The 58,152-nt window shown below is 33.1% G+C and overlaps 5 protein-coding genes and 1 pseudogene across 5 annotated transcripts; 1 reads left to right on the plus strand and 5 right to left on the minus strand.

The window, feature by feature from the left end:
* The first annotated feature begins 10,925 nt into the window (after nt 1-10,925).
* Nucleotides 10,926-16,140, plus strand: LOC122589918 (probable transcription factor KAN4). The gene is made up of 6 exons (XM_043762251.1): nt 10,926-11,869; nt 12,066-12,142; nt 12,563-12,599; nt 12,846-13,014; nt 15,533-15,629; nt 15,727-16,140. Exons 1-6 carry the CDS (start codon nt 11,341-11,343, stop codon nt 15,910-15,912), a joined length of 1,095 nt encoding a protein of 364 aa, XP_043618186.1. The 5' UTR covers nt 10,926-11,340; the 3' UTR covers nt 15,913-16,140.
* A 4,566-nt stretch (nt 16,141-20,706) lies between these two features.
* LOC122590019 lies at nt 20,707-22,666 on the minus strand (annotated as a pseudogene).
* Nucleotides 22,667-24,087: 1,421 nt separating this feature from the next.
* Nucleotides 24,088-26,334, minus strand: LOC122590017 (cytochrome P450 CYP82D47-like). Its single transcript, XM_043762355.1, has 2 exons — nt 25,289-26,334; nt 24,088-24,857 (listed from the first exon to the last, which is right to left on the minus strand). The coding sequence occupies exons 1-2, from the start codon at nt 26,237-26,239 to the stop codon at nt 24,234-24,236; spliced, it is 1,575 nt and encodes a 524-aa protein (XP_043618290.1). The 5' UTR covers nt 26,240-26,334; the 3' UTR covers nt 24,088-24,233.
* Nucleotides 26,335-26,857: 523 nt separating this feature from the next.
* LOC122590018 (cytochrome P450 CYP82D47-like) lies at nt 26,858-28,907 on the minus strand. The gene is made up of 2 exons (XM_043762356.1): nt 27,938-28,907; nt 26,858-27,800 (listed from the first exon to the last, which is right to left on the minus strand). Exons 1-2 carry the CDS (start codon nt 28,859-28,861, stop codon nt 27,177-27,179), a joined length of 1,548 nt encoding a protein of 515 aa, XP_043618291.1. The 5' UTR covers nt 28,862-28,907; the 3' UTR covers nt 26,858-27,176.
* A 2,625-nt stretch (nt 28,908-31,532) lies between these two features.
* On the minus strand, nt 31,533-32,870 carry LOC122588245 (ATP-dependent DNA helicase PIF1-like). Its single transcript, XM_043760365.1, has one exon. It carries the CDS (start codon nt 32,868-32,870, stop codon nt 31,533-31,535), a length of 1,338 nt encoding a protein of 445 aa, XP_043616300.1.
* Nucleotides 32,871-34,876: 2,006 nt separating this feature from the next.
* Nucleotides 34,877-36,654, minus strand: LOC122588246. The gene is made up of 4 exons (XM_043760366.1): nt 36,603-36,654; nt 36,290-36,487; nt 35,751-36,192; nt 34,877-35,621 (listed from the first exon to the last, which is right to left on the minus strand). Exons 1-4 carry the CDS (start codon nt 36,652-36,654, stop codon nt 34,877-34,879), a joined length of 1,437 nt encoding a protein of 478 aa, XP_043616301.1.
* Between the last annotated feature and the right edge of the window lie 21,498 nt (nt 36,655-58,152).

The following is a 58,152-nucleotide window of genomic DNA, read 5'->3' on the forward strand; positions in this document are numbered from 1 at the left end:
AAATATATAACCATACCTTGTTGATACGTTAAATTAACCTTTACTGCCATAAGTATGTAACGTTTGAGGGTAAGCAAAGGTAGGGGCCAGAAGCCCATTTGGGCTGTGTACTTGATGTTGATAGTAGCATATAGATCCTAGTTCTAGAGGTGGCCCAAGCTATATAATGAGAAACTATTCAAGGAGATGATCAACTACCAATATTTATTACTATGAGTTTTGATTGTTGAAACGTTTTTATATTATATATTATTTTTGGAATTAATGAAACATTTAATCCTATCGTGGAAAATATTGGTCAAATTCCCCTCCATGTCGCATTTATGTACCTAGTATCAGGGTACAACTTTATTCCTCATAAAAGTAGATAATTACATTCTAGTTTTCATTCTTATAATTATTAATCACTATTAAGGGCGGACGGAGTCATTTAGGCACCCACCAGTACCGGTCGAGAATACCGTCTCGCTATTTGACCGTTATATGAAACGAAAAAATAAATAAATAAAATTTAAAAGAAGCATGAGAGGTCCACATCAAACGATACTTTCTATCCTCCCTTTTCTACTTCTTTTCTTCTTCCTTTTCTACCATTTTTTCATTCTGTTGTTTTTTTTAGTAGTAGCAACATCAAAATTATTCACCAAAAACCAATTATTCAACAAATACATACATACTCATAAATCATGAACCCTTTATTCATCGGATCCGGCTCAACACCCCCAAATTTGCCATCGGACTCGAGTTCTTCCGATGAGACAGACCGGTATATTAACCTCTTCACAATGGCGCATCATGCGATTGATCAAGAGCTCCGCAATACTGCCTCCTCTTCAAGAAAGTATACAAACAGAGACGATCGTATCGACTCGCACGACCTCTTTTTCCTCGAGATTGTTTTTCCCTGGAGCCGAAACTTGATGCAGATATTTTTAGACACGGTTTGTAAAGATAGCTACAGATTTGGAAAGCAACTTTGAATATTTTCAAAGGAGTTTGACGTTCGTGGGAAGATTGGGTTCTCGGCTTTACAGAGATGCACATCCGCTATTCGCAAGTTAGGATACGGTTATAATCCCGATAGCTTAGATGATTACTTAAATATGGCGGAGAAAACGTCACGTGACACCCTTTATGCTTTTTGTGATAGAATCATTAATTTATACTGGCATGAATATTTACGTAGGCCAACGCGTAATGACGTGCAACACATATTTGATCATCATACGTTTTATCATGGTTTCTCCGACATGTTAGGTATATATTTACTTAATTTCGGTTACAACTATATTGTTATTTAATTCGGTTATATATATATATATTACGTAGTAATTAGTAGTTTTGGTTATATATATATATTACGTAGTTACTAGTTTTAATATTGTATACATAGGGAGCCTTGATTGTATACATTAGGCTTGGGAGAATTGTCCTGTGGCTTGGCGTGGCCAATACACGATAGGTGACCAATAGGGGCCGTCAATAATGCTTGAAGCAGTGGCGATACAGGATGCATGGATTTGGCACACGTACTTTGGTGTTTCCGGTTCAAACAACGACATTAATGTGTTGAATCAATCTCCCTCGTTCAATTGCTACGAAGACGGCACACCACCGGTGGTTTCACTCATTGTAAATGGAACCAAATATAAGTATCTGTATTTCCTCGTGGATGAGATCTACCCAAGATATGCGATGTTTGTGAAATCCATTCCTCATCCAATTGGTGAGAAAAGGATTCGATTTGCTAGGGCACAAGATCGTGGCTGCAAGGAAGGATGTGGAGCGAGCTTTTGGTATTATCAAAAAACGCTTCAAAATACTTAAGGAACCGACACGACAACTTGTTGAACTCCCCATCCGTAAGATCATGTATGCGTGTTGTATTCTTCACAACATGATTTTAAAAGACGAGGACCACGCATTATGTCCTGATTATATTCTAGATCCCCCGGTCGCGCCATAACCATCAGATGCTCGACTAGTAGAGATACAAGACTCAATCGTACACGAAGATCTTCGGATGGATCTCATTGACTATATTCATTGCGCATTCATCCTGGGCCTCGATCGCTAGTTTATTTATTTATCGTGCTGTTGTTTCGTTTAAGATATAGTAGTTTGGTGTTTTATTTTGTTGTTCTAGTTTAATATTGAATTAGTTTTAATTGATTAAATAAAAGTTTAGTTTTTTTTTTTGGAACAGCAAATAAAAATTTTAGTTATTACTTGAATAAAAATAAATAGAAAATGAATTAAATAAAAAAGGTGAAGAGGGGCGGGGACAGGCGGTGAAACACTCCTTGCATTTAGGGAGTGAGCGGGGAGGAAATGAAAAACCGGGGAGGGGCGGTGAAGCACTCCTCCCACCCTAACGTATCATATATTGTACATGAGTAATTAGCTAAAAATACGTATTTGTGTGTTTATTTAATGAAATTCTTAATTATTAGTAAATATTGATAACGTGACAACATACTGAGTTTACGAGTTAGATATAATAATATAATAATAGTAGTAAGTTGAATGCGCTAATCAACTCGGTTCAAGAATTACAGTTTCATGAGTCATATCAACTAAAATATAGCGAAACATGCAAGCACAATTTACATATCTAATTAAGATTAAAATGAAAAATGAAAAGATATTGGTTAAGAGTAAGAAAAACAGGTAAAGTTTAGAGTTGCATGTGTAAAGAATAAAAGTAAATAAAAAATGTATGGGAGGAAACAAATGGATGAAGGCAATGGTTTGTGGATATATTTATTTAAATAACGTCGTGGGTCGCTCACATGAGCCGAAACGGCGTTGATTCCGGCGATTCCTTCATGTCCTTCTTGTCTTACTTCCCAATATTATTTAGAATTTAGAGATAGAAAAAGAGACCCTAATCTCACCAATAACCATAAAGAAACTAATATTCTTCTGAATATTATACCACTGATGAATATATTGTAGTAATTGCTAAAGACAAAACCATGGAATTAATTCAATTTAATTCTAATTCATGCATGCACATATGCCTAGATCTCAATCTCTTTTATCCTTTTAACTTGCATTCAAACTTTATTTACTTTCTATGTATTTACCTTTTCCTTTGTTTGAATTCGTTTCGTCAATAAAGTGTCGTTGTTATATATCTACTTTTGCAAATAATGTCAAAACTAAGCTAAAGGTTTCAATCTTTATCAAAATCAAGAATGATTGGGTGATTTAAATTACCACATAAGCCTAAACGTAAATTTAATATAAGCTAGATCGAATGTTATGACAAATCAAAGATATAAATGAGCAAAGAGAGAAGATGCACGTCATGAGTTGTGACAGAAAATGATATTGTATGCTAGGATTAATTTAAAGGTCGGAATGGTGTTAGTTATAATTGAACAAAAACCTTGAGGAACGAAACATTTAGCAAACAGTTCATTAACTGTACGTCTTTGGAGCTGTTTTGTTTGTTAATCTGGTAAAGAAACGATAGCGAATAAGATTATTAATATGAGTGGCCAAATGCGTGCCCATCATAAAATAGAAATGGTCTCAAACAATGAAAGGAAGTGATATCCATTAATATGAGTGGCCAAATGCAAGCACATCATAGAATAAAGATGTGTTATCTATTAATTTTCTTTTTTAATATCAATCTCCTCCTGATTATTCAACAAGTCATAATCATCTAATAGTTAAGGAGATTTTAAGGTTATTAGTTTAAGAGGATTAATCATTTCCTTAATTAATTTGGTATATTAATGTGTGTGTATTATAAAATGATTAAAAAAAGTGATATGACCGTTAAAAAAACTTTTTGTTATGTACGTGTAAAGACAACGTCGAAGGACGACCCATCCTTCTTTCTTTCGCTTGTCCTTCACCGAAGCCACAGAAGACCGAAGCCCGGGCTCGCCATTTCAACCGACGAAGCCCATTGGAATGGGTCATAGAAATGCTCTTATTGTGATGAATTATTATTGCCAAGTCATATTCTCTATTATTATTTCATTTGCATTTATTTCTCAATTAATACATTTTTATCTAATCCATAATATTATTGACCTATCATACTCGATAATAATAGAGAAGTTGCTTGCCATTTAAGTCAAGTGTTTTAAATATTAAATTTCACATCTCAAACTTGTAGTGCGTGTTTACTGTTTAATTACGTACAGATCCTGTTTAGTTTTAAGCTAGATATGGATGGAAGTATTTTCAGAAAATGATTTATCGAAGTTTTGAAAAATATAAAACGTTTGTGTTTTATTAGAACTAGATTTTAAAAATGCATATACATAAAATAACTTGTACCTTCCATATTAAAAGTTCATTCTCTGATTTTTATAGTAAATGTACAAATAATTTATGCATTTTAAACATAGTCCTAAGGGTTGTATTTAGCAAACCCCATATGTTAAAGTAACAACATCAAAAATGGCAAGTATATATATATTTTGTTTTCTCAAAGCCAGCGGTGCCAGGTAATCGATCGACGAAGAAAGTAAGAAAACAAAATTGATTTAGAATCTTTGATACTATATATGAAATATCATTTAAACTAGTATCCACGATTGATAAAGAAAAAAAAGGAAAATTAAAAGTCATCTAAATCTCTATCACCTACCACAATATGGTCAAAATCTCAGTTGGACTTCACACTCAAGCATGTTACAGCCAATTTCGACTTAAGTCTCATGGCAAAAGACCTACCATTTATAGATGAATCGATTAGGTTACAATTCGCTTTAGACATACAATTTATGCATACATTATTGAAAGGTAATTTGTACACCATTATTTTTTACTGTACACTACCAAACATGTTTCACATTATTATAATATATATACAACACATTAATACATGTTTAATTATTGATGGTATATATATGGTTAAAAGTTGATGATGCACAAATCACCATCTATCTTATATTATTTTCCATTATATTCGTTCATAGCTAATTAATATATTGTCTATTTTAATTTAGTTTATTTTGTTTTAAAACTATTTTTCACCGCTATTTGTTTTTATTTACTTTAGACTAAAATAGTACCAGTAGTATTTATTCTAGTCATATAAGCTAGTCCTCATAGTAGCTAAACAATATCGGACTATAAAGTATTGACCGGTTACTTACAAAACAGTGTAAATATAATAAAGTTTTTTTTTAAAATAAAATTAATTAGTTTGACTGTTTAAAAGAATAAATTATATTACCGGCCAATTTTAAGTTAAAGCACCACTTAAAAAATGTGTGTGTTGACCTTTGAAGCTAGCTATATATGGTTTGTAGGTGGACGACGTCGGAGATTTAATCTAATTATAATAATACTAATAATAGTATATATAATGGTTTGTAGTTCAAGTGGAGTAAATTAAGAAATGGTGGTGGTGGGACTGTGGGAGGGTATGAAGGATGGGTTGTTGTATATATGAATGAATGATACGACAAACACAAGGAATATATCCCTCAAAGCATTTAGAACTAGCTACAATACATTGAAAGCAAGCCACAGAGACACGGATAATCAGCCGATTACCACATTTAATTATTACCGTATATATTATATATTTATATCTATATATCTATGCATCCAGTACTCTCGAAACTTCCTAAAATTCCTTCTTACAAATGTAAGAAATGAGATTATAATTCTGGTAGATTTTCTTAAGGTCAAAGATATTACCAATGAGACATCATTTACTAATTTAAATATCTCCACTAATATACTTAAAATATCATTAATGAAATAAATTATAACACCATTTCTTTAACTCTTAAAATAACTACACTAATCATTATATCAGTTACATTTACTTCAATAATCTGTACTACCGTTGTCACCACCAATTGTCGCCGCCATCACCGCTACATTAACATGCTAGTATATATATATATATATATTATATCTTTATTTATTTATGTGCATTACATTATATATATCTTTATTTATGTGCATTACATTTTAATATATTAATATATACATGCATGTAAATAACGTACTGTTCTTTCTATCTTTAATTTTTAAATCAAATTTAGTATTTGTTTTTTCAATTTGTTTAAGATTTAATTTACAAACATATTATTTTTTTGGGAAAACCTTAACTCACATTTTACTCTGATAAACGTAATCTTTACTTTTTGCAAAAAATATACTCCGTATATAATATGGATTGATGAATATATATTATATGTGTGGATCTGGTTTTTAAAATTATGTAAGCATTTTACTCAAAAAAATATGTATGTATTATCTATTTATATCTTATTTTATATCTTATATAAATAAAGCAAATTTGTTGTTATTATATAGCTAATTATATATTCCTTAGAAATTTTTGTTAATTACCTAAATAATAATTTAGATTTTTAAAAAATCTCTCAAAACATGAATCTGCGCGCTTAACATTATTATATTTAGCGATTGTAATAATCCGTTGTAATCAGATGTGAATTTATCTCTACATAATTTTTATTTTTTCTTATAAAAGAAAACTTTTAATTTTTTTCAAGAAAAAGTTAAATAAAGTTTTTAAATATATAAGCATATTATAAATGATAAAATATATCTTACACACATGATCAGTGGATTGATGAATAGAAGAAGAAGCCAGATTAGAGTCCATTTCCCGGAGAATCTAGAGCGTATCAGCCGCTGACCATTGCTTTGGTTTAATATTAAACTAATTACTCTACTATAATTACTGTATGATTTGATTGTATTTCTTAATTTTTGATACCCTATACTCTATTCTATTTATAAACTATAGAGCCAACTTCAATTCCCTAGGGACTCCACTAGAGGTTTTATTTCAACACAAACAAGATAGCTAATTTGATAATTATCAGTAGGTAGATTAGTATATGATGGAGTCGGAGACCAAGAGGTTTTGACTTCAAGCTTCCAGGAACGGAGACAGAAGTTTTTCATAATGAGTTTCCCTGAACGTAGAGTTGGGTATATAAAAAGTCATGCCGGAAAGCCCAAGTTTATCGTTAAAAAAGAAGAAGCTAATTTGATAGTATTAGCTTAAAGTTCTTGACTAATTTGTTTGTTGTCCTAAATTTCCAAGGAGACCCCGTTGAATCATGTTTAATATATATCTATATCTAGACTTCTATATTACTACTATACTTTCTAAAAACGCAGAAATTCGATCTTTTTGGATACCCAGATAGCCAGATCATGTGAAAATTAGGATGAAAGTATTGTACTGATTTCACATAATTCATACGAAGTGATTCGATGGATATCTAATGTTTAAAATGTTTATTTTATAAGTGTAAAAAGTGTTTATACCATTATATACAAATGTTAAAATTTGTATTTGAGTAATTATATAATTTGTCGTGATAGAGAATATATTGATTTGTGGAGTATATCACTCATAAATCTAAGAAAACAAAACCGCCCTTGTTTGTACTTAATGCAAAAACATAAAAGATTGAATATATAGAATTTTTTAGGAATGGTAAGAATATAAAATATGTATCATGGGGAGGACAAATCTATAAGAAGAATATTACAAGAGAAGAGAACAAAAAGAACAACCTATAGCCTAGACAAAGTCATGCCCACAAGTCACGTGAGTTAACCATGTTATACGGCAAGGGAAATATTTTGGGTTAATAATAAGTAACACCAAAGTTATTTTAGTGTTATTTGATGATGATATGTATATTTTATATATATCGACGAGGCAGGAGTGGGTGGGTCTCGACAGGTTGGTTGGGTTGGGGTAGGTTTTAAGCTTCAATGAGGCATTTAATTTTAGTTAATGTTTAGTTCGTAGTACGTATAATAGAAGATGAGTATAATTAGACACGGAGAGGGAATATTGGTGTTGGGAAAACCAAACCAAATATTCTTACCTAGCTTTCAATGGGGACGACCTTACTTCACGTTTTTCTTTCTTCCTTTTCTCTTCATTCTTTTTTAAGATACAATACAATTCATAACTTGATGGTTTATATATATATATATATATATGACTCGTACCACAAGAGATTAAACCCGAAAATAACACTCTTACTTATTTGATCTATTCTTGTGTCTTAAGATGAAATTTACCTATCATGACATGTCTCTTCATAAAAAATTACATATAATATTTTCAACATATCGTACTAATATTAATTAATCGTGCGAGTATTGGTTTTGTCTTTCTTTTGAATTGCATTAATATAGTTTCGAGTGTCGTCTAATCTTTAATTTACGGGGCCTATTGATCTAGTTTAGTCGTCTACTAGATTTTAGACCCGTGTCCACTAGACACGGGGTTTACAATATTATCAATATTAAATCTTCATACATTTATTTCATAAAAACTTATAATTTTGAAGATATATACAGTTATAAGTGTTATACTTTGCAAGTTGTAATACAATAACCACGTGTTCGTCACTGTCATTATTAGCTGATACATATTGATGTGATGTTTGTCGTAGTCATTCAACAAGGCACATACTACAATAATTTCTTTATTATATAATTTTTTGAAACCAATTGTACTCATAATTTGATATTATTATGAAAGATTATTAAGAATTAAAATATAAACATACTTGTGATCTCGTACTTGACATTCAAGTATACGTGTTTGATCATGATACGACCCATAACATGAATATGTTTATTTTCAACCAGTGTCCTGTCATAATTAGATAACAATTGAGATTGTTTTCATATTGTTTGATAACAATTAGGACTTTTGTTTGAGTGACAATTGTAACTTTAAAAAATTAAATATAAATACTTTTTGTAACGTTTTTAAAAAATTTTAAAAAAAACTTATCAAATTAATGGCTAAAATAAATATAAATTAAATATTTAGGGTTAAAAAGTGTAAATTATTGATGAAAAACAAAAAAAGTCTAAATTAATGAGATTTTTTTTTACAAATTAATATAAATACCAATATAATAATATATTTGGATAATAATTATTTGGATTTTTAATTTATAGTTAGTACATAAGCGGGAGTCAATTTAATAAAATTGAGCGATTTGATTGGTTAATAAGTGATTAGTTCAACTGTCTTATAGTATATATTAAGATTAAGATTAAGATTAAGATTAAATTAAGATTAAGATTAAGATTAAGATTAAATTAAGATTAAGATTAAAATTAAATTAAGATTAAAATTAAGATTAAGATTAAGATTAAGATAGTATTGTTTTTTCGTTTGACGACTCCTACTTATTATTGTACGTATGTAGTAATATACTACTCCATATAACTTAGTGTCGGTTGTTGAAAGTAAGAGGAAAAAAAAAGCTTTTCCAAAAAGAATAAATACCAGTAGTGAGTAGTGTGAGGGTAAGAATTAAAAGAAAAAAACAACGAAATTAAAGTTGGAAATGGTGGGTGGGGTGCACCCTGGCCACATTTCTCTTCCTTTTATCATTTCAATTTAAGAATATGGGTTTCGGACATCAATTACACGGATGAAATTAACTAAAGAGAAAAGATTGCAGAATATTCTAAATATGTGACAAAAAGACAAAAGAATGTATGTGCTTTACAAACATGTTACTAAAATTCTACTCCTATTCAAAATTCTAGACATGAGAGATACTTTTATCATAAACATAAAAAGCTCGACAAGATGCATTTTCATTTGAATTACAATTAAAGTGTGTTAGAAAAATTAATTAGGCACATAAAACTTAATTATATTAAATTTAATGACAAATATATAAATAAATAATATGGAGTACTAATCAAATACTTAAACACATTCGAAATTATTTGACTTAAACTTTAAGGTATGCTCGTTGTGGCAAGTCTCTAAGCGAGGTCACGGTGTTCATGTTAATTAAAGTACGTAGATGCTTAATGTGTTACACATTTTATCGTTATACAAGTGTCTTTATTTATAGGCGAAGGTTCCTATTTGTTGTTGGTGGTGACTTAACTTAGTAGACTAGTAGTAGTGTTGGCGTTGAGTAGTGTTGGTAACTAAGAGGGTGTTTGGGAATACGTTTTAAATTGATTATCTGATTATTACGTTCGTAAAACGCAGATAATCTGAAAAAGTGTTTGTGTAAAAAAGTAATTATCTGCTATGAAAACGCAGTTTTAAAGAAGCATGTACCTATCTGCTTTTTCAAAACGCATAATTTATTTTGAAAACGCAAAATCTGTTTTGCAATCTCAATAACAAACACCCCCTAATACTCTTTCCGTCCTATTAAAAGTTTTTAATTTTGACTTTTCAAAGTCATATTTTTACAACTTTAAACTTATATATTTTTACTTGTATTGTATAATAATTCATGAAAGTTACTCATATATGAGTTGATTGAGATTTAAATACGTTTTCATAGCGTATAATTTTCATTAAGTATTATTTAAGACAGTAAAATAATTTTAAAGTCGCATTTATAAAAAAAATTGTTTTAAAATTCAATACAGAACGATACTATTAACGGGAAGGGAAAAGTAATATAAAGAGTTAATGAAAATATTTTAATAGAAAAAATAATTTAATTCCTAAAAATAGTTTGTAAAATGATATATCCTAAAAAGGAAATGATATATATATTCTTTAATACCATAATTATTGGACAAGTGTATTTCATTAATTAACTCTCATAATTTCATCTTTAATTTTATCAAGTGTCATAATTAATCTTATACTAGGATGATTTAAAAAAAAAATTATTAGGAGGGATTATTACTGATTCCTTATCTCAAAATTGTGATTGTAAACGGAAAGCTACAATCATAGTATAGATGATGGGTGCATAAAATATTTAGAATTTTAAGATATTATCCCAAACAATTGTTATTTCTCGAGTTCCCGAAGTCACACCACAATCACTCCTGTCTAACTATCGCCTTCATCCTGATCTCTCTCTCTGCTCCTTTCTTATATAAATCTATCTTTTTCTCATTCCTTTTTACTTACTTTTCCTTAGATATCTGCAAACTTTCATCCATCGCCCTTCAAAGTCTGAAAATGTCAATAAATTAACTTTTCTTTTCTGGCCACCCTCTTACAAAAAGCCTTTTTTTCTCCAATTCTTCGTCAAACCTCAAACCTAACCTACTGTTAAGTTCTGATAAAAAGGCCTAGCACCTACACTCTCTTTACTATTAATAAAAACCTTGATAGCTATAGCTAAAGCTAAAGCTAGACCTTCTTTCACTTTCTCTGAAATACCATGCAAGAATTAATCATAAGGCACTCATGATATAATCACAACCTTATCTTAGCTTATATATATAACCTTTTCTTTTTTTTTCTTCATATAACACACCATATTTCCCATTAATTTGTCTATTATTTTTTTTCTTTCTTATTTCAAGATATATTTTGGGAGCAAGAACTAGTACTATACTAAAATGACAAATGATCATCATATTGTAGCTACAACAACTTTGCCTGATCTATCTTTACAGATCAGCCCTCCATGTAGTAGCTCCACCACCACTACTGATTCCAACAGTAGTGGAAGCGATTTAAGCCACGAAAACGGCTTAAACGTGCTTAATCATGTACGAACCGGGCTTGATCAGATTCGGCTGAACTTGGGGCTCGAGATGCCGAGTAACTTGATCAATCATCCAGCTGCTGATTTATTACCGCATCATCAGCATCAGCATCATCCTGTGGTTGTTCCTAATAACTTGCAAATGCAAAGAAATAGTAGTAGTCCTTTTGTTCAATATCAGTATGGCTATAACAACCACCAACATTATCATCACAATCAATTAATGCCTCATCAAATGTATGGTCATGATCATTTTAAGAGGAATTCGAGAATGGGTAGCCATCGTGTTAGACGGATCGTTAGGGCGCCTCGTATGCGATGGACTTCGACTCTTCATGCTCACTTTGTTCATGCCGTTCAGCTCCTTGGTGGCCATGAGAGTACGTCTATATATATTTATATGTGTGTGTGTGTTAATTTCTAGCTAGATTCATATTTATATATTTGAATTTGTTAATTATTGGCTTTATTATACATATATACTTGTTGCAAACGAGTGAATTAGTCAATTTAATTAAATCAATTCGAAGTAATAATAGTTAGTGTGTTGCTACATTTTATAAAAAAAATTGGCAGGAGCAACTCCTAAATCAGTTCTAGAGTTAATGAATGTGAAAGATCTAACTCTTGCTCATGTGAAGAGTCACTTGCAGGTGTGTATCATATCTATCTATCTTTTATATCATTTAATTATATATGTACATTAATTCATGACACTTTGAATCTCATCTTTTGAGGGTTAGGGAGATCAGCCTTTTTTCATACATTTCACTTTAATCATATAACAAATCATGACTTTATAAAATAAAATAATAATAATAAAAAAAAGTGTATGTAAAGAGAGATCAAATTTAATGAAAGAGCTAGCACAAACACACATGCATATATGTCCATGTAATACTTTATTACTCTCGTACGTACAATTTAAGGTCAAAATAAATTTGGTATATAGAAAGGGAAGAATATATGTAAGGACAAAATGGCATCTAGCTAGAAATTTAAAAGTTTTTCTTATATGGTTATAATGATGACTAACATTTTTTGTGGGGGATATATATACACGACTCATGCAGATGTATAGAACAGTGAAGAGCACTGACAAAGGAGAAGGTACGTACTAAATTTCGATCTTCTATATATTATTTCTATAAGGACCCATGCATCATATATTTCTCTTAATAGGTTAAGACTGTAGGACTGAAAATTTATGAACATGTAAACAAAACCAATATATATTACTAGTCCCCATTAGACATTATTATTGTCTGTCGACTGATAAGCTATACGTACAGAAAATATTGATTGGTGCTTAGCTAGCTATATGAATAATACTCAAAGTGTTAAAAATTTTTGCAGCTGGACTTGTGGACATGAATATGATAAATCCAAGGACTCCAAAGTCATTACTTCAAATGGAGGGGTTTGATAATGATAAAAATGATGATACCAACAACTCTAGCAGCCTGCACCTTTCTAATCATACTACTGATCTTCGCCCATCACCACCAACTACACTACAAACAAGGTTAGTGTGTCTGTACGTATGTGTGTGTGTGTGAGTGCCACTCATCAGTACATATTTATAATTTGCAGTCTTATATATAATTAATATATATCCACACACACATATGTTTGTGTGTGTGTGTACATATATGCATAGTTTGTTGTTTTCTCTTATCTTGTATGTTCAACATCATTACATATTTGAACTTATTGTGGATATGATACCAAATTGACTTGTAAAAAGGCATCTAATAAGTGCAAAACACACACAAATAAATGCACAATGTTTGTTGGTTTAATGAATGTTGTGTTATCTCTAGCTAGCATCTTGTCTTACTTTGTTGACTGTGTATATATATGTAAATTGTGTTAAATAATTTTCTAGGCAATTACATTTTGGAGTTTAGTTTCTATCTTTTACTAGTTAATATTTCAATATATAAAACTTTTTTTGGAATATAAAAGAACGTATATTGAATTGCGTGTTTAAACGATCGTTAGGAAAACTAAAGTCAATGGAAATGGCACAAATTTCTTAAACACTAGTAGTGTTAATTAGATATAGGGTGACATTTGGAAGACATCACTCATGCTTATGGTTTATCTTTTTAGGGAGAGTATATTGTTGATTTTGATTCATTAGATTACACAATATATAGGTGAGTATTCAAGACAGTAATATATATATTCATGTAATATATGAATTAACAAGTTTATTATATATGTATACTACTCGTATATAATAAGTAGAATTAGTATAGCTAATCTAGCTAGGACATATATATACGTTAGTTTATGTATATATTACATACATACATTATTTTAAAGTTTATAATTAAACAAAAGCTAGCTAGAACATTTAATGTAAAAGACATTGGCTGGGCTTTTTTGACCTATCTATAAATTTATGGACGGCAATTGATAGATGATAGTCATAAACCATCATAGACCGACGTACACATGTGGTTGAAGGTTTCTTTATATATACACAACTTAGGAACACGTAATTATATTCCATTCTTCATTTGAAGTGATGGAACACTTTAATACATTCCTAATCCTAAGGGGGAGTTTTCACTTTGTCGTGGAAAATAATACTCGATCCATATATGAAAATAAAAGATAATCCCAATTGTAGACTCCATTCAAAGTTACCACCAATGGTGCTTCTTGTCTGACATTTACTACTATACTCAACCTATTTATTGTTTCATTATATTCCAATCCTTACATATATACATATTTTTTGAAAAGTGTCCTTACATATATACATAGTTATATACTGAAATATAAGAACGATTAGAATATTGTTAGTTATACTATATGATATTTTATCCTTGCATTTATATTCTTAAATTATAAAATAATTCACTTTCAATTAGTATAGTAACGACATTTTATAATTAAATAAGTAGTATTATTTGTATACATATATTTTTATTTTAGTTTATATAAATTAGTTTTAATACATATATAGTAGAGGTTTTGCAAATAGGAAAATTTAATTTTAAGTAAATCAATAATGTTTGGTTTATCATCCGTAGTATTGTTTCTATGTTAATTTGGCCGAGTCTAATAAAGTCCGGTTGTGTCATCTTCTAATAATATACTACATGATTGATGTTAATAAGGGCCTTTTGCTATCGATCGTTACTTGATCAGGGCCTTTTGGTGCTTTTCTTTCATGCTATATATATGTGCATGCAACAAGGCCGGTTTAGGTGGTGGACAAAATGGACGACGGGCCGATGACCGATTTTTTAAGGGGCCCGATTTTTTATTTTTTACTTTTGTATATATATTAAAAATATATACGTAATTAACTAAGCTTATCACAAATTATAACCATTAACCAAAAACTATACCATATATTTAACTTATATAAAAAAGCCCACTTACACATCTATTTACGGATGAAAGAAGTTATATATATATATATATTTCAATCTTAGATTGTAGTCCAAAGCTATTTTAATGTCTTTGTAGACCTAGACTACTCTTCAATAAAATAACAATAAAAAAATACTAATACATGTTTTAATTTAACGTATACAGTGCATAAGTGTATCCAAGTTATATGTATTAATGTATTCGATTGTAATAATTTTTTGTTTTCCGTTAACTATAATTTGTAAAATGATATATATTTTTGAAGATTATCTTAATAATCCTCATAAAACTATATAGTGATGACATATGGATTTTACTAAATCTTTTCTTTTTTTAATTTTATTTCTTAGTTTTTTCACATGTAATTGAAAATAACTTTTGTTATGTTAATTAATATTCTTTTTTTCGTCATTTTATAAAAATAGTTTATGTACAATAAAACCTCTATAAATTTATACTTGATAAGTTAATAACCTCAATAAAATTAGTAAAATATTAATCGTTGCGTCTAATTTAGGGGTCCTTTTTTTGGTTCGACCGAAGTCTATAAATTCCCAGGGACGACACTGGCATGCAAACTCTTGTAGTCTTGTGCTCTCCATTTTTCTACCTTTATATTCATCAATTAATTTATCGTTTTAATTAAACAGAGCACCGTGGTCATTGTGCATGGAGACATATGATTCAAGCTTCCCCAGCCAAGGATATGTACCAAAATGTTCTACACCCCGAACAAACGATAGTAAGGTATGGGGAATGTGTGCATGACCAGTAGATAGATACGTATTTGCATAGACTAAGATTATATTCCGATTTTAAAAGATAACTTTATGTTTTTCTATAGGTGGATGAATACGAGTTATCCTTACAAATGTCTGAAAAGGATAAGAATATGAAAAATAGTAAGATTAAGTCTTCAGATTCAGATTCGGATTCAGATTCAGGCAGATTGCTAAATCTCGAGTTCACCCTTGGACGGTCAAGCCGGCAAAAGGATGATCTGATCCTCAAATTAGATGAAATGATTTAATTAGTTCTCCTTTAATTAGTTCAACTAATAACACACTGGCCTATCAAATATCTAAGCAGCAAAGACGTGTTTAAAGTTGCTTGATAATGTCCAATTCTGTTAACCTTTGACAATTTTGTATCATGTAGCTAGCTAGGGGGTAGAAGCTAAATGAAGCTGGATAGGAATTAGGCGATCTTGATAATTAATAATGTCCAACTTTAACAATGTTAATTAGGTTGCTATTAATATTCAATTCTTCCTTCAGATTGTATTTTTAATTTCTTTACTCTAAGCAATTACTATCGCTAGCGTAAAGATCAAATATGATGTATAAATAACAGTGAGGACTAGATACTGTGATTTAAAAATGAGTAGTAATTACTACACAACACATATTTACCATACACAAATATATACATCAAGCAATTGTACAGTACAATTATATGATGCATATATTTTTATATGGTAAAAAATAATGATGTAGAGATCAACTCCTTTAACAATAGTTTAGTGATGCACATTGTAATCTACATATATTTGAGCTAGACTCCAACTTCGGTAATTATTAATCAAGCCAAGTCTGAGATTTTGATTTTGATTTTAATTTTGATTTAGGTATATTGATGATTGGAGAAATAAAGAAATACATTTTGAAAAACATTTTTTTTTAAAGAAAAATAATATTTGTTTGTTAAATAACTAGATTTTAGATCCGTGTCAAATACACGGGTTTTACAACATTATCAATATAAGGATTAATATTTAGGAGAAAAAAAACTTACACGTTAAATGTAAAAATATACTTCAAAAAGAATTGGGTATTTAAACATGTGTTGATTTATTACTATTATTTTTTTTGAACGACAAATTTGGGCTGAGCGACATGCCTTTTCATATACGCAATTCTAATCCAGAAGAAACTCATTATGTATAGTCGTATTGGTATAATTAATATTGAAAAATTGATTATTGTGATTAATCAATTGATTGGTTGAGTATTTGTTTATTATTTTAATAAACTAAATAAACGGATATATATATATAATAAACATATAACTAATCTAGGATATTGTTTGTACAGCCAATTCGGTTGCCTAGAAAGGAGGAATGGGGGTGTTTGTGGTTATTCGTTGGCGGTTCCCTTCCGGTAAGGCTATGCCTTTTGTAAGCCAAGAATGTGTGTATGTGATTATGAATAATTCTAGCCATTCTTCTCCCTATTTATAGGGGGGTTCATGACTTATTCTCCAAGTAGGGTTTTCATGGGTCGTATATCTCTTCCGGGAATAAGAGATTTGTTCTGATCTTCTTTCCTAATATATAGGATTCTTGATAGACACAAATCCTTTCCTTGTTTACCGGAAGCAGAACGTACCCTTCAAGCGTACCCTGGGTGCTTGCCCCTGGGTGGGTACGTCATCAGATATATATTATTAATCTAGATGAGGATTCTTAACATAGACATTATTTAAAGAAACTAAAATTATAACTTATTTAATAGTAGTATTTGTGTAGAATTATAACTTATATAATAATTGTGTTAATCTTTATTGTAAAATATTAAGACATCTTTTTGGTCTACAACATTAGTTAAATTTTATTAGTTGAATTAAGTCACATGTTTAATTTGACGAGAGCAAGTACCTGCGTGTTGCGGCGGTAAGATGGTGGGTTGATAGGTCATAGAGTGTGATAGCCAAATACCTTAGCCGTACGAGCTCCGCCCTCGAATTTAAAAATTTTTCGAAAGTATATCGAATGACATCTCTAATGAAAGAGCATGAAATTTTAAATAAAAGATTTTGAATAAATTGGAAGAATAAATTATTTATGGGGTGAGAGAAAAAAAATGATTGGTTGAGGTTTGAGGAGAGAGAAAATGTGTTAGATAAATATAGAATTGATATATAGGCATTTTGGGAAAATAAATGTTGAAACTTAAAATGTAGACAAAGGATATTTGCTTTATAATATAGTATAGATAATTTAATAAAATTGAAAATTTTGATTAGTCAATTAAGATTAGATCAATTGTCTTTTAACATATATAAAGATAAAGATAAAGGTAAATGTTTCTATTTAGTTTTGTTACTTTTGTAATTACTCATTTGATTAGATAAAAATCCAAATAAAATTAAAACCATGAACCCATTTGATACAGCTTAAATATAAGCCCAAACCCATTATTCATTGGCCATAGGCCCATAGCCACTAGACAGACCCAAGAGAGTGAGTGGTACATCAGTACATGTGTAGAATCCCAAATCATACCTCACTCGCTTGTCGCTACTTACGAATTGGTTCAAATTAAGCATTGGAAATTATCGCACTTGATGTTGATCATCTATTAAAGTTTTCTTCATTATATTTAAATTTCATTGTAATTAATTCGTAAGTTTTTCTTATTCTTCTTTTTTTTTTATAGAGATTCGGTTGTGTGTTATGATAATATATTGTATTTGGATCGATAGTAGTAATGATTAGATTCATGTTTTGATGCTTCTCAGGCTTGTTTTAAATACTGTAGTATTTTTCAATGAAAATTGTAGGAAAAAAAAAAAAGATGGGATCATATGCTATAATAAAGGGGATCATGCACTATAATTGAGGGAAGATTGGTGGGTGTAAACCCATACCCCACATTAATAAAAATAAAATGACCAAACTCATGTATATTATCTTTTAGCATAGGGTTTTAGAGGTGAACCCCGCTGGACTTGTAATGAGCTTGATAATTTTGAACTGAAAACAGTCCTAACATGAAATGATTTTACCCACGAGACGGAGGCTCGAGCCTTGTCTCTGTGTGGTTTTTCTTCGAGTGTCTAGTCTCATCCTGACTTCTTAAGAGATGGATGTATCCTGAGCCGCACTCTTAGATGGTAAGCTGTTTGGTGAACCATTCAATAGCCATTCCTTTCAAGTAAAAAAAATCATGAAATGATTTTGTTAGATTCTTATTGCTTTAATTTTTAAAAAAGTTAAAAGGAGACACCCTATCCCCGGAACCACATTGATCCCCATTCTGACCTCCCTTAAGGGGGTCTTTGATCAAAGGCAAGGGCGGAACTTAATAGGGGCAGGGAGGGGTCATGGCCCTCCCAAATTGTCCAGTAATGACCATATATATAATAGGTTTCGCAAAATATGAAGCGACGTTCTATCCAGTCCAAGTGGTTCAGGATGATGACAAAGGTTCTCTTTGTTAGTTAGACGTAGGTTCGAGACTCTCAACAGTCTTTTTGTAGTTCCTTTTATCTATTTTTTGGGTATATTTCTCAATACTAAATCATTCTCTTTTTCATTAACGAGGGAAAGTGTCTGTGCATTGCGGCGGTGAGATGGTAGGAGTGATGGGTCATAGGAATTGATAAGTCATAGAGTGTGATAGCCAAATGCTTTATCCGTACGGGCTCCGCCCTCGCATTTAAATAATCGGTCGAAAGTATATCGAATGACATCTCTAATGAAAGAGCATGAAATTTTAAGAACACCCATACAATTTTATAATTTATCGATATACGGTTTTGAGATAAAAGATTTTAATTGAATTAGATGAATAAAACGATTTATGGACGAGAGAGAAAAAAATGAGTGGTTGAGATTTAAGGATATTATAGGTATATTAGCTAAGGGTGTTTAAATTAGTGAATGAAGAAGAGGGGTATTTTAAGTACTTTAAATCATGAATTGAGATTTTTAAGAAGAGGGGTATTTTAGGTACTTTAAATCATGAATTGAAATTTTTAAAAAAGGCAAAATGCTTTATAAGATAGTATAAAAGTATAGATAGTTTTCCTAATAGTAAACCATGCACCAATACTTGATGATAGATTATAGTTAAGATCACTTATAACTATGTAAGAAATATATACTTTACTAGTTTAGTACTTTAGTTTATAGTATATGTTTATTTATATAAATCTAGAACTAAATATATGTTATGCATAGTACATTAACATCTTTTCTTGTTAAAAAAATTACACATTAACATCAAAATCGATTGACCCCTCCCAAAAAAATTTCAAGCTCCGCCATTGGTCAAAGAGAATCATAGAGAATGAAAATATAGTGAAAAATTGAAATGATGGGAAAGAGAATGAGTATTTGGAAAGAGAAAAGATTTCATTGTTTGGTACAAAGTACAAACAGATAATAAATATAAAAAAGCTATAAAAAACAAATTAATATAAAAAATAATTTTACAAAATATAATTGTTCTATCTTAATATAAATATATAAAGTTAATTAGAATAAAAATCCATGAGGAAAAAAAAGGTAACTTGATTCCATTCTCATCGTTCCTTACCATTTTGGAAGGAATGATGAGAATGGATGTGTTTCCCACTTCTAACTCTTTGATTCCATTCCTTATGCAACCAAACGAGAGAAGTTATTCTCATTCCGTTTCCACTCTTTCCATTCCATCTTACCAAACACCCGGTTTTTAATACCGGTGAAATACCTTCACTTAATACCCACATAATTTGGGTTTCCCTAAGGATAGAACCACCGTTTCTCAACTTCACATGTGGGCCCCTCACTAGTAACGGCTACCACTCCATCTATTGATGCACTGGTTTATTACTTTTATTTTAAGAGATGAATAATCTAGATAAATACACAACTATTACAATTTGTCCATAATAATCTAACTTTCGATGCATTTCATTCGTGATGACCTATTCTCAAGATTGGCCCAACCTGAAAAAGTTTAGTTTGAGCCTATTAGTGGATCAATTTAATCCCCACAGCTCATGACATATGAGACTTGGTTTTCATATGCAACTTATAAAAAGGTTACACCATTTATAATATAAACATACACAGTTATGTAAACTTATATATGTTACAATATGTGGAGTGGAGTCTATATTACAATATAATTATAGACCCTGATTTCGGTTCATAATGTGGCACATAATTACTTCTATTTTAGCTTTAGGTACATACTTTTTCACCATATTGTGATAGATGACATTCTTGGGATAATTAGAACTTCGAGGGGAGATGCCTTGGCATTTAATAATCCTGCTGTTTCGGCCATGTTCACCGGCAATCACCCAGAGTACTTAAATCAAAATGTTGTAGAAAAGTAGCTAGAACAATGTGATATATTTGAAGTCCCAAAGCTGTGCCACGACAAGACCTTCTCCCAGCACCGAAAGGGATCAGCTTAAAATTTGCCCCCTTAACATCAACATGCTTGTGATTACCATCTAGGAATCTCTCGGGACAAAATTTGGATGGGTTTGACCATACTTCTGGGTCCTGTTCGAGTTTCAACAGGTTGGTCAATAACCATGTTCTTTTCGAGACATGGTAGCCCGCTACTGTGCAATCTTCTGAAAATTCTCCCTTGCCTCCTAGACGTCCTGCTGGGTATAGTCGCACGTGTCCTTCACTACTGCTTGTAGGTAGGACTAGATTAGTAATAAATGATTCGTTTACTTGTCAAGCTCTTCTTGCACTTTCTTTAGAGCATGGGGATTATTCAACAACAAAGATAGGGTCCATGTCAGCATCACAGTGTTTGTATCTGCACTGCTCGCAATTAGAAATATTCATATTAAACAAATTAGTGATCCTTCTAGTTTCTCCACAGAAGCCAAAGGGCATTTTGCCAAAAAAACAGAGGAAAGGGAAGCAGGGTTTAAGGGTTATGTGGCCCATATACTGTGTTATGGGACTTTATGATTAAAATGATCTTTAGCGAACTAAAAGTAAAGTTCTATTAGCTGAAACCCTAATTGAAAGTCATTAGGGGTGTCTAACTATATTGATATCGAATCAATAGATCTGTATGACAACATACCATGCATGTAGACTTAATAACAGTATCTGCATCATATTCTGCCAGGTCTCCAGTTTCTACTGCCGATATCATCACATCCATGAAGTCTTTCTCCTCGATGGTCTCTTCAGGATTCTTCTTGCTGCGATGTTCATCTAACCATTTCCCAGCCATAGTATCAAGTTTATGTGCAATTCTTTTCATAGACTTCTCATGACCACCCAAATCTAACCACCTCAATTAAGGAATTGCATCCGCCACCACAAAAAGTCCCATGAAATGAAAAAAATTCCTCATAACTTCCATAGAGCGATTCATCTTTTTTTCTTTTCTTGCGCAGTTGTAACTGCACTATATCGTTTTCCATCAACCATTCTTAGAACCACATTCATGTTGAGTTCACCGAACGATTTATTCATTTCCACGGATACCTTTCCCTGCCCTTCTTTCTTCTCCTTTCAACGACCATTCAAGTTTTTGATAGAGCTCTCTAGTTCAGATATTCGGACATGTTTAAGCTGCTCGAGGCAACGACTAGATAAAAGCTCAACTGAGATGATCCTACGCATTTCATGCCAATATGAACCATAAGGAGCCGTTCCAAACATCCTGTGGTTATATCCCATTATCTTAGATGCCAGGTACTTCGGCCGAGAGAAAATAGCTGCATCATCGGTGGTAAAAATCTCCTTGGCTATCTTACAGATGTTCACAATCAAGACTCTGCGTATGCCTAGCCGGACAGTAAAAATTGGTCCATATCTACCAACCAGGGCTGCTAAAGCTCTGTGGGGTAGATCTTTCGATCCTGCGAAATGGTGGATGTGACCAACTATAGGCCATGCACCGTTGCTCCAGGTACCACCTTGTATTTTCTAGTTTTACTATTCCATGGTAAGATAAAATTACAATTGTAGCTCAAGCTAAGAGCGTACAATTCTGTTGCAAACTGAAGAGATCCATTTGGACTCATTTTTCTTTTGAAAATCTCTTTAATATCTACTATCAATTTAGAGGGACTTTGTATATATTAAAATATTGACCTGTTTTGTATCATTCTCATTTATCTATTATAAAAAGCTAGATAATTATTTAACGCCAATTCCTTTTTTTTTATTCTTTTTTCAGTTATGATTGGATATAGTGCTTAATAATTTAAAACATCTCCAATAGACGGATTATGTACCATTGTACCAAAACACTAACTTTGGTATTTTCGTACAAAAAATCCATCTTCAACCAAATCATCAGATCCTTAATACAACACAATTTTTGAACATGTTATACCAAATTCGATAACATCATCAATATTTTGAAAAGTAAGCTCTATAAGGAACAAAAAAAAGTAACAAGTAAAGTAAAGCTAATCAAAATACTTGGTAGCCAATATACATTTCTCTTCCTATTAAATATCATGATAAAAGGTATCTATCGATGGTCATATATGATCAATACTTTATTTTGTCTTCTTTGTTGATGAACATATTTCCATTAATATGGCAGCTTTACACGGTCCAAAAAAAGCTACATGTCAAAGTTCATTATTTCCTTTTTTATTGAAGGGGCTCAAAAACAACAAAACTGTCATGGGTCATAGATTTGATGCATCAAAGTAATTATCTTTATGAATATGAATTGGGAAATGATAAATCCTCTTAAAAGAATAATCTAAAAATTTTCTAACCATAAGATGATGACATGTGGGTAAATCCATGCATAAGATTAGGAACGAAATTTAGTATAATCTATGTCATATTAGGATGATTTATAGGCTAATCTTTATAAGAATATATAATTACCCGAATGAATTTGTAACTTTTTCCCTCTGGTTATACTAACGTGCAAGTATTCAATTTTTAATACTTACTAGTTTGATTTAAAATTACACATGTGATATGGGTTATATATCATAAAAACATTGAGTTCATTAAATTCTTGTTAATAAGCACCCAAGAGCAAGTTTGTAAGGTTTTGTCCTTGAATTTTCTTGTTGGGTTCTGCATACTGTCATAAGCCTAAAACTAAAATACCTTAATAAACTCACAAATTAGCAAAAAGATATCTATACTACCTTAATAAACTAAAGTATTTGTACCACATTATAAAGATGAAAGACCGGTTTACTTGAAATGATTTTGTTAGATCTTTTATTACTTTAATTTTAAGAGACGAATAAGCTAAATAAATACACAACTATTATAATTTGTCCATAATGACCTATTTTTCAACGAATTTCATCCTTGATGACCTACTTCTCAAATTGGATTGGCCCAGCCATAAAACGTTTAGTTTGGGCAGTCAGTTTATTAGTGGTCCAGTACTCGAGTTCAATCCCCACCGATCTTGACAAATGAGAGTTGGTTCCATATTCAACTTATCTAAAAAGGTTACACCATTTATAATATAAACATACACACTAATAAAAACTTATGTGTTACAATATGTGGAGTCCGTAATTAATTACAATCTAATGATACACCCAGATTTCGGTACATAATGTGGCACATAATCACTTCTATGTAAGCTTTAGATACATACCTTTTCATTATATGGTAGTAGATGACATTCTTGGGATAATTAGAACTTCTAGGGGAGATGCTTTGGCATTTGATAATCCCGCTGTTTCGGCCATGTCCACCGGCAAATCACCCGGTGTACTTAAATCAAAATGTTGTAGAAATGTAGCTAGAACAATGTGTAATATTTGAAGTCCCAAAGCTATGCCAGGACAAGACCTCCTCCCAGCCCCGAAAGGAATCAACTCAAAGTTTGCCCCTTTAACATCAACATGCTTGTGATTACCTTCTAGGAATCTCTCGGGACGAAACTCGGACGGGTTTGACCATACTTCTGGGTCCTGTTGGAGTATCCACAGGTTGGTCACTAACCATGTTCCTTTCGGGACATGGTAGCCCACTACTGTGCAATCTTCTGAAAACTCTCGCATACCTCCTAGACGTCCTGCAGGGTATAGGCGCATTGTTTCCTTTACTACTGCTTGTAGGTAGACTAGATTTATAATATCTGATTCATTTACTTGTCTATCCCTTCCGACTAGGTTGTCAAGTTCTTCTTGCACCTTTTTGAGAGCATGGGGATTGTTCACCAACAGACATAGCGTCCATGTGAGCATCACAGTTGTTGTATCTGCACTGCTTGCAATTAGAACCTGAAAGCGTAAACTTATTAACATACTCTTATTCACCAAATTAGTAATTCTCAATAAGTATAGAGAACTTGGGACAAAATTTGATCAATCATCAGTGTATAGAAGCAGAACTCTTTATATATATAGCAAAAGGTAGTACAAATTTACAGAGATTGTGGGAAGCAGATTTCAGGTGAGGCAGTTCAATCAAGCAAAGTAAAGTTTCTCCACAGAAGCCACTGGGTAGTTCGCAGAACAACAGGAGCAGGGCTTAAGGGTTAAGTGGCCCATACACTGTTTTATGGGACTTTATTATTAAAAGATCTTAGCGAATTAACTAAAGAAAAGTTCTAATTTGGAACTCTTTAGGGGTGTCTAACTTCATATAGATATCGAATCAATAGACTTGTATTAGCGTGTATTAAATGTTCAATTACCGTATGACAACATACCATGCATGTAGACTTAATAACAGTATCTGCATCATATTTTGCCAGGTCTCCAGTTTCTACTGCTGATATCATCACATCCATAAAGTCTTTCTCCTCGACAGTCTCTTCAGAATTCTTCTTTCTGCGGTGTTCATCTAACCATTTCGCAGCTATAGTATCAAGTTCATGTGCAATTCTTTTCATAGACTTCTCATGACCACCCAAATCTAACCACCTCAAGTAAGGAAGTGCGTCCGCCACCACAAAAAGTCCCATGTAATGAAAAAAATCCCTCATAACTTCCCTAGAGTGATTCATCTCTTCGTTTTCTTGCGCGTTTGTAGCTCCACTATACCGTTTTCCAACAACCATTCTTAGAACCAAATTCATGTTGAGTTCCCCAAACCACTTCTTCATTTCCACACATACCTTTCCCTGCCCGTCTTTCTTCTCCTTCCATTGATCATGCAAGTTTTTGATAGAGCTATCTAGTTCTGATATTCGGACATGTTTAAGCTGATCAAGGCGACGACTAGATAAAAGCTCAAGTGAGATGATCCTACGCATTTCACGCCAATATGGACTATAAGGAGCCATTCCAAACATCCTGTGGTTATATCCCATTACCTTAGATGCTAAGTACTTCGGCCGGTTGGAAACAACTGCATCACGGGTAGTAAAAATCTCCTTGGCTATCTTCCAGTTATTCACAACCAAGACTCTACGGATGCCTAACCTGACAGTAAAGATTGGTCCATATTTACCAACCAGGGCTGCTAAGGCTTTGTGAGGAAGACCTTTCGATCCTGAAAAAAGGTTGATGTGACCAACTATAGGCCATGCACCACTTGCTTCAGGTACCGCCTTGTATTTTCTAGTTTTAGTAATCAATGGTAATATGTAAATAGCTAATATTACAACTGTAACTCCAGTTAAGAGTGCACAATTCTGTTGCAAACTGAAGAGATCCATTTGGACTGATTTTTCCTTTGAAAATCTTATTCTTTAGAGTGCCTTTGTAATTTTGTATATTGAAATATTTACCTGTTTTTTTTTTTTTTTGTCTCACTCTGAATTATCTTTTCTAGAGGCTAGATGATTAAGATAAGCATTAAACGTCATTTACTTAATGAATTCATCTTCTTTGTTGATGGCAACATTTCCATTAATTTGGCAGCTTGCCACGGTCCAGAGAAAGTAACATGTTTTTGTCTTTTTTGTTGAAAGTCAGAGAAAGTTACATGTTACTCGTAAATTACATTATCTTTTCTGGATTTTTTTTTTTTTTAAGAAAAAGTCTTTACGGTTCATCAGGTAATCATCTATATCAGTACTTCAGTAGGATCTGGCTGGGCTAGGCTTTTGGTGTATTCAATGGAAAATCATAAGGTGAGTAGTCCTTTCGTTTATTCAAATGCAGAATCTTAAAGAAAAATACGAGTACATGTGAAAAAAGTACATTATCATTCTCTAAATTGCATACACATACATCAAATTAAAATGATATGCACACTGTATATCTTGATTAATTTAAGCAGTGTCATTTCTTAAAACAGAAAGAGTAAAGATGGGCTGGGCTGAACGAAAACAGAGCAACAAACACAGAGTTATCTGATTTAGGTCTCTCAAATAGGCTTACAACTCAAACTTGAAACTTAGTAAATAAGGAAACATCAAATAGGAAATTACTTTCTTTAATACATATAACAGTAAGGAAAGGGGTAAGGGGAGAGGGATCGCTCTTCTGAGTAAACTTTGGCTCTGATGTACACAACCTAATGGGTCGTGAGGTTCTAATAAAGATAGGTCTTTTCCCAAACTTCCGATCAGGATGTCTTACCAGTAAAGCTACCATATCGGTGGTTACATGTAACGATAAGTGCATATAGATATACACATATATATTCTATTACCATATAATGGATGGCAAACGCGGCGTGATTTGAATTTCCAGTGGAGATGCCTTGGCATTTATCAGTCCAGCACTCTCGGTCATATCTACTTGTTCATCATTGGGTGTAGACATGTCGAAATTTTGTAGCAAAGTAGCTAGAACTATATGTAACATTTGAAGGGCTAAAGCTATCCCAGGACAGTACCTTCTCCCAGCACCAAAAGGGATCAACTCAAAGCTTCTCCCTTTAACATCTACACTCATATGAGTCTGGGCAAGAAACCTCTCGGGTCTAAACATTGATGGGTCTGACCAGATTTTGGGGTCACGTTGTAAATTTGATATATTAACCATCAACCATGTTCCTTTTTGGACATGGTAGCCAGCAACAGTGCAATCTTTTGAAAATTCTCTTGCAGCTCCTAAAGGTGCAGCTGGATATAACCTCAGTGCCTCCTTTACAATAGCTTGGAGGTATACTAGATTGTTAATATCTGAATCATCAATTTGTCTGTCCTTCCCAACATGGCTATCTATTTCTTCTTGAGCCTTTCGAAGAGTATGAGGATTGTTCAATAGCAACGAAAGAGTCCATGTTAACATCACCGTGATAGTATCTGCACTACTTGCAATTATATCCTACAAGATGCAAGGAAACTAATCAGGATAAACAAAATTACAAAAAATAAAATTGTTTATGTTTTTAGGATATAATTACATGTATTTATGATATAAGTTATGCAGGGCAAATTTGTTATTATCAGAGCATATGATACCAGACAAGTAGACTTGATAACCGCATCAGCATCATAATCTGCGAAACCTCCGGATTCTGCAGCCGAGATCATCACATGAATGAAGTCTTTTTCACCAATAGCCTCTCCAGAATTCCTCTTCGTTCTATGCTCGTCCAACCATTTGCTAAACATAAAATCAATATCTTTGGCAACTCTTTTCATGGCCTTTACATGACCACCAATATCTAACCATCCTAGGAAAGGAAGGGTATCAGCCACCACAAAAAGGCCCAACAGATAAAAGAACTCTCTTATGACATCCCGAAACCTATCCATATCTTGTTCTTCATCGGTGTACCGTTTCCCAGTAACCATTCTAAGCATGACATTCATATCTAATTCTCCAAACCATTTCACTATGTCCACCAACACTTTCCCCTGCCCATCTCTCTTTTCCCTCCACTGCTCATACAAGTTTTCGATAGAATGCTTTAGTTCAGAAACACGGATATGTTTAAGTTGCTCCAAGCGACGGCTTGATAACAGCTCAAGAGAGGTGATTTTTCGCATTTCTCGCCAATATGGACCATTAGGTGAAACTCCAAACATGACGTAGTTATATCCCAAAAGCTTAGCTGCCATAAATTTGGGACGAGAAGCAACTATAGCATCATGGATAGTGAAAATCTCCTTAGCAATCTCCCAACTATTCACTACCAATACTTTACGTACTCCAAGCCGAATGGTAAATATGGGTCCATATTTAACGGCCATGGACCCTAATACTATATGGGGAGGATTCGATGATCCTCCAAAAAGATTGAGATGGCCTACTATAGGCCAAGCGCCCGTTGCTTCAGGCGCGGGATTGTTTTTACGGGTTTTAGTGATGGAGGTTAAAGAATATGTTATGAATAATACAGCTACAACTTCAAGAAAGACGGTATAGTTTTGTTGGTCCATTTGATAGTGTTACGAAGATCGTTAACTTTTGCAAATAAAATGATCAGTACATACGTATGAAGGTGGAATACATTTGGATACATTGGCGGTTTATCTAGGTCCATTCGAAGGTAGTGACAAAAATACAATGTTCGGCTGCTGTTATGTTATCATTACTAGTGCTTAGACCCGCGCGATGCGCTTACAACCTTAATTAATTTTTTTAGCTTTCTTATTTAAACAATTACACATATAAACAATTTAAAACATAACTGGGTAAGCCAACAACATTTTAAATATGAAGATAAATAACAATAGCGTCAATTATAAATCCATGTGAACAACTTAAGCAACAAAACATTAAGTGGGTGTTCATGATGGAATGGAAAGTGGAGAAAAAAAAATTAGAAAAATGTTCTTTTGTTTGTTTGTAATGAAGAATGAAAATGAGAACGAAGCTTTTGAAAATTATTTTCGTTCTCTAATAATCGTAAAGAATGGAAAAAACAAAAAAAACTTTCTTGATGATATTAGTATTATTTTTATTATTTTTTAAAATTTTATTTATATTCAATTTTTGTTGGTGCCAAACAATAGTGAATGGAATCAAAAGGTTTTTTTTTTTCGAGTCACCCTATTTCGTTTAATTTTTTTTTATTATTTCCATTCTATATTACATGTTCATTTTTTATGATTTTCTCTTACCACATAGCCACTTTCAATTAAAAATCATTAACAAAAATAACAACATAATGTAAGAATTACATGAACTTTTTGTGTATCATAGATTCATAGACATTATTGTAAAAACATGATAGGATTATTGGAATGATACATGCAACTTATTGTTTATTTAGTAAAAATAAATATAAATATAAATATATTGTATACTTATTTATCTATATTATTTAATAAAATAAATTACCTTTTTTTTTAATAAACTTTATGTCTTTGAAAAACCAGAAATACCCCTCATCTTTATTCACTAATTTAAAAATCTCCCTCTAATATACCTATAATATCCTTAAGGAAATAATTTACAGCATAAATCCCTCAACACATAAAATAACTGCACTACCACCTTCAATATTAATTACTTTTACATTCACTATCATCACCGCCCTCACCGTCGTCCCCGCTGCCGCTCCCACCATCGTCACCACCACCACCTCTACTATCACTACCCCATCGCAGTTACATTGTGCAGGCATAAGTCTATATTAAAAAAATGATATCGATAATGGATTGTAGTTGATAGTTTATTAGTTGTATTGACCCAACCCATGACCACATTATTTATGAAAGAAATGGGTTTCATGTGTTCATCTGGATTTTGTATGTCATCCTTAGATTATAGGCATTATAGGTTATTTACAACTTAAAAATACGGATTAAATGTTTTAATTATATTATTAATTTCAGAATGGGTTATCTTTAAAAAGATTTCCTAGTAATCTTCCAATAAGTGTGTAAGTTTATTTGTTAAAATATACATATCCTTTGTTATTGTTAAGATTTCCTATTAAAATGATTTGATTATTATAATTTCATAATTTTGTTTTTTGTCAAACAACTACTTTTGAAAAGGTAAACAAAAGAAAATAAGTAGAAATAAAATAACGTGCTACGCTGGATAAAAACATATCATCAAGTCATTCGAGCTTCCTGTTGAACTAAAGTGACCTTTTTGTCAATTTGATCTAGTAGTAGCAAAAGCTACATCGGCATCGGCCAACAATTTAAGTTCGAATGTGATCACCATTTTCTAATACCATGTCAAAATTGTCGTCAAATCAGGTGTTCATATGCAACAATAAATTTTTTAAAATAAGTATGTGTTAATATGGCATACTGCACCATCAAACTCATAAAGACCATTATTGCAAAATTTTCAATACCCTTTAGCCATATGCCATTAACCTATTAAACACATACTGCACCATCATTTTTTAGCAACAATTCCTCAAGTATTCTTTGAAACACAAACACATTCCATCACATTCAACAACCAAATTTCAACACTTAAGCCCAAAGTTTTGAGTTAGTTTTTTACTAAATTTCATAAGTTACAACCAAAACACAACATTACTAATATTCTACACACTTCCAGGACCTAATACTGGATAATAATATAAAGCATATATTTCTTATCCAAAAAAGCATACTTTACCTATAGCTAGAAAAAAAGCAACTACTTTTTCATACTCACAATTTATCAACCAAACTATGAGTAGTTTTCATTATTAGCTTCATCACATAACGAATAAAACGACAGACGTTTCACCATATTCATCTTTCACTTTCACCTGAACCTGGAATACGTATATTAGAATACACGGCATTTTAATTAAAACGTGTATGCACAAGTAAATAAACATATATCAATCAAATGTATATCATACCTGTTCTACCCTGGAGGCAATTTCATCATTAAGTTCAGTAGTAGAAGTTTTTCCTTCACATACTTAAATCTAAAGTATCTCCCAGATACTCGTATAATACTATATCAAGCATCAAATATAGCTAACATTAATCATACACTGGCAAGACTCCCTATAAAAACAACAAATAATTGGTCAGAATTTATAGAGAAAAAACAGTCAATTATATTTTATTAAGCATATGAAGTGGAGTTTGTAGGCTTTTTCTCAAAAGCAACACCTACCCTAAAGGATGATAACAATCAGACCTTCTACAATACCTCTTTGTATACAACATTGGTTGTATACCTACTTCGTTTACCTTCATTGTCAGCAATAAAGATCTTTATCCCATCTTTACTCTTAACCCTAGATAGTGCAACATAAAGTTGCCCGTGAGTGAAAACAGGTTTTTCAAGGTAAACGCCAACTTTAGACAAACTTTGACCCTGGCTTTTATTTATGGTCATCGCAAAACACAGTGCTACAGAAAACTGCCTTATCTGGAATTTAACTGGCATGCGTTTGTCTGAGGAGGTCAATGGCATTCTTGGTATGAAATGAACGTTTCCAATATTCGTACCAGTAATAATAGAAACCTCTATAACATGTTTACCAAGTCTGCGTACTAAAAGTCGAGTTCCATTACACAAACCAGCCGTCTGATCAACATTCCTTAGTAACATTACCGGAACTCCAACTTTAAGACATAATTTGTGATTTGGAAGTCCGGATAGTTCAACTTTGTTAAAAAAATCAGGAGTATACAAATCTAAGTTGGAGTTCGACGGATTGTCTTGTTTACAAATGCTATCTGAACTCAAATAAACTTTTTCTTCACCTGGCAGCATCTCCATAACCTTATCATTAATTTTCTTAACGACTTCATTTGTTGGAGCCAATATGGCTTTCTCTTCAAAATACCTGGCTTTTGATAAGCTCGTCTCCAACTGATCATATATTGTGTCAATCATGGACTTTAGAGGATCGTCTGCCTCAGGTAGAAGAATATCTTTGGGAATCTCCATTGTTGCTTCTCCATCATTTGGCTCAGATACATTACCATTCCCAATTCTTAATATCCAATCAGCAAATTCTTTGGTCTTTTCCAGCTCCACATTTGAAGACCCAGCACTCAATCTCATATTTACTGTTAGCTTTAAAACAATACAATGTTTCCATAAATTAGACGAATTTATAGAAGCATTTACAATGTCTTGTCTTCCACCCCTAGACATAACGGGAAGGATTTGACGAAAATCACCACCAAATACTATAAGTATCCCTCCAAAAAGCTTGTTAGCATTGTTCATGTCGTTTGCTTGTAAAATGTCCCTCAATGTTCTCTCAAAAGCTTCAAAACAATGTCTGTTTATCATTGGTGCTTCATCCCATATGATCAACTTAGTTTTTCTTAGAAGACCAGCAAGATCACTATCAGCACTAATTGAGCACATAGAATCTTCCGTGATATTTATTGGAATGTGAAACTGAGAATGTGACGTACGACCACCACTCAACAACAGAGCTGCTATTCCACTGGAAGCTACATTCAAGACTATTTCATGTCGAGAACGTACAGCTGCAGATAAAGTCTTCCACACATACATCTTGCCAGTACCTCCATATCCGTATAAGAAAAACATACCCCCTTCTTGTTTTTCAACAGCATTCAATACTTTCTCATATATACAGTTTTTTGTTCTTGAGTTAGATTACTGTATAAGGAATCATGTTCTTCCCAAAGAGCTGAAACAGAATATGACAGTGCTGATTCAATTAGTTTATTGTAGGCTCCGGAAAAATGACTGTCATCTGGATACGACATATTACAAACTCTTTTCAAAGTTGAACCATTACGCTGCATAATTGTCTCTATCTCAACTAACGTCTTGTTCTTGAGTTGTTCATCAGATAAAATAAGACCTGTTTTTGACGAAAGGAAAAAAAATCAGCATTTATTTTATCTAGTAATTTGGAATTTTTAGCAGCAATTAAACTTAAACGATTTATCTAATAAGTGAAAGAAAAAATAATTTGATTAATATAAATGTAAATTCAAAAGTATTACAACTTATAACCTGGAGTACTGCATAAGATTTTTTGTTTGTGTAGAATTCCATCAGATAATAGCAACCATGTTGTCTCCCATACTTCTTCAGGCTTGCTTAAGCTATCAGATACAATAAGCCTAACAAACATGGATCTTAAATAACTTCCGGAGCCCCAATGGATTGCTTCTTCAATTCCTTTAATGTATTCTTGGTCGTCATCCAGCAAACCAAGCTCGGAACATGCTTCTTTAAAAGTGAGGAATGTCTTACCATTCACAGTTTTTATATCTTCAAAACATGTAGGACCCTTGACAGTGTTCAATAGAATTCTGAGATAATATAAATCACCAGTGGAAGGATAAGAGTGAAAAAGTCTACCAATGGTACATGGTTTTGAAGGACTGCAAGGAAGCCACTTATTCTTCCCAGCCTTCCAAACAAAGCTTTCAGGAAACTCCATATATGTCAAACTTCGAGCTTTTCTATATAGTTTGTTGCACTCCATCCAACCCTTGAATTTAGATACGTTTACAGATGAGTTTAAAAAATCATCAATCATGTTATTCTCATCATATGTAATATGAATATATGATGCTCTTCTTCAAGATGAAGGGGTAGTCTCACAATGGCAGGTTTCCTATAATGAATTTCGAATGAGAACATTCGCCAGCCAGCTTCACATGCAGACACATATCTGCCATCATAATACTCAATAATTTCCTCTTTCTCCACATCGTACACTTCAAATGAAACTCTATCTGGACCCTTATTTATATATTTGAACAAATATCTTATTGAACCAACCTGATTACACCATTCAACATTCAGATGAGCCTTGTATTTCTTTAACAAATATGGATTGTACCCAACGACGAATCCATTATGTAACTCGTTTCCCCCCTTACTAACTACAACCCCATTATCTCGACGTCTATAAACAGGGTACCCATCATCATCTACATAAGTTACATCACAGAACTTCCTTGGAAAAATTTTGGTGCATTTGTTCTTCACGGTGCATGGACTTGATGGTTTCATAACACCACACGGACCATGAATCATGTACTCCGATACTAAGTTATACAATCTACGATCAGTCTTGATGTCAGGTATTTCAGCACATATGACACGGTCTATGTGACTCGGCGTAGGTAGCTTATCCTTCTCATTTAGAAATATACATATATGGCTGTGAGGAAGACCACGCTTTTGGAACTCAATTGTATAGACAACTACAATCAAACAAATGCACAAGATACATTACCTATAATTGAATTATGGAATCATCAAATTATTGATAACGTTATTTATCGTAATATGTACCTAAATTAAAAGTACACCAAAGTATGCGAGACAAATTAATTACCTGCGACAACACGCCCAAAAATTTGATTATCCTTTGTATCTTTAATCAACGCATCAAGCTTCATCTTGAACATTCTGGATAGAATTTGTGGCTTGTCTTCAGCATTAAGACCGCATTTCTTCAAATGATGTTGTATCTCTGGCCATTTTGGATTACATGTGAATGTCAAGAATATATCAGGATTGCCAAATCGTCTTCAAAGTGCCATTGCATCTAGATAATTTTGACACATGTATCTTGATCCCCCTGTAAAAGATGATGGTATAATAACACGCTTGCCAATAGTTGAACCGTCTGTAATGCCAGATTGAACGGCTTCTTCAACTTTCTTATAGCTTGTTGTCCGTAAATTGCTTTGGTTATGGCATACGTATGAAAGCCTCTCTATTTCCATCATCGTATATGCATCAACCATGTATTGTTGGAACAGCTTTCGTGAGTAAAGTAAAAGTGAATAACCGTTCATTCTTTCTTGAATGGTGTACGCAAAATATTCCCTCATAGTAACTGTTTTCTTCTTCTTTGTCTTTGTCTGGGAACTTTCACTATGAGGAATATCAGTATGATATCCATCTTCACCATACACATATATCAATGTATACTGAAGAGGAAGGTACGAAGGATGGAGTTCACTTATTCTTTTGAGCTGTCCATTGTGACTCTCTAGCAAAATATCTCTTTTATCAGTTGAACTAAAATCGCCAACGATGAGAGCGGCCACTTCATCTATAGTTGGAAGAGTATAATTACGGGCATCATTGTCTCTTTTACCTATAAGTTGAATAATAAATCTTTCTTGATCATTTTGAGAATACCGATCTCTTGCCATTATAAACAATTTTACTAATGGACTGTCAACTGTATCCAAAAGGGTCTTTATATCTTCAATTAGATCCAAATTAAGTTCTTTGTTGCGTCTGCTGGACTCATTACTGCCGGATCTGCACAGGTAGATGTAATAACATATAAGTGATTACCATATATATAATATATATACACATGTAGTGTATAGATACCACTGAGTAAGAACAGTTTTCAAAATCCAATTGAAAACATATCTTAATACAAACTTCATGGCATTCATTCGATTAGCTGACTCATTTAACGTATCATATATGTACAGTTGGCAGAATTTTGGAGGCTCTCCCGATTGAGGTACCAATGAACCGGCTGTATGAAAATTTTGGCCATGTAACTTATATGTGTATGGACCACTACCATCATTGACTGTATGATCAACTTTCCCACCCATAGATGTAAATGAAAACATCATATTGTATGCACGGATGTTCTCAATATAATGCTTGCTCATTGGATGCTCATGAGATAGGAGATCAACCAATAGCTGTGGTGGAGGCTTTGGAAACACATTAAGAACGACCTTCCCATGTGAACAACATAATGCATAACCATGTCGAGATTTTTTTGCACCACCAATTTTAGTTTCTTGCTGCCACATGTAAGCACCACAAGAACGACATTTATGTACACAATCTCCATGGTCGTAGTAACCTGTTACATATTAATAAATATCAGTATTCTATTGATCTTTATAATAATAAATTTTATATCTATATCTATATTTATATATACGAAGACATAAAGTTACCTTCTGAATCACTTTCTTTATGGTTATCAGCAGCGTCGTCATCAAGTATAATTGCTGATTTATGTAGGTTGACAACCTTCCTTTTTTTGGGCTTATGTGAAGAACTCCCACATCCATATGATTTCCTTTTATTTAAATGAGATATCGATTGTTGGCTTGATGTACTACCAAGGTATGCTACTATTGAGGTACTTGAGACTGGCATTCATGTATATGATATAAGTCTTACAAATGTGAACAACATACACAAACATGTGCAAACTTTTTAGAGTGTATTCTTTGAATTACTATTCCGATAAAAGAAATTTTTTACCTGTATTTGAACATCCACTTCCGTTAGCACCAGCTACAATTGGATTTGACATTTTATACATCATATATTGTTGATGGCGATGATACGCATTCAAATCGCGTCCTCGAATGCCTTTTTTTTTAAGCATAATTAACTTTCTTTTTCGTTTAGCAATAAACGATATACACTTTGACGATTGTCGTTTATTCACTGCATAGACATTGGCATTCCATATTATTATACAAAATATGTAAACGTATTGCCAACATTTAATATGTGCTCTGATTATATACCTTTCTACACCAAAAGAAAAAAATATATATTTGAAATCAACCTCTACACATATCTACAAACATCAGCGTCTTATACATAAAATCCAACATATATATAGTATAAGTCCTAAAGAAACTAAACATATCATATCATAATAGGAACACTGTTTACAAAATCTATATATATATATATAATAAGTACGTACTCCGTAATGAGTAGTTAATAGAAGCACATACCTTTTTTCAAGTACATAATCAATCGACGGTGTTTTCTTGCTTCAGAATATCTAAATCTCATGATCTCCTTGGTAGACATGGTGGTAATTAAATATAAGTTTATAATCGGTTGGTTGTTGTATGGTTCAATGGAATAAGGTTTTGATTATAAATATGTATATGTCGCGCATAAGATTAATGTACAGACAATTTGAACATTCAAATTAATTTTAAATAAATGGCAGTTGTTTGAGTATTGAGTTGTAAAAAGCGACCTACTTTTTTTTGAACTTCTACATGGTTATTAAAATTAAATTTCAGATTCACTTTTCAAATTTTCAAAGTTAGGGAAAGTTAGTCACGCACGGGCCTACACAAAAAAACCGCCATTTTACATAAACCGCCTCCTTATGTTTGCTATACAAAAGCCACGTCGGATTTACAGTGCATAGATTGTTTTCTAAGGAATGCCACATAGGACTAACTTAAAAAAACCTAAACCTAAGTAATCATTTATATAGTGTATAGATTACTCCAATATATATCAATATATCCTTATGAAAAATGATAAATTACCTAATAAATGTTCTAGAAGATCAATAGTTTTACGAAGATCAATATATGAATATGTAAACCCCAAAAAAGAGGGTATAGTTTTGATACATTGGCTATATTGATAGTGTTACGAAGATCAATCACTAATTATGCAAATAAAATGATCAGTACATACGTATGGAGGTGGAATACATTTGGATATACAGTGTTTGGCGGTTGTTTCTATTATCATTATTACTCCAATAAATATCAAAATATCCTTATGAAAACTGATAAATCACCTAAAAGAATTTTATGATATAATAACACTTGCATAAGACCATTGCCATCGGTTAATAATTAGGATGTTCGGTCGGCCATAAAGTAGAAAACAAATATTAGAAGAGGAAGAAGCCAACCAACCAAGTGGTTTCACCCACTATTGTTCAAGTTTAATTCGACGTGGCTTATTCTGAACGTAACACCACATTGTATTCACTTTCTTGTGTATTTATACTAGCGATTTCTCGATTGTGCAATGCACAACCCCCTAATATTAAGTTTTTAGTTCTCTTAATTAGCTATGCAAGTTAATTCGAATCAACGTTGACCTAGTTATACTTTTTTGATAAAGTGACTGCATGATGCATGTGTTCATTTTGATTACCAAGTGCAAATATTGTCTATAGTTTATGGACAAATACGAGGTATGTGTTTTGTATTTAACTAATAAAGGCTTCACTACTTAAAAGAAAAAGTCACTTATGGAAAAATAAATATAAAATTTACTTATAAAAATGTGTGAAGTAATAGTAACAAATTTATATTTTGATAAAGAGCCTTTTCATTAAACATTGTCGACTCACATGAAACAGGGGAAAAAAACCCATGTCTTTCCCATGCCTTTTTACCTATCATGTTTACTAACGTACGACTTTACCTACTATTTTGTACTGTTTTCTCTTATCGAATTATACAACACACATATGAGAATGTGTATTACCTATTCTACCTCCCTTTTCTCACATTTAGTACCAGATCATATCTCCAAATTAAATCTATAGTAAATATTAATGACATTTACTACATTTAACTTTTAACAATGTCTTTCTACCTCATATAGCATCCATAATTAAATTTGATCTTTAACATTCGCATTCAATACTTAATAATAAATGACAAAGAAAAGGTACATAATTATAATTTTAAAAAGAATAATATTTGAGATTATTAAGTTTAAGTATAGATGGTTCACCAGATATCTTGTTTACGTTTAATTAATAAGAAATACATTATTTGATTATAATAATTTGCAGTACATTAATCATTGATAGTTATTAAGCCGTTCGTTTAACTAATGAGTATCATCATGAGTCGTATTATCGATTTGATAATTCCTTGGACCAAAAGTAAATAATTGGTTTATCATTTATCGATTTTCCAATATGAACTTCATAATTTTGTTTAAACAGTTTAACGACATTTTTAATTTTTGTCATAGCCTAATCGTGATCATTTTTATTTTTGTCAAAGCCTGATAGTATGTAAATCATCTCACTAACCAAAAATTTATGATACAAAGTATAAACATATGGATTATTATATAGTTTATTTAAAATTTCAACACATTGTTTCTTGTTCATAACAATACAATACAATAAACACATATCAACACCTATTTGTATGATGATTAGTATGATAACGTATTTTTGAAGTAATTTTAGCATTTGTATACTAAAATTTATATTATACTAGATTACATCCCGTGCGTTGAACGTTTATATCTTATTTCATACTAAATTATCATAAAACATATGCCTAAAGAATAGTCGTAGAAGTTAAGCTGTATGATTACATATAATAAAGTAGATATCGATATAGATTCAAATGCAAAAACCTAGTTATGCTCATTAAAAGCGTAAATGTCCATGAACCCCTTAGTCATGTAGAGGAAGTTTTCCTATCAAACTAGCGACCCTGCAACGCTGCCTGGCAGTGAGACCCAGAAACCTTGGTTGGTTTTAATATACTTTTACAGGGATTCGAACCTTGGTGATGTTCCACCAAGTCGTTTTTTTGCGGGGGAGGGGGGGGGGGAGGTGGCCATAATCCAGATGGTTTTTTTAGTTGGTCTACATTAATCGAGGTTTTTTCGTTACAATGCCCACCAAATCAAATAATAAGTTAGTTATTTGATCATAAACATTGATATGTGTCGTTTTTTTCCAAAGGTGATGAATCGTTGTCACTATATGTAGTAATATAGAATATGTACGTGTAAGTTAATTCATGGTTTAACGTTTTTTCCAAATTTTAAATACTCAAAAAATAAGGTTTTAATTAATATTTAATATAGATAATAAATATTTAGAAATAATTAAAGATGATGTGATCCCAAACATAAAAAAGATTGCATGTTGTTTTAGTTTTCAAATATGTTGATTTAACAATTTTGAATAATGTCAATGTAACATATACAAAAACAAATGAATAACAAAATCCGTTATACTATTGTAAGGATGCACCCAATGCCATCTACAGATAGCTTTTTTTAAAGATTTTTCAAAGCTTTTTTATAGACAACCCTTATTGATAAATAATACACACTTTATTTAATGTGAATAAAAATATAAAAGTTAGTCATGCAAGTGTGTATTGTGGACAAAAATGATGTAACAATAAGATATGAAAGTTCATCCCTAAATTGTAAATTTTTATAATTTCATCCTCTTTAGTGTGAATATAGTTAGTGTGACAAACTTTTATAAATTGTTCACGCTAAGTATAGATAATCACACTATTATTTATAGTGTTATATATATGTTTTGAGAATGTGCATAGAACTTCACAAAAATTTATGTTCGTTCTTCAATTGAGGTCTTCTTTTATATTGAGTTTTTGTTAAATTATTTGTTAGAAGTTTAGCTCAGCTCGTGCAACGCACGGGCCAAAAACCTAATATAATTTATGTTAATTCATAAAAGAACACCTCCTTATTTTTAGAAGTGTTGAAAGTTGTGTAATATTTTCAATTAATACCCCTTTAAAATATTTTTACATACACTATATCTTAACATTAAAGATTAAATTAAGCTATTAATCCAATATCTTTTAAAATTTCTCTATTGACCCTTTACATCAACTATTTTCACATCAATAATCAACACCACTCGACGCCGCCTCTACCACCAACAGTCACCCCCACCACCATACCGTCGCCGCCATAACCATCGCCATATTACGCAGGTACCACGCTAATTAATGTTAATAAAAATTAAAAAAAAATGAAAAGAAAAGAAATAAATATACTTATAATAGAATTTAAACAAAAAGTAACAATATAGCCACTGCTTATAAGTAGATATTATATGTGTATTAGAAGATGTATTATGTATTTATAAATCACTATAATCATGCATATATTTGAAATAAAGTTTTAACCTCTAAATAATTTTACAGGCGACCAATGGGGTTGGATGTCTTGAACTTAGGGTATTCAACCAGCGTTTGAGTCATGGGCTGCATCCGAGACATTTATGTAGTTTAAAAATATAATTATCGTTTAAAAAATATTAAGGAAAAAAATAAATTTGATTAGCATATATATAAGAACTACTTATTATCGTATAGATGGAAACATAAGACATGTTTAAGGGTGACCACATATAGTTTTCACCTCTACTGAGATTAAGTGAGTTTTTACATTCAGATCTCTGGTGATAAGGGTTTCTCATCAAAGTGTTAAAATTGTGGATTTTTTATGCGAAAATGCTATCTAATACGGATCCGATTAAAACAACAAATGAAAATAATATTTATACGCTAATTTAATTAATAATATATAATATTTAATGTATATAATATATAAATATATTTTGGTACATTATGTGTCAAAAAAAAATTTCAATTCATCTATTTAAAGTTAGAAAATATATCAGCAACAAATTGTTGGTGCAATGGATGTGGGCGCTTATTTTCTTCTCACAGGTGACAAGTTCTAGTTTTGCTTTGCATTATTTATGTTTTTCGTTTATTTAAGCTACTTAATTAATTAATTAGTACCACATATGCATACGTGGCAACGTTTAGGAGACAAATGCCGTGAGAACGTCACGTAGGAAAAAAATGATGTGGCAATTAAAGAAGTATGTCACGTATGCGTTTTGAGATAGAGAATTATATATATACTAGGTATTTTACCCGCACGATGTGCGGAAAGTAAATAACTTGCTTAATACATACATAAAGAAGGTTTTTCGGGGAAAAATATACGCATATATGGGTTCCCAATAACTGTTTAACGCATTAGTAAATCATTCAATAAGTTTACTATCAAAAAAATTAATATGATATAGTTCATGGTCTATCGTCGGATCAATACTATTTTGGGTTCCCAACTTTCTTTTCTCCTTCAACTTTTGTTAACTTCTTTGTCTTTTTATTTTTGGGACTAAATAAGTATATAGCATAATTATATAGTAAGAATATTAAATTAGAAGTAGAGATAGATTTGATAATATTTAGTTATGAAAAGCAAATATTTACCAAAGACAAAAATATATTATGGCAGTTCTAAATTAATTTAATTTAGTGTTCATTGTTAAAGCCCACTATTGTTGCCACATTTATTTATATTTTTTTTATATATAAATAAGATCAATGTTGTAAAAAACACATGGAAATGTGTCAATATTTAAGGATAGCTTTGAATAAAGAAAATGACTAGGATAACTACTGTTTTAATATATATAGAGACTTTTTACCCGCACGATGTGCGGCTATTTAAAACGATCATTTAACAAAATATATATACTTATTGGTATACGGCAGAAGAATAACTTTATAAATTAAAGACCAATTGAAAAATACTCCATGATTATAACAAATTAACAACGAAGAAAACTGTGAAACATAATATATGTATAGATAGATTATTATAAAGGGCTATGTAATTTGAGGTGTACTTGTTGAACGTAATATATATAGTTTGATTGTGAAGTGTATATAGTAAATAGAAAAAGAAAAAAAAGAAAGAAAGAAAGAAAGAAAAAGTAGTAAAATATCATAGATTATGAGTCATGAATTATAAAGTGTTTATAGTTAAAAAAAAAGTTAAAAAATGTCATGCAATGTTAGTCGTGATTTTTTATATATGTTTGATTCATATAAATATAAATATATTATATATATATGTTTTTTCTATATGCCATATTTAAAATATATGTATAATTATATTATTTAATGAAAATCTATTAGTGTGAAAAAAATATGGAGATGGCACATAGGATATATCCTATGTGACATGTTTAGAGATAATTTTAATTTGAGGTGGATGACTTTAAAAAGTCAGGATAACTATTGTTTTATTATGTATATAGATAGAGATAAGTGAGTTTGATATGTATGGCAAAAACTTATAATAAATAAATGATTTTACTATTTATTTATTAAAATAATACCAATTCAACTATGCCTAACCCCCATCTAGTATTTCATATTTTCACCTCACAAATATTAAATTTATTTATTTTTATTCTAGAGTCCTCGATGATTTCGTATTTTCCTAACTATTCAAGATGTCGTAGGACATATCTACAGCTGACTTTATTGATTCATATATAAATAATAAATACAGTAATATCTATTTGGATAAAACGTTCGCATTGTCTCAGGCACATCACCAAAATAGAAAAACTTACATATATCCTTCGTATGTTTTTTATTTAACGTACACCATTATTTCAAAGTAAAGTAACTTTTATAAAATGATAATAATGATATTATAATTTTTATCACATATTATTTTATTTGTTTTTATTTTTATTTTTTTATAAAAAAATAACTAACAAATGTAAAATAGTGAAACATCACAAAATTAGATCGATAGAACAAAATACAAATAATCATTCGACACTATCACATGCCTCAATAGGACACTCACCTTGCCACCCATCATATCAATCAATTTGACAACTAACCATCATCACTATTTCTAAATGTGCACTATTTCTTATTTTATTTAATATCACTTATAATTATCAAGAAACCAAAATACAATAATAACCTTCTCAACCTGTCCATTTTATTTTGTTAATTAAATCTTTACTAAGTAATATTTGACATAATTAAGAAAAGATCAAAAGATAATGCATATAATGCAAACAATTAAACAATATGATTAACAAATTTTTTTTGTTGAAATAGAGAAAACAAACTTAACTCCCAAAAATATTTATTGTTTTCTTTACTTCCTTTTTATTTTTAGTAATTTATGTCTTTGAATTACCAATTAACACTTTAAGCCCTTATCCTTTTAAATATTTTACTATCACCTTTACATCAACCTATATCATTTGAGACTTGACACAACCACCACCAAAAATAATACCGTCACCGACAATGCTAGACTGTCGTGCCCACTACCACCGCCGCTTTATGCGGGTAACATGCCCAGATTGTATTTTTCTTTTAAATATGTTTATTTTAGAAAAGATTAGTTTTTTTTAGAAATTATCACAAATAGTCTCTTTGGCTTGTTTTTAATGTAGCTGGACGATTTTACCCTCACATGGCAAGCACGTGAGGGGCTTAATGGCTAAAAAGGGAGGATCGTTAATAGAAGGGACGTCTGACAATGAAACGGAAAAGCCCAAGGACACTTAGTGATAAAAAAAAGTTCAGAGACAAAAATGCGAATCGAGCAAATTATAGGGACGATTTGTGATAATTTCTCTAAAATCGAAAATGAAAATAGCATTTGGCTATGAAGTTTGAACCAAATCTTACCCCAACATTACAATTCCACTCCGCCGTTGTAACATACGAGTAATAGTAACAATTAAATTATTTTTTTTTCTTTTGAAAACCCTAAAGTAAAACAAAATGTCAGACAACATTCTTATGGAATTGCAAGCTGAAATAATAAAAAGGATCCCTGTAAAAGCATTGCTTAAATCCAGGTCTGTTTCAAAACAATGGAAGTCACTCATCGACAGCCCCAAATTTGCTGTTGATTACTGCGTTTCCTAATAAGGTACTTTGATGACGATAACGACAGTGACAAGTTTGTCTCGGTTGCTGATGATAATGATACTTGTCACCAACACCAAATTTCTACTAGCACTCTTCCCAAACAAATTTGAAACTTGTATAACAATCGATTGCTCTCACGGCCTATTTTGCTTCCATTGTTTTGATGTAGACCAACCCTCTAATGATATGGTTGTTTTATGGAATCCCTGGATTAGAAAGTCTGTTGATGTTCGGTTCCTATGCCTAATAGTACTATAAGTATCTTACCCTTCGAGTCCTACATGGAAACTCTACTTTTGATTAATTAATCAAAATGTGGTGTTTATTTGGGGGCATAAATTGCAAACCATGATAATGGTTGCATTGCAAAGTGGGGAACTCAGAGCATATAACCACGCACACAAGGTATGGAAATTGAAGTGGAACTAAACCATAGGTTAGTTGAAGCTAATGAAAAGTTTAATGCATTTCAGATGGATTGATTATGTTTGTTAGTAGTGGGATTAATATGTCTAATTTCAGATGTATTACTACTTCTTGGAAATGGTATGCTATCTCTTATGTAGAGTTCAAGCTGGTAAAACATAATTAGTCATTACCATAATGAGGTCATGTTTTGTAGAAATTACTTGATTTGTGTGAACATGCTTGTTTTATAAGCCTGTAAAGTGCTGAGTAATCTTTGCATAATTAGTCATTAACATAATGAGTTAACATTTTTCTCCCTGTAAGGATAGTCAGACTTAGGGAGAGTGTTGACAGTTGTACTGGACATGTAATGTGTATATAGGACCTTTATACTTCTTATTCACAAGCAGCATGGTTGGATCAGTGGTAAACACCCTTGCCTCTAGAGACAGAGGTCATGGGTTCGATCCTCATCCCATGCAAAGGTTGGAGGGCCTTTTCTACCATTTAGGTAGAAACTGGAAGCAGTCTCTCTACTTTGGTAGAGGTAAGGTCTACCTACATCTTAACCTCCTGATAAACGCCTAGAATGCATAATTTTAAGATGTAAAATCAAGTTGTTTTGTGAAGCTTAATAGACGATTAGGGGTACTCTTATGTTTGTTAAGTGTTTCAGGCACTAGGTGATGAAATGGAGCTAATTGAATCAAGAAACGAGTCAAGGAACCAAGAAGCAAAAATCTGGAATTCTGAAATTACAAAGGGCGTAACTTACGCCAGACTTGGCAGTAGGTTACGCCAGTTGAAAATCCAAGGGGCGTAACTTACGCCCAGGGGGTAGTAGGTTACGCCAGTTGCAGATCAGAAACCCGATTTTTATGGTTTTAATTAACTTTCAGTTATATACAATTCAATTGACGACTTGGGAAGTTACCATTCATAATATTCACTCACAATATCAGTTCCTAACATAGAGAAGACCCCAAAATCATCATCAAATCACCAATTCATGAAGATGACAATTCAAATTGAAGATTCAATGATGAAGATGATAGGCTAGGTTTTCTTTTGATCATTCTCATGTGAACAATTATGTAAGCCATTTATGTTCAATCTTTCTCATATTCATATTGGATTAGATGTTTAATTCTTATTAGTCTTTTACATCTAATGTTCTTTGGATTGTTTGAATGATTACTTGTTTATGACTTTGAATGAAATTCATCTATCTTTTGATTTCAAATTATTGTTTATCATGGATTATTGAAAGAATCTCTCATGAACTTGTAGTTTTACTTCAATGAATTAGAAGTCTAGTTGTGTCAATTCCCGGTTTCCATTATCGTGAATCATCATAACCAACTAATCTAGTTCTTGAATTCATTCAATCCAAACGTTATAACAAATCATGTCTATGTGATTTCCAATGAGTATAAGTTAGATTACATATTTGAAAACATAATTGGGAGCATGAGAATGGTCTATTTTGTTTAATTGAATTATTGTGTTAAGTCAATAATCATTTTTAGTTTTAACTAAATCAATCAATCAATCGATTTTAAGTTTATGTCTAGATTAATTAATTTTGTAAACTTGTTTAACACTTTCCCGTGATTCCCTGTGGAACGATATTCGACTTACCCTAACTAATTAGTGGTATTTAGTTTATATTTTTGATCGGTCCAACGACATCGATCAAATTTTGGCGCCGCTGCCGGGGAATCGGTGTGCAAAGTGTTAAAGTTTGTTTGTAATTTGTTAAAATTTTAAAAAAAAAAATCCAAAAAGAAGTAGTCTAGTTTTAGTTGTTAGTTTGTTTATTTCCTTTTTATTCTTGTATTTCAGTTTTACGCTAGGTGTGTTCATTGTATGTAGGCTACAGGTTTTTTTGTATATGCATACGAGGTATTCAAAGAAGAAGTCACCATTGTTGTTTGATCCGGAAATTGAGAAAACAGCTAGGAGAAACCGAATACTTCACCGTGCAACTATGAGTGACCCCGGTAATTCACAAAGAAACATTCCACCAAAGACCCAACCCGCCGGAATTCAACATGAACCCAACTTTGAACCAAACTACCAACATCAAGACCAATATCAACAACCACCCCGATCCGAGAGGAGTGGTTTTACAACTCCTCACCGATTTGGAACACCAACCTATGTTGGAGATAGATCACGGTATACGGAGGATGTGTATGATCGAGTTGCTAATTGGGATGATAGGAGGTTTGATGACCATTCGGATGGGTATGAATGGAATGATGGGGAGGATTATGTTCAACCACCAAACCGCCAATACCCGCAATTTAACCAACCTCCAATTAACCAAAGATTTCCTCAAGGACCACCAAACCACAACCGTCATGGAAACTACCCAATTTACCCACCACGTAATCGAGCTGCTCCAAACATGAACTATCAACCTCCACCACAAGGAGTTGATAGTCATTTTCGACCCACCATCGCCGTTAATGCTTCACCTATAGTACCACCGGTGTTGAGGGGTAGAGCGTTTGAGGTAAGACCTCAATGTTTGAGTATATTACCGAGTTTCTATGGAAAAGCAACGGAGGAGCCTTATTTGCATTTGTCAGAGTTTGAGGCTATTTGTGGTACCATTGGAGGTCAAGGATTCTCACCGGATGAGATTAAACTAGTTTTGTTTCAGTTCACTTTGAAGGATAAAGCGAAGCAATGGTTCTTAGCTTTGCCATCGGGTAGTATCTTTACATGGGCTGAAATGCAACAACAATTCTTGGATGAGTATTATACAATGCAAAAGACTAGTGATGCAAGAACCTCCATTAGAACCTTTCAACAACAATCGGGTGAAACATTTCATGAGTCATTTAAGAGGTTTAATGAGTTGTTGAGAACTTGTCCACACCATGGGATTGCTAAATGGGAGTTGATCACGGCTTTCTATGATGGTTTGTTACCGGAAGAGAAAAGAGATGTGAATTCTATTAGCAATGGTACTTTCTTGACAAATCCCGAAGATGTTGATTGGGAATTCTTGGAGAAGATGAGTGTGAATTCAAAGAGACAAGCTCAATCAAATAGGAGGGCAAGGCATCCAATTGCTTCATTATCATCAACAAGTGATCAAGCAACAAAAGATCGAATTGAGGCATTGGAGCGAAAGTTTGCTAAGTTGGGGAAAGCTGAAAATAGGGGTGTTGCTCAAGTTTCTCAAGAATACCCGATTTGTGAGAGTTGTGATGAGCTTGGGCATACGGCTTTGCAATGTCCATTACTCCCGGAAGAAGTTGAAGAGGTGAATCAAGTGTTTGGAGAAAAGAGGCCATTTGACATGAACTCCAACATTTATCATCCGGGAATGAGAAACCATCCCAATCTTAGATATGGGAATTCATCAAACCAACTCAACCCGAACTTTCAAGGAAACAACCAAACCAGTGGAGCACCATCTCAACCGTTCCAAAACCGAAATTACAACCAAGGAAATTATCAAGGTGGCCAAAATCAAGGGTTCAATAGAGGCTATCCAAGGAACTATCAACAAGGTAATAACCAAGGTGGGAATTCGGGAGGTAATGAGGTATCAACCGGGGAGATTATGGAGTACTTGAAGGAAATGGATCGAAAGAATGAGATTCGGGACAAAACGGTTGAAAGTTTGCAAAAGCAAGTTGGTCAATTGGCGGAAGATGTGGCTGCGTTGAGAAAGGATCCGGGGAAGCTACCAAGTGACACAAAGATCAATCCACAACACCAAAGTAGCGGCTCAAAGAATATCAAGAATGTGGAGATAAATAATGTAAGTACTCTTCGTAGTGGTAGGATTTATGATAATAAAGTTGAACCTTCATCATCACTGGTAGATGGTGTGGTGGAGGAAGTTGATGATGACCAAGATAGTGAGCATGAACCGGAATTTGTTTTGCCTAAACCAAGTAAAAAAGTGTCTTTTAAAGAGGTAAAAAACAATAGGTCTAGTGAAAAATTTTCTGAAAAACAAGGTAAGGATATGGAGGGTAATACCATTCCTTTCCCTTTGGCTTTGATTGATCCAAAACTTAGGCCTACACTTAAGAAAAGAGGTCCCCATGAGGAAGAAATGTGGGAAATTTTTAAACAAGTGAAAATCAATATACCTCTTATTGACATAATCAAACAAGTTCCGGCTTATGCTAAATACCTCAAGGACTTGTGTACCCAAAAACGGCAGCATAAGCTTCCAAAGAAAATTGTTTTAAATGAGGAAGTTAGTGCCGTTGTGATGGGCATACTCCCACCCAAACTCCAAGATCCAGGAGCACCTTTGATTACAATTCAAGTTGGTGATTTTAAGATGAAAAGGTCACTTTTGGATATTGGGGCGGGTGTGAGTATCCTACCGGGTATTTTGTATGACCAATATGACTTTGGACCATTGGAAAAAGTCGACACCACCTTGGTGATGGCTGATTTGTCACTCAAACTCCCTAGGGGAATTGTCCAAGATGTCATAGTTAAAGTGGAGGATTTTTACTACCCCGTAGACTTTTTGGTACTTGATTTTGCACCAAGCGGTAATGTTAGGCAACCCACCGTTATTTTGGGTAGACCCTTTTTGGCCACCGCTAATGCATTAATTGATTGTAGAAGGGGTACGGTTGAAATGACCTTTGGCAACCGTAAGATTAGATTGAATGTTTTTGCTAGTGTTCCTAACCCCGTAGTTAGTGACGAATGCTTTATGGCGGACGTCATTGATGAGTGTATTTCTCATGAAAATGAGGAGGACACACGGGAGTCTTGTGCTTTAGTTGACAGGTTAATTGTGGAGCATAGTGAAACATTGAAGAAGGAAGAGAAAGATTGGGAGATCATGGCAATTCAAGAAGGTAGACCACCATGGACTCACTTGGTGGAAAGTCTACCGGATCATATTGATACTCATCTCAAGCCTTCCATTGAAAGTCCACCACAAGTTGAGTTGAAAGAGCTCCCATCTCATTTGAAGTATGCATTTTTGGGAGAAGAACAAACTTTACCGGTGATTATTGCATCAAATTTGGAAGAAGTGCAAGAAAAGGCATTGCTAAAAGTGCTCAAGGAAAACAAGGCGGCCATTGGGTGGACAATTGCCGACTTAAAAGGTATTAGTCCATCAATTGTGATGCATAAGATAATCACCGATTCTGAAGCAAAACCTTCACGTGATGCTCAAAGAAGGTTGAATCCTCATATGCGTGAAGTTGTGAAGAAGGAGGTGCTAAAATGGTTGGATGCTGGAATTGTTTACCCAATTTCGGATAGTACATGGGTGAGTCCAACACAAACGGTACCTAAGAAAGCCGGAATTCAAGTGGTGAAAGGAGATAGTGGTGAGCAAATTGCTACCCGACCCATCACGGGTGGAGGGTGTGCATTGATTACAGGAAATTGAATACCGCTACTTCAAAAGATCATTTCCCATTACCATTCATTGATCAAATCATCGAAAAACTTGCAGGTCAGAAGTTTTATTGTTTTCTAGATGGTTATTCAGGTTATAATCAAATTGCTATCCATCCCGATGACCAACACAAGACCACATTCACATGCCCCTATGGGACTTTTGCCTTTAGGCGAATGCCATTCGGTTTGTGTAATGCTCCAGCCACCTTTCAAAGGTGTATGATGAGTATCTTTTCAGATATGGTCGGTGAATCACTAGAAATCTTTATGGATGATTTTTCAATTTTGGTCAAACCTTTGATAATTGTCTTGATGAGCTTACCAAAGTTTTGAAAAGATGTGTTGAGACAAATTTGGTTTTAAGTTGGGAAAAGAGCCACTTCATGGTTCAAGAGGGGACGGTTTTGGGTCATGTAATTTCAAATAAAGGCATGGAAGTTGACCGGGCCAAAATCAAAGTGATTTCTACTTTACCCCCTCCAACCAATGTTAAGGGTGTCCGTTCTTTTCTTGGACACGCCGGGTTTTATAGAAGGTTCATCAAAGGATTTAGTGTCATAACAAAACCTTTGTGTAATTTGTTACTAAAAGATGTACCTTTTGTTTTTGATGAAGAGTGTTTAAAAGCTTTCGAAACCTTGAAAGAGAAATTGGTTGAAGCCCCCATTTTGCAATCACCAAATTGGTCCATGCCATTTGAAATTATGTGTGATGCAAGTGATTTTGCAATCGGGGCTGTTTTGGGGCAACGGGTAGACAAGAAACCCGTTGTGATTTATTATGCAAGCAAAACTTTATCGGATGCCCAATTGAATTATACAACCACCGAAAAAGAATTGCTTGCTGTTGTTTATGCACTTGACAAGTTTCGTTCTTACATTTGTGGTAGCAAAGTGATAGTGTACACAGATCATAGCGCGGTGAAGCATTTGATGGAGAAAAAGGATGCAAAACCAAGGCTAATTCGGTGGGTGTTGCTACTACAAGAGTTTGATTTGGAGATTCGAGACAAGAAAGGAAGTGAGAACGTGGTAGCGGACCACTTGTCAAGGATTCAATCAATGGATGATGGATCAACCAAGGAGATCAATGAAACGTTTCCGGATGAACATTTACTAACCATTTCTATTGTTCCTTGGTATGCAAATTTTGTGAATTTCTTGTCTGCAGGTAAGATACCAGAACATTGGCCTAAGAGAAAGAAACAACAATTCTTGGCACAAGCAAAGCAATACATTTGGGATGAGCCGGATTTGTTTAAAGTGGGCCGGATCAATTGGTGAGAAGATGTGTTCCGGAAGAAGAAATTCAAGAGGTTTTGACTCATGCACACTCATTTGCATGTGGAGGTCACTTCAGCGGCCAAAAGACAGGTCATAAGGTTCTTATGTGTGGTTTGTTTTGGCCTAGTATCTTTAAAGATGCCGCTGAATTTGTTAAAAAGTGTGTTAGGTGTCAACAACTAGGTAGTATTACCAAAAGAAACGAAATGCCCATGCAACCTATTTTAGTTGTTAATATTTTTGATGTTTGGGGCATTGATTTCATGGGTCCATTCCCTAATTCCTTTGGTAATTACTACATTTTAGTAGCCGTAGATTATGTTTCAAAATGGGTGGAAGCCATTGCCACTAAAACCAATGACCATACCGTTGTTTGCAAGTTTGTTCAAAGTAACATTTTCTCAAGATTTGGAATTCCTCGTGTGATCATAAGTGATGGGGGATCTCATTTTAAAAATTTTCAGTTTGGCAAACTTCTCAAACGGTATGGCGTGAACCACCGAATTGCTACTCCTTACCACCCACAAACGAGTGGTCAAGTTGAGGTTTCCAATAGGCAAATTAAAGAAATTTTGCAAAAGACGGTTAGGCCCGATAGAAAGGATTGGTCAACAAAATTGAATGATGCTTTATGGGCTTATCGAACCGCTTTTAAAACACCTATTGGCACTACACCATATCGGTTGGTTTATGGGAAGGGTTGTCATCTTCCACTTGAGCTTGCACATAGGGCTTTTTGGGCCGTTAAGGCCGTTAACATGGATTTTGAGAGTGCAGGTAAGGAAAGAAAGTTGCAATTGTGCGAATTGGAAGAACTGAGAAATGAAGCATATGAATGCGCATCAACATACAAAGACAAGATGAAAGCGGTTCATGATGCCAAATTAAAGAAAAAGGTGTTCGAAGTTGGCCAAAAGGTGTGGCTTTACAATTCAAGGCTCAAATTCTTTCCGGGAAAACTCAAGAGCAAGTGGATGGGTCCATATGTTATTACAAGAGTCGGAAAGTTTGGTGAAATTGAAATTGAGGATCCAAAGGATGGAGTGAAGCAAATAGTCAATGGGCACCGTTTGAAGCCTTATTTGGATGCAAGTGACATTAATGGCTCTACAAAGGAAATGGTGAACTTCATCTCAAGTCCACCATCTTATGATCTTGCATGAATCAAATTGAGGTAATGTCGGGCTGAGGACAATAAACTTAGCGCTAAACGGGAGGCAACCCGTTGTTTGTTTGTTTTCTAGCCTCATTTTCGGTAAGTTAGCTTGTTTGCATTTTTATTTATTTGTTTGAGTGTTTGTAGCATAATCACACATGAAAACTTAATTCCCAGCACTTATGTTTGAGAATTAAGTTGGGGAAGGTCAGTTTGGGTGAAAAAGGAAACGTTTTGCAAGTTACGTAGTTGAGTAACTCATCTCTAATTTCGGGCGTGCATTGAGGACAATGTGCCTTTAGTTTAGGGAAGGGATCTATTTTATAACCAATTGCAATCAATGTGGCTGTAGTTAAAAAAAAAAAAAAAAAAAAAAAAAAAAAAAAAAAAAAAATCATAAGGGCGTAAGCTACGGCCTAACTGGCGTAACTTACGGTACAAAGGATTTGCAAAATTTCAATTTAGCGTAGCTACGCCAGACTTGGCGTAGGTTACGGTGCCCTGGAAGTGGCTATTTTAGTTTACGCCAAAAATCCTCTGTTTACGCCTCCGAAGACGCCAAAATGACTATTTCCAGATAGGCGTAAGTTACGCCCCTTCTGGCGTAAGTTACGGTAAGTGTTTTTGATCAGGCGTAGGTTACGCCTACATAGGGCGTAGGGTACGGTAAGTATAACTGAGACTTATGTGAATACTACTGGCGTAAGTTACGGCCCTTCCCAGCGTAGGTTACGGCAACAGAAAAGACAACCGGCGTAGGTTACGCCCTGCCTGGCGTAAATTACGGTAACAGAAGGTCGAATTTTTTTTTAAATCCAGAAAATTTTAAAACTTTTTAATTACAATCACAACCAGAATTCTTTTTCTTTTCACACACATATATCTGAACATATCTTTATCTCTCAATTCTTTCTTCCCCAATTATTTTCCACAAAACCCTAACCTTCAATCTCTAATTACTTCTTCAATTCTTCATCAATTCTAACAATTCTTTAGGCTAAATTGCATAACTTTTCGAGGGCTACAAAACCCCTATCTTTGTTTGTTTAATTTCAGCCTAATTTTCAAGATTCATGTGAGTTTAATTTCGAATTTTTTTTTTGAAATTTCTTCTTAATTTTTGTTTAATTCACTAACCTTTGCTAAAGTTGTTACTTTGTGTTAGTTGTTGACATGGATGCTCTAAAAAAGGCAGGAAAGATGGTCAAGAATTTAAGCAAGAAAGGTGACACTTCTTCTAGTCAACAAAAGAAGAAGAGAAGGCAAGTGGTTATTCAAGAATCATCATCATCATCATCAGAAGAAGAAAACTCACAGCAGAGAAGTGATGAAATGGAAGTTGAAGTGGATAAACCGGAATGGCGTCAAGGTATCCCTTATTTACATTACCTCTTGAATGGCAACCAATTTTGTTTAAAGAAAAAATGGGGGAGGCTAGACATCTTGAGGATCAATTGTTGGGGGAAAGGCCACTTGATTTGTCAGAATTTCGGGGATTTGGGATGATTGAGGCCTTTGAGCAAATGGGGTGGAAACAAGCCTTGGTTTGGACTAATAATGATAATTCTGAGGTGTACTTAAATGGTATTATGGATTGGTTAAGTACCTTAGAATTAATTCATGGTAGTAACCCTCCTGTGTCTTCTAAGTTAGTAGGCACGGTAAATGGAAAGAAGGTGATAATGTCTTTTGCTACTTTAGATAAAATAGCAAAATTTGACACGGGTGCTACGTCGGGAAGGGCTTGTGATTATGTAGATGAGAAATATTTGGCAGGGGCGGAAACACCACCTAATTGGATTGATATGCTTTCTGAGATTTTTGATGTTAGAAGAGACAGTTTGAGCACAACATTTAGGTTGGAGCGTTCTTTGTTGAAACCACTGCCCCGGTTGATAATGTCAATGTTACTTTGGAATGTTTGCCCCAGAACCAGTGATAAAAGTATGGTTAGGCATCAGGATGTTATTGTTTTATATGCCTTGGTAACGGGGAACCTAGCCTTATCACTTAGACAGATTATGATGTTTAATATTTGGGAGGCAAGGAACAAGAGGAACAAGCTTGTCACATCCCTCACCCAAAATATTTCTCGCTACTTCAAATCAATAAGGTAGTCCCAAAGGATACTAATTTACAGTTTTTGGATGGTACTCCTTATACAAGGAAGAGATTGTTGAAAGGGAATGAATGGGAGTTTCAAGATCATCCACAGTTTAGACTCCTTAAGGATTTGAAGGTGGGTGGGTACTTGGTAGCCCTAAGCAGGGGGTTACTCGGGAAGAGGCAATAGCACTGTGGAATCAATGGGTGCTAGTCAAAGGGGTGAATCAAGTAGGCCTCAAGAAGGTGTTCAAGGAAGAAGAGATGGTTTGCTGGGAGCTGGGGTAGGAGGTACAGGGCCGAGTTTTGGTTATGATAGGCCTCAGGAGTATGATCAGTGGACCTCCTATGAGAGGAGTATGTGGGATATTACTGCTCAGAGTGGTGTACAGAGGCGGAGTTATGAATTAGCTATGGCGTATGCTCATGAACAACATAGAAGACAACAGTTCGATTATTATGAGCAGGTCCGCCATCATCAGGACCACATTGCAGGTCTTGATTATGTAGAAAACCCCCACCATACGATTATACACAGCCGTTTAATCCTGCAGCTCATCCAGCATATCCTCAAAGTTATGATTCTGAATGGTTCCCCGACATTCTTGTGTCGGTCGGGTCGAGGATACTTCGGATGCATCACCAGCAGCTTCGGATCCATTTGAAGCCCAATCTCTCTATCGGGGTTTGATGGAATCGATTTTTGGATCACGAGGTCCACGACAGTGATCGGTACCTTCTTTTCATTTTACTTTTGTTATTTCTTGTGTGATTATGTGATTATTTATTTATTTGTTTTTTGTTTTTTGCATTTTCAATTCATAGGTAGATTTCAAATTTCTTGTTAATTTATTGTTAATTTACTTCTTGTATTATGGAATTGAATCAAAGAGACAAAATGTTCGAGTTATATTAGTTATACATATTTGTAAAATGAGATTTTCTTGTAATTAGATGAGTATATGTAAGTGGAGCTAGGTAGTATAGGCTAGATTGCATGACATGATTGATTTATAAGCCGCTTGATAGAGTTGCTAGCAAGTAAAAACATAGAAATGTACAATTGAAGGTAATATGCCAATTGTGAGTTATAATGCATGCATCATACTTATTTATCCGTTATATCCTTCAATTTCATGAGAGAAAAACGCCTTGTCGACGATTGATTTAGATTGTTAGCGTAGCATTATTTTTCGTGATCATCATATTGTGTGAATCATTATTGTACATTAGGTTAGAACTAGTATATTACCGTGTCGAGACCTCTAGCTTGAATTATGTGCTTAAAATCATAAAACAATCATACAAATCACTCCATAGTTCACTTCACCTCGTCATAAAATCTGTTAATAGTTCAAAGTTGTGTTGTTTATGATAATGAATCGAAAGAAAGAACAAATTGAAGTCAAATTGAAATATCGGTTGAAAAATCAAAGTATATGGTTAAAAGTCAAATTCAAGTCAATTATCCATGTAAGTTGATCCAAAAGAACCAAAAGTGAATTGTTCCAAAATCATTCTAGTAAATCGCCAATTGAGAATCATTACTGTGTTTCATTCCATCAATCTTGTATGAATACCGAAGTAATAGTTTGAGTTATGAGGTCTTGATTCGATCTGTGTACTAGCCTATGACTTTTAGTGTGCAATAATGAGTTGAGAGCTTCATATTCATATATATATTGGCACATCTTTTGCTAATTCACTCAAATATGAACCGAGGGGAGTGCACATTGTGAGAGTGTGATGCATGTATTGTGACGAATTTGAGGTTTATTAGGTTTAATTGCACATTTATATTTTTATTTACTAGTTGTAAATCTTTTGATAGTTGTAAGTCTCATGAGTTGGTTGTGTTATGTAGTTTGGTTTGCATTGCTTTTTGCCAAGTGTACTTGAAGGTTGCTTGAAAATTGAGTTTTACAAGTATGTATAGTTGATATAATTCTTATATGGTGTTTCTTTGATGATAGGAAGTATTATAGGATTGTAAATTAGCTTTGACACATGATGAATGTCTTTTCGGGACGAAAAGAGTTAAGTTGGGGAATGTGATAAACGCCTAGAATGCATAATTTTAAGATGTAAAATCAAGTTGTTTTGTGAAGCTTAATAGACGATTAGGGGTACTCTTATGTTGTTAAGTGTTTCAGGCACTAGGTGATGAAATGGAGCTAATTGAATCAAGAAACGAGTCAAGGAACCAAGAAGCAAAAATCTGGAATTCTGAAATTACAAAGGGGTAACTTACGCCAGACTTGGCAGTAGGTTACGCCAGTTGAAAATCCAAGGGGCGTAACTTACGCCCAGGGGGTAGTAGGTTACGCCAGTTGCAGATCAGAAACCCGATTTTTATGGTTTTAATTAACTTTCAGTTATATACAATTCAATTGACGACTTGGGAAGTTACCATTCATAATATTCACTCACAATATCAGTTAACATAGAGAAGACCCCAAAATCATCATCAAATCACCAATTCATGAAGATGACAATTCAAATGAAGATTCAATGATGAAGATGATAGGCTAGGTTTCTTTTGATCATTCTCATGTGAACAATTATGTAAGCCATTTATGTTCAATCTTTCTCATTTCATATTGGATTAGATGTTAATTTATTAGTCTTTTACATCTAATGTTCTTTGGATTGTTTGAATGATTACTTGTTATGACTTTGAATGAAATTCATCTATCTTTTGATTTCAAATTATTGTTTATCATGGATTATTGAAAGAATCTCTCATGAACTTGTAGTTTACTTCAATGAATTAGAAGTCTAGTTGTGTCAATTCCCGGTTTCCATTATCGTGAATCATCATAACCAACTAATCTAGTTCTTGAATTCATTCAATCCAAACGTTATAACAAATCATGTCTATGTGATTTCCAATGAGTATAAGTTAGATTACATATTTGAAAACATAATTGGGAGCATGAGAATGGTTATTTGTTTAATTGAATTATTGTGTTAAGTCAATAATCATTTTAGTTTAACTAAATCAATCAATCAATCGATTTAAGTTTATGCTAGATTAATTAATTTTGTAAACTTGTTTAACACTTCCCGTGATTCCCTGTGGAACGATATTCGACTTACCCTAACTAATTAGTGGTATTTAGTTTATATTTTTGATCGGTCCAACGACATCGATCAAG

This window comes from Erigeron canadensis, chromosome 2, assembly GCF_010389155.1.
Source record: "Erigeron canadensis isolate Cc75 chromosome 2, C_canadensis_v1, whole genome shotgun sequence".
Lineage (NCBI taxonomy): Eukaryota > Viridiplantae > Streptophyta > Magnoliopsida > Asterales > Asteraceae > Erigeron > Erigeron canadensis.

Excerpts from the sequence above, each read along its gene's own strand:
- LOC122588246 (XM_043760366.1), bottom strand. The coding sequence starts at position 36,654 with ATGTCAAATCCAATTGTAGCTGGTGCTAACGGAAGTGGATGTTCAAAT. Across the intron at positions 36,488-36,602 it reads AAGTGGATGTTCAAATACAG|TCTCAAGTACCTCAATAGTA; the intron begins GTAAAAAATTTC and ends CATGAATGCCAG. Across the intron at positions 36,193-36,289 it reads TAAAGAAAGTGATTCAGAAG|GTTACTACGACCATGGAGAT; the intron begins GTAACTTTATGT and ends AATATGTAACAG.
- LOC122590018 (XM_043762356.1), bottom strand. The coding sequence starts at position 28,861 with ATGGACCAACAAAACTATACCGTCTTTCTTGAAGTTGTAGCTGTATTA. Across the intron at positions 27,801-27,937 it reads TTATCAAGTCTACTTGTCTG|GATATAATTGCAAGTAGTGC; the intron begins GTATCATATGCT and ends TGCATCTTGTAG.
- LOC122588245 (XM_043760365.1), bottom strand. The coding sequence starts at position 32,870 with ATGTATGTGTGGAAGACTTTATCTGCAGCTGTACGTTCTCGACATGAA.
- LOC122589918 (XM_043762251.1), top strand. The coding sequence starts at position 11,341 with ATGACAAATGATCATCATATTGTAGCTACAACAACTTTGCCTGATCTA. Across the intron at positions 12,143-12,562 it reads ATGTGAAGAGTCACTTGCAG|ATGTATAGAACAGTGAAGAG; the intron begins GTGTGTATCATA and ends CGACTCATGCAG. Across the intron at positions 15,630-15,726 it reads CCCGAACAAACGATAGTAAG|GTGGATGAATACGAGTTATC; the intron begins GTATGGGGAATG and ends GTTTTTCTATAG.
- LOC122590017 (XM_043762355.1), bottom strand. The coding sequence starts at position 26,239 with ATGGATCTCTTCAGTTTGCAACAGAATTGTGCACTCTTAACTGGAGTT. Across the intron at positions 24,858-25,288 it reads TTATTAAGTCTACATGCATG|GTTCTAATTGCAAGCAGTGC; the intron begins GTATGTTGTCAT and ends TTACGCTTTCAG.